At 36.7% G+C, this 70,243-nt stretch overlaps 8 protein-coding genes and 1 non-coding gene across 15 annotated transcripts; 4 read left to right on the forward strand and 5 right to left on the reverse strand.

Moving 5' to 3' along the window:
- Positions 1–18,592: 18,592 nt before the first annotated feature.
- LOC120210775 lies at positions 18,593–18,697 on the reverse strand. The gene has a single exon (XR_005524528.1). It is a non-coding gene; the product is annotated as a small nucleolar RNA Z107/R87 (small nucleolar RNA).
- A 9,661-nt stretch (positions 18,698–28,358) lies between these two features.
- Positions 28,359–31,443, forward strand: LOC120210621 (protein ORANGE-GREEN, chloroplastic). 2 transcript variants are annotated; one of them, XM_039209321.1, is made up of 8 exons: positions 28,359–28,702; positions 28,783–28,897; positions 29,639–29,755; positions 29,862–29,948; positions 30,321–30,397; positions 30,660–30,787; positions 30,864–31,000; positions 31,218–31,443. In XM_039209321.1, exons 1-8 carry the CDS (start codon positions 28,503–28,505, stop codon positions 31,293–31,295), a joined length of 939 nt encoding a protein of 312 aa, XP_039065252.1. In that variant the 5' UTR covers positions 28,359–28,502; the 3' UTR covers positions 31,296–31,443. The 2 variants fall into 2 exon arrangements, with proteins under 2 accessions (XP_039065252.1, XP_039065254.1); XM_039209323.1 differs by having other exon boundaries at positions 28,359–28,541.
- Positions 31,444–34,165: 2,722 nt separating this feature from the next.
- Positions 34,166–35,390, forward strand: LOC120210731. Its single transcript, XM_039209431.1, has 3 exons — positions 34,166–34,442; positions 34,564–34,631; positions 34,743–35,390. The coding sequence occupies exons 1-3, from the start codon at positions 34,166–34,168 to the stop codon at positions 35,388–35,390; spliced, it is 993 nt and encodes a 330-aa protein (XP_039065362.1).
- A 3,306-nt stretch (positions 35,391–38,696) lies between these two features.
- On the reverse strand, positions 38,697–42,161 carry LOC120210618. 2 transcript variants are annotated; one of them, XM_039209318.1, is made up of 8 exons: positions 41,771–42,161; positions 41,416–41,555; positions 41,141–41,255; positions 40,954–41,052; positions 40,248–40,595; positions 39,698–39,790; positions 39,404–39,610; positions 38,697–39,120 (listed from the first exon to the last, which is right to left on the reverse strand). In XM_039209318.1, the coding sequence occupies exons 1-8, from the start codon at positions 42,083–42,085 to the stop codon at positions 38,857–38,859; spliced, it is 1,581 nt and encodes a 526-aa protein (XP_039065249.1). In that variant the 5' UTR covers positions 42,086–42,161; the 3' UTR covers positions 38,697–38,856. The 2 variants fall into 2 exon arrangements, with proteins under 2 accessions (XP_039065249.1, XP_039065250.1); XM_039209319.1 differs by having other exon boundaries at positions 38,704–39,120; positions 41,141–41,240.
- Positions 42,162–42,845: 684 nt separating this feature from the next.
- On the reverse strand, positions 42,846–45,595 carry LOC120210620 (glutamate dehydrogenase A-like). The gene is made up of 9 exons (XM_039209320.1): positions 45,334–45,595; positions 45,147–45,260; positions 44,484–44,705; positions 44,282–44,356; positions 44,075–44,191; positions 43,740–43,990; positions 43,490–43,565; positions 43,328–43,414; positions 42,846–43,246 (listed from the first exon to the last, which is right to left on the reverse strand). Exons 1-9 carry the CDS (start codon positions 45,439–45,441, stop codon positions 43,061–43,063), a joined length of 1,236 nt encoding a protein of 411 aa, XP_039065251.1. The 5' UTR covers positions 45,442–45,595; the 3' UTR covers positions 42,846–43,060.
- Positions 45,596–48,061: 2,466 nt separating this feature from the next.
- Positions 48,062–52,537, reverse strand: LOC120210616 (protein FRIGIDA-like). Its single transcript, XM_039209312.1, has 3 exons — positions 51,522–52,537; positions 49,065–49,240; positions 48,062–48,982 (listed from the first exon to the last, which is right to left on the reverse strand). Exons 1-3 carry the CDS (start codon positions 52,480–52,482, stop codon positions 48,185–48,187), a joined length of 1,935 nt encoding a protein of 644 aa, XP_039065243.1. The 5' UTR covers positions 52,483–52,537; the 3' UTR covers positions 48,062–48,184.
- Positions 52,538–54,899: 2,362 nt separating this feature from the next.
- On the forward strand, positions 54,900–57,159 carry LOC120210622 (inositol polyphosphate multikinase beta-like). The gene is made up of 2 exons (XM_039209324.1): positions 54,900–54,965; positions 55,083–57,159. The coding sequence occupies exon 2, from the start codon at positions 55,111–55,113 to the stop codon at positions 55,942–55,944; it is 834 nt and encodes a 277-aa protein (XP_039065255.1). The 5' UTR covers positions 54,900–54,965; positions 55,083–55,110; the 3' UTR covers positions 55,945–57,159.
- Positions 57,160–60,719: 3,560 nt separating this feature from the next.
- On the reverse strand, positions 60,720–64,347 carry LOC120210617 (GPI mannosyltransferase 3-like). 5 transcript variants are annotated; one of them, XM_039209316.1, is made up of 4 exons: positions 64,230–64,347; positions 64,054–64,110; positions 62,736–62,900; positions 60,720–62,373 (listed from the first exon to the last, which is right to left on the reverse strand). In XM_039209316.1, exon 4 carries the CDS (start codon positions 62,330–62,332, stop codon positions 60,737–60,739), a length of 1,596 nt encoding a protein of 531 aa, XP_039065247.1. In that variant the 5' UTR covers positions 62,333–62,373; positions 62,736–62,900; positions 64,054–64,110; positions 64,230–64,347; the 3' UTR covers positions 60,720–60,736. The 5 variants fall into 5 exon arrangements, with proteins under 5 accessions (XP_039065247.1, XP_039065244.1, XP_039065246.1 ...); XM_039209313.1 differs by having other exon boundaries at positions 63,914–64,110; XM_039209315.1 differs by having other exon boundaries at positions 60,720–62,370; positions 63,914–64,347.
- A 2,498-nt stretch (positions 64,348–66,845) lies between these two features.
- LOC120210623 ((+)-neomenthol dehydrogenase-like) lies at positions 66,846–68,310 on the forward strand. Its single transcript, XM_039209325.1, has 4 exons — positions 66,846–66,970; positions 67,215–67,473; positions 67,559–67,753; positions 67,909–68,310. The coding sequence occupies exons 1-4, from the start codon at positions 66,876–66,878 to the stop codon at positions 68,302–68,304; spliced, it is 945 nt and encodes a 314-aa protein (XP_039065256.1). The 5' UTR covers positions 66,846–66,875; the 3' UTR covers positions 68,305–68,310.
- The last annotated feature ends 1,933 nt before the right edge of the window (positions 68,311–70,243 follow it).

A 70,243-nucleotide genomic window follows, 5' to 3' on the forward strand; every position in this document is an offset into this window, starting at 1 on the left:
ACAACATATCAACTTTTACAAATCAATTAAACAAGCAAAAAAATAATTCTTATTTACACATCAAATTAAACAAATCAACTTTTATAAATCAACTTTTACAAATCAATTAATCAAAAAATAAATATTATTTCCTCATCAATAATCAACTTTCAATGTAAAATTCAATTAAACAAAGCAAAAAAAGTGTACCCCAGACTGTTGTTTATGCACAAATACATCAATTTCATGCAACTCACTTCAGGATTAACCTGCAGAAACCAAACATTTGCTCAAACAACACTTTCTACACATCTAAAACCAACAAACATCAAATTACTGAATTCTATGTACTTAACCAAATATTTTCAAACCAATTAAAGAGTATATATGTTAACAACACTTGCTCAAACTTACCAATTTTTTATGCACACTTTCAGCACGCGGATGCAGGTAGGCAGCGTCTCGTATATATTGATATGGCCATATAATGCCGAAACCACAATCCTACTGCACCTCTATCTCTATCTGTGGGAGGTAGATATTGTTTACTTCCTGTCGTCAAATGTTCCAAGCACAAGCATACGAGAGAACCACAATCCCCTCTGGCTCCCTACGCTTGTTGTGGCACAGTCTCATCTCTGATCATTGTAATTTTGAACTTCTTTGGCTTCTTGTTTCCAGAATTTGTCCAATAATCAATCGCATCCAAGTATTTAGCCAAATGATAGATCCATCCCTTTGTAATAATATCTCTCAAATCAGACAATGGTATGTAATTCAACATGCTGTCATATACCATTGTCTTCAGGGATGGGAGCTGAAGCTCGACGAGAAGCCAATGATGACGTTCCAAAACAGGGATAAACACCTGCAATCATAAATAATCGCGCACATCAAATAAAATTTATGAAAACCTTTAAAATATTCAAAAAATAAATACTAACCTTATCAACCTCCCACCACGCAGGATAAAGTTTAGCTTTTTCATTACCCAACGTATATGAAGCATATCTTTGATCCTTCAAGTGAGCTGCGTGAAAAGACGTCGACATAATAGTCCATCGAATATTTGTTTTCCTCAATTTTCTTATTATTAGAAGACGTGACACCCATGCATCAATATGCTGTTTTATAAAAAAAATATATATATTAGTGAATTTATTAATAATTTTAAAAAAAATTAATCAAAATGCAATATAAGAAGAATATAAGACTTACCACCCCTTCGAGATAGCCATTATCTTCAACCCCTAATAAAACACCCCACCAAGACCGATCAATAAACAAATGAATAGCATCGTCGATTTGGCATAGGTCAGAATAACACCCTTTGCTCCGCTCATGTAGATAAAAATCAACTGCGGTCTTACCCCAAAGGGTATTATCCGTAATTATGTCTGGTAGTGTTTCCCTCTCCTGCTGAGGAATGGTACTGGCCGGTAACACATACGAAAGCCAACTCGCATCCATCATATAGGGCATGAGAGGGGGTTTATCAATATGTCGACATATGACGCCATATGAATCGGGCCCTTGAACGGCGGGCGGGACCTCTTGAACGATGATAGGGCCCTCTTGAACGGTAGGAGGGGCTTCTTCGATGATGAGAGGGGACTCTTGAACGATAGGAGGCGCCTCTTAAATGATGATAGGTGCATCGAGCTTCTTCTTACGGAGTCTTGGCACTAGTGGGGTGAACGAAGACGTAATGACACGTGCACGACGTCTGATACGTGAACCCCGTCATGCAAGAAAAACCCGACGTAAAACATCTACCTTATTGGGCCGCTGAAAGTAAATTAATACATAAATCAGTAAATAAATAATGCCAAAAAAGGTTATTTGCATTTTTAGTATAGTATTAAACAAATTTATCTCATTGCGTAAAGTATGAACATCATTCTGCAACGATGAAACAATCTCGCGTAGAGCGGCAACCTCATCACGTAAAGTAGATACCTCACCATGTAGCGCACCATTGTCATCGCGTAAAAATCCACCTCACCACGTAAAGATCGAACCTCATCACGCCATGCCCCATTATCTTCACGTAAAGTACCGACCTCATAACGCAAAGCACCGACCTCATCACGTAATTCCCCTAACTCATCCCGTGGAGGTGGAGAACTGGGAGATAAATGTCGTGGCCTCTTTATCGATCGCCTATCATGAGGTGATGGTGGAGAAGAGGCTCGATGATGTGATGGAATAGGTGATGGTGGAGGTGGAGAAGAGGCTCGATCAGGTGATGGCTCCGGGTGTCGAGCTGTAAATCGGCCCGATCATGTGATGGCTCTCGAAGTAGGGGGTGCTCATCATCCGTCCCATCAAAAAACCGCTTACTAGCTTGCCACCAATCAGTGGCAAGCTCAGCCTCTGTGGGTGTCAACCTCTGTAATGGATAGTTGGCCTCCTAACAATATAAAATCTCAAACAAAGTTAAACTTGTACTAATAATAACTTGTTTATATATGGTATTATTTGTGTGTTAACTTACATCATTCATCGTCGTATATGGGAGTAAATTTTCCCAATCCAACATGCAGATCCTCTTACAGGTAATAGCCCTAGGAATATCATTTGATCTTTTTATTGCATATGTCCGCATGCTGGGGAAAGCCTCAAATATCCAAATCTACAAAACAATAAAATACACAAACATTAGTAATTGTTAAATAATTAATTATAATTTTGGAAACATTATATAGAATTTCTTACCTTAAAGGCCCAAGTAAAGCCTGTCAAAGTGTATTTAGAACCATCGCCCCGCAAACTTTTTCGGTCCTCAAAGGCAGATGTCAACTTCTTCCAGGTAGCTTTCCATAGATATGAACCACAGAAATAGGTTCCATGCATTTAGGTCCTCTACCAATAATATTAGGTCCTCGGAGATAGGTTGTCTGCCCTCTTTGCCTAAAAAGTCGGCATGCAAAAGTAATAAATGGCATACTCGGACAACATCAAGGTCATCCATCCGAGTAAAACCATCTTTATCAAATAATCTCTTCAAGTCGTCGACGTGTAAACTCGGCTTCAACTTTGCCAGCTCAGGAAAAACCCGAGATAACCATGATGGGCGGGTGATATGACTAGTGTATCGACCTACATCATCGTGTCCGAAGCATAGACCAGTGATTAAGCAAAACTCCTCCTGCCCAAAACAAGTATGTGCCGGAGGAAAATGAAACCATATCTCCTGATCACCACGTTGTATCCCCTCAGGTAGATCGTTAGTCATGGTCTGAAGAAACAAATGTGTCAACATAGCATCTCCACCCATATATTGCACTTTCAGCCATGGCCCGAAGCAAATATCCTCAAACAATTTTCTTTGTAGAGGTATAAGCGTCGACACAATTTTAATGGCTAGGCTTAATTTATTCCTTAAGGTCAATGCAGCCGAAAAAAATTTCTACAAAAACAATAAACATACAGTTAGATATACCAAAAACTAAAAATTATACACTATAAACAAACATGATATTAAACAGTAAAAACAAAGCCAAATATGTTTCAAACTAGCACGGTATTCACCCAAGTCATTATTCATCATAGTTCACAAAATGCATTAGATAACATTTCAGAAGTAATCACTTAAATTAGCAACACTGTGAAGTTAGTATTTGTCTTTGTTTTTTGGTTGAAGTAATGCAATTCATTCAAGTTTAAATTTGCAGAATAAAAGAAGTTTCTGAAACTTAAATTCGCAACGCGAAAATGAAAATCGCAACGCGAAACTAAAATCGCGTTGCGATTTTCATTTTCGCGTTGCGAATTTGGTGTTGCGATTTAGGGTTTCTTCAACAAAAAGACAAATCAAAGACAAATTAGTATTTTCACAGGGTTAAAGACTAAACAGTTTAGCAGTATTAGCAGCAACCGAATAAATTTACTAAGCAGTCTCAATGAAATGGATAGTCTATATATATTGAAATTACCAGTAAATTTATCATCAATATAAGAAAAATCTAATAATAATACAAAAATTTCAAAATAAAAATAAGAGATTAAAAAAACTAACCCTCGGTGGTTGATTTTCCATTTCTGACGGTGAATAGTTGTGAGGGTTGCTCTAAGAGATGGAGATAGACGTGTCGAAACGATTTTTTTCTAAAAGGTGAAAATGTGAGATTTTGAAAACCCACATTAATTTTTAATTTACCTTTTTCAATTGATTTTTAATTTAAAAAATAAATGCGATTTAAAAAACCTCTCGTTTCGAAAAATTTAAAATTTTCTTTTCGTTAAAAACATATTGTTCAAAGAGTCGCCACCAATATTTGATTAGGGTGTGATTGGGCACCCAAAGATGTTTGTTATTTTAAATAAAAATTAATTTAAATTAAAACAACAAATTAAGGTCTGCGTTACCAAAATCCGAATTCGGGAGTCGGTTACGTGTAGGGAATGATTAGCACCCCCACGACGCCCTAAATTGGTACCTAGTTGATTAATTAACGTCCTTGCATTGAATTTTACAAATTCGAACTTTATTTGATTTTTGATCCCATAAAACAATGACGTAAATTTAAAAACATTCAAAAGCACTTAAACAAATTAAATTAAAATTACCAAGTCGTTTTAGAAAGATAAAGAATGTTCGATTATTTACAAATATCGAGACCAGATCTTAAAGATATAACAACCTTTTCTCGATATATTTAAATAAACGAACATTTCTTTTTCTCTCGTTCCCAAATTTTAGGTGACGAATAAATTTTTTTGTTTCACTTTCGCGATACACTTTTATTTTAAAATCATTAAAAGCGGACCTCAAATCAGTTATGACTGCCCACTTAAAACAATTTTAAATTAAATGTGACATACAAAAAAATATGTACGTATATTTTAATTAAAAAATCATAAATTATGTATATTAATACCTAATGTACAAAATGTGACTCAAATATAAAAATAAAATCATAACATGCTAAACTATAAATTTTAAAAAGTGTATATATACATAAATGTAATGACTAAATTTAAATGAATGTAAAATTCGACATACAAACTAAAACTAAAGTATGGATTAAAATGAAACATGCGTATAAATGAGGAATCTACACCCAAATAATCTAACAAGATTATAACTAAAACTAAAAACTAGAAAATAACTAAATCAAGACAAACACGAATGATTAAATTTAAAAGCAGTCCTAAAGGTGACTAAAGTGTAAGATAGTCTTAAAATTTGGGGACTGGAAACCTGATTTTACCAAGAAAATTTGATGGCCAGAAAGTAATTCTTTAATATAACCTAAACTAAAAACTAAACTAAATCTAATCCTAAGTGAATCATGCGCAAGAAAACTCTGTCGTTCAAGCTCCCTTTTTCAATCTTTTTAGCATACTGACCATACTCATCTCTCTTAGCCTTCGATGCCATGCTCGGCCACCATCCCTTTGGTGGCCACTTCTCTTCTAACCATAGCTCACCATCACGCTCTCTTCTCTCCATTCAATACAGACCACAACTGAGGGAAGACAATCACCGCACCCCCTTATTGCTCGTCACTTTATTCGAGTCTTTTACCCGGAGTTGAAGCAAGTAAATAGAGGTGTAATCGTTGGGTAGAATTATGAAATATTCTGAGGATTTGTAATTAATTTTAGGGGCTGTAATTTGAGACTTATGATAGGAAAATAATGAGCTTTAAGTTCAGTTTGGGTCTCGGTTTAATCGACCAAAAATGTTGATTATCAAAATTGGTTGGAATCCAACATACGAAATTCGGTGGGGCTCTCATGTTTGTCGATCAAAGGAATTGAAAGGTGGGTTCTTAGAGGCGATTGGAGAGAAAAATGGCTAACGAGTAGTGGGGAATTTCAATGCTGCTACGACCTTCGACCATCGCTGCCGAGAGCCTTTCCTAGACGAAAATTTCGACGACAGGTAAACTAGCTATTTTCTCACCATTTTCTATTTATTTCTCTGAAGACACCTCTAACTTACGAATGATGGCTACTCAAGGAAACCTAACTTTCACCAATACCCCAACTAAACGCTATGTGATAATTACAAGGCAAATGGAGAGCTAAATCAAGCAAGGTAATGTAATTAACTAATCTTTCCTGTATTTTCACTTGTTTAGAATAAAAGCATTCATGGAAATTACCAGAAAATGAAATAAAGATAGAAGATACCAAAAGAATTGTTCCTTGCTTGTTATTGATCTCCGTAAAAACGAGGATCCAACCTCTTTTACACTGCTCGATCTTTTAATATGGAAATGTTGTTTTTTCGGTTTCTTTCCCCTTGTTCTGCTATGTAAAAAACAAGAAAATCTGGTTTCCCCCTTCTTCTCGTAATGGTCTCTGAAACTCGATCCCTTCTCCCCCCTCTTTCCTCTTTTTTCTGTTATTTATGATCCTAGTCCCCTTTTCGTTTCTAGAGGTTAATTCCTAATAAAAAACCGACCCCACTCCATTTACAGTTTCCTTCCCTCTTCAAAATCATGGACCCAATCTTATTGGTAATTTTTGATAACTTACCAGTTATCATACACGGCTAAAATAAATTCCCATTATTTTAGGGAATCCTCACGTGAACTGGTAAATACTATGCTAGATCATTGGATTTAAATTGGGCCTTCAACTGGCTTAGGGTCGGGTTAGGTTGCCATGGCTTCGGGTCTGCTCCGACATAACCCCGGACAAATCAAGTATCTACAGCTGCCCCTCTTTGCTCATTATCGTGTAAAAAGAATAGAGCAAAGATCAATAGATGATCAAGTTTGTCCGGCCATTAGAACTTCAAAAGATTAATCAGCTTCTTTATTACTTCAGGATAAGAAAGACTTGAAAAATCTTCGAATGACGGGTCTGCTCCCTATCCCTTCAGGGAGTATAAGACTCGACCAATCTTCAGCAAACGTGTCTGCTCCCTACTCATTCAGGGAGTATATTCAATCTTCAACAAACAGGTCCGCTCTCTATTCCTTCAGAGAGTATAGAACTCGAACAATCTTCATAAAACGGGTCCGCTCTCTATTTCTTCAGAGAGTATAGAACTCGAACAATCTTCAACAAACGAGTCCGTTCTCTATTCCTTCAGAGAGTATAGAACTCGAACAATCTTCAACAAACAAGTCCGCTCTCTATTCTTTCAGAGAGTATATGACTCGATCTTCATAAAATGTGTCCTCTCCCTATTCCTTCAGAGAGTATAGAACTCGATCTTCATAAAATGAGTTTGCTTCACTGTTCTTCCGTGAAGGCTTACAGATGGTTTGCTTCACTACTCTTCCGTGAAGGCTTAAGATTGACCTGTTTCGAAGGTCCAACCTGAAAATCTAACATTACAAATCATTAATGTATGTTTGAAAATATTATATTCAAAAATTTAGAATTTGATAAAATTTCTGAAAATCCATCTCCATCGCGAAAACTTGTCTGGAAACCATTGGATACGTGAATCTGCTTTGGCTCAGTTTTCGTATAAACATCATTCTTTTCGAAATCTCCAAACCAGTTATGTTCGTCTCGATGCTTCAATATCTTTAATCTTCAACTATCCCTGGGAAACCTGTAACTGCTTAAGTCATCATGCAATTATGAATGTCATGATCCTATTCATGCCTATAATGTATGCAACTATGCAATTTGATGCATTTTCTTCTTCGAATGAACTCTATCTCCTTTTGATCTCGATGGAACTCGGTTTCATCTTGGGTATAGAACATTTGACCAGTTCACCCCAGTTAACAATCTCAATTCTATATCTCTCGGCTTAACAGGACCTTGATTTCTTTCTTTTCTGGAAACCCACTGGTACCCATAACGAACTTCTTAATTAATGACAATCTCTTTGGGTCTTCTTCTCATGGTTGGGATTTTCTATGAATTTCAAGATTTCATTTTCCCGTAACCACACAAGCTTACATGTTAAAACCATCATCAGCTTCATAATACCTGCATTTTGCAAAACCTTTTGCACAATAATACAAAATGATCTCATGTACTTCAAGTTAAGCTATATGTTTTAACTTTTCAAAATAAGATGCTTACAAAAGGGAAACGAACAAGAAAATACATCTCTTTATTTATATAAATGCAGAGAACTTTTGGCAACTAAATGGCAAACTTTTAACTGGAAGAAGTAAAAGAACAAAAAAAATAGGCGTCTTCAAATATCAATAATGCAAATGCTTTTGAACTGGCACGCCGTTAGAAAGTCTTGAGTGTAGCTTCTGTCAAAAGGATCTCCAAAATTGTGATGTTGCTTAAGAGTGTGAAGCTACTTCTAAACTCCCAAATCTACATCATTGGATGCCCTAAACCAATATTGAATCTCATGTGCATTCAATTTCTCTCCTGGTTGTTTCAATCGAGACTCATTAACCTTTAATCTCAATCTTGATCGTCAACTATCGCTGTTACTAACCATATCAGAAGCTCTTTCCACATCCAAAATCAATTCAGAACCTTCACCATGCACGAATTCTGAATTTAAAACTCAAGCCGCCCTTTACAGGTTTTCAACTTGAGACCTCATTTGGTTCCAAGACGCCCTTTTCGGGTTTTCATCTTGAACCCTCCTTTTATTTCTCTTTTTTTCATTTTTCTCTTTTTTCATTTTCCATTTTTTCTTCTTTTTCTTCTTTTCGTTTTTTCCATCATTTTTCTTTTTTTCTCATTTTTTTCTTATTTTTCTTCTTCTCATTTTTATTTTTATTATTATTTTTTCATTTTTTCATTTTTTTCTCTTTTTATTTCTTCTTCAAGAGAAATATCTCTTAACAGCGTCGGAATTCACTGGTTATGGTAATTCTGATCCGTCCATTTCAGTTAGGACTAGAGCTCCCCCAGAAAAGGCCTTCTTGACAACATAAGGTCCTTCCCAATTGGGCATCCATTTTTCTCTGAAATCCTTCTGAATAGGCAAAATTCTTTTAAGCACCAAATCTCCCTCATGGAATTCTCGAAGGCGAACTTTCTTACCATGTGCCCGTATCATACGTTTTTGGTACATCTGACCATGACAAATAGCTTTCAATCTCTTTTCTTCAATCAGATTCAATTGGTCATATCTAGCCTGTACCCACTCATTGAGCTTTACCTCTGACAAAATCCGAAGTGAGGGAATTTCCACCTCAATAGGTAAGACAACTTCTATCCCATAAACCAAAGAAAATGGAGTTGCCTCAGTTGAAGTCCGTACTGAAGTTCGATAAGCAAACAGAGCAAAGGGAAACTTCTCATGCCAATCCTTATAGGTCTCAGTCATTTTCTCTATGAGTCTTTTGATGTTTTTATTAGCCGCCTCTACCGCCCCATTCATCTTTGGGCGATAAGTGGTGGAATTATGATGCTTTATTTTGAACTGTTTACATACCGAGTCCATCATCTTATTGTTTAAATTCAACGCATTATCGGAGATAATCCTCTCTGGTAAACCATATCTACAAATGATCTCCTTCTTTAAAAATTTGCATATTGTAGACTGGGTAACATTTGCGTAAGAAGCCGCTTCTACCCACTTGGTGAAATAATATATGGCTACCAGAATGAAGCGATGACCATTTGAAGCTTTGGGCGAAATTTTTCCAATAACATCCATTACCCACATTGAGAATGGCCACGGAGCTGTCATTACGTGCAACGGATGAGGAGGAGTATGTATCATATCTCCATAAATCTGACACTTGTGACATTTTCGGGCATAATTGATACAATATGTTTCCATAGTTGACCAATAATACCCAAATCTCATAATCTGCCTAGCCATAGCATGCCCATTAGCATGGGTACCACATATTCCTTCATGCACTTCTTCAAGAATCAACTTGGCTTCTTTCGTGTCAACACATCTTAACAAGACCTGATCCAGACTTTTCTTGTATAGAGTCTCACCATCAAGCACATACCCTGATGCCATTCTTCTAATGGTTCTCTTATCATTCTTAGTGGCCTGTTCTGGATAACTCTGATACTTTATATATTGCAAGATATCATAATACCAGGGGTTTTGTCTCCCATTCTCCTCTGAGCTGGTATATTACCAAAGCTGAATCCCCATACACCTTGAGCATTTTTACTTTGCATTCAACAGCAGCTCTAAGACCCAGAACACAAGCTTCATACTCGGCCATATTGTTTGTACAATCAAAATTAAGCCGACTGGTGAAAGGATAATGCTCTCCCTCTGGTGAGACCAAAATTGCCCCGATTCCATGTCCCATGGCATTTGAAGCACCATCGAAGTTCAACTTCCAATATTTGCTAGTGGACGCAACTGCTTCTTCTACCGAAATAGCCATTAAATCTTCATCTGGGAAATCAAAGCTCAACGACTCATATTCTTCCGAGGCCATGCTTGCAATGAATTCCGCTATAACACTTCCTTTGATTGCCGTCTGGTTTACATACTGGATGTCAAACTCGGACAATAAGATCTGCCAGTGAGCTAATCTTCCAGATAATGCACACCCATTAAATATTTCAAGGGATCAAGCTTCGATATAAGCCAAGTAGTATGATACAACATATATTGTCTAAGCCTGCGGGTAGCCCATACTAAAGCGCAACACAACTTTTCAATGGGTGAGTATCTTGTCTCACATTCAGTGAACTTCTTGCTGAGATAATAAATAGCTCTTTCTTTCTTCTCAGTTTGGTCACGTTGCCCCAGCACATACCCCATTGAATTTTCATAAACTGACAAATAAAGAATCAAGGGTTTGCTTGAAATGGGTGGCGCTAAGATTAGAGTGCTCGACAAATATCTTTTCACTGCTTCAAAAGCTCTTTGACAATCCTCACTCCATTCCCCTGAGTTATTCTTGCGAAGAAGGTGGAATATGGGATCACACTTTCCCGTCAGCTGTGAAATAAATCGAGCTATATAATTCAATCTCCCCAAAAATCCTCTGACTTCTTTTTGTGTTCGTGGGGGTGGCAAGTCTTGAATAGCCTTTACTTTATCTGGGTCTATTTCAATTCCTTTTTGGCTTACTACGAAACCCAACAGCTTCCCAGATGTCACCCCAAAAGTACATTTATTTGGGTTGAGTTTTAGCTGGCATCTTCTTAGTCTTTTAAAGAGTTTTCTCAAATTCCCAATATGTTCTTCCTCTGTCTTAGCTTTGACAATCATATCATCGACATAAACTTCTATCTCTTTATGCATCATGTCATGAAATAATGTCACCATGGCCCTTTGATATGTTGCCCCTGCGTTCTTCAGTCCAAACGGCATTACTTTATAACAAAACGTTCCCCACATGGTAACGAACGTCATTTTTTCCATATCTTCAGGGTTCATCTTAATTTGATTGTAGCCAGAGAAACCATCCATAAAAGAGAACAAAGAATTTCCAGCAGTATTATCCACTAGCGTGTCTATATGTGGCAAAGGAAAATTATCTTTTGGACTAGCTCGGTTGAGATCTCTGTAGTCGACACACATTCGAACTTTCCCATCCTTCTTCGGTACTGGGACAATATTCGCCACCCATTCAGGATATTTAGCCACTTTAAGAAATCCAGCATCAAATTGTTTCTTCACTTCCTCTTTAATCTTGAGCAGCATCTCGGGTCTCATTCTTCTCAGTTTTTGTTGTACCGATTTACATTCAGGCTTTATTGGCAGTTTGTGAACAACCAATTCTGTATCTAAACCCGGCATATCTTCATATGACCAAGCAAACACATCCTTGTATTCTTGAAGCAATTCTATCAAATCTTGTCGACCTCCAACTGACAGAGTGGTTCCAATCTTTACTTCTCTCTTATTCTCATCTGTTCCCAAATTCAAAATCTCAGTAGGCTCTTTATGAGGCAGAATCTGCTTATCTTCATTCTCCACCATTTTTATCAATTTAGAAGGTAGTTCACATCCCTCATCATCATCACAATCCTCGATTTCCCCTTGACATATAGGCTTCTCGAAATCAATCTCCGGGTCAGGGTCATTAGCATTCATATTATTGATATCTGAGCTTCTGAAAAAAATAATGAAAGAGAAGATATATATACATATATACATATAGGAGGATATTTTCCCATATAAATAAATAGAAATAAATAAATACATACATTATACAACAAAGAATGAATGAATGAATGAAATGAATAGAATAATGTTTGCCATTTGGAACTAACAGAATGCATCTTTTATTGAAAGCAAGAAAAAACAAACAACTTAACCCTTTACATAAAATCACCTATTGCCCCAGGGTATGAACAACAGGGAGAAAGTTCCAGTGCATTACTCTGTAACAGATTTGTAAACTACAGGCAGTTCTTCCGCGGTCCAATTGTTCAACACGAAGCACTGCGGTGCAGGATAAATGCACATAGCTCTCATTTCCTCAAATTTATTATCAGTTATAACGTCAATGCCTAAATCTCCCAAGGCATCCTCAACCATCACCTCAGTGTTCCTTGAATTCTCTTGAAACATATGTCCCTCAGATATGAAAATGCTGCTCAACGGCGGAAGGTCATGGGTTCCCAGCTAATGTCTTCACCAACCAATCTAGCCTTTCTCGTTTCCTGACCCTTCTGAATTCCCATCAGCTTATCCTTTGGAGTTGGTCGATACCCCAAACCAAACCGATCTCTTTTAGTAACAGGGCATATTGGATTCATCGGTCCTTGCAACTGACTTCCTAACCCTTTTTCAACTTTTGCTCCTTTTCCAAGAGTCAATTTAAGCCCCATCTTGGTACAGTTTGACAATCGAGGCTTTGGTATCTTCATACCCTCAGCAACGAACGTAGCATTGACAAACTCCAACGATCTGAAAGAACATTCGACGGCTTGCTCATCAACTTCAATATACAGAGCAGTAGTAGAAACAGAAGCAATGATGTCCTCTTCAGCGTGAATACATACCAACCTTCCATCAATTACAAATTTCAGTCTCTGGTGCAATGTGGACGGGACTGCACCGGCCTGATGAATCCAAGGCCTTCCCAACAAATAATTGTACGTAGGCATAATGTCCATTACAAGAAATTCCACTTCATAAGTTGCTGGACCAATAGTCAGAGGAACATCAATCTTGCCCAACACTTCTCTTTTAGTCCCATCGAAAGCTCGAACCACACTTTGACATGCTCTCATAAGTGTACTATCTAATGGAAGCTTCTTCAGAGTCACTAAGGGCATCACATTCAAAGCCGAACCATTATCAACCAAAACCCGGGACAACACATGCCCTTTACACTTAACTGTGATGTGCAAAGCCTTCTGACTACCAACCATCCCAGAAGGGATTTCATCCTCAGAAAAAGATAAAAAATTATCAGCTTGTATATTGGAAACTAACCGGTCCAACTTTTTAATGGGCAACTCTTTAGGAATAAAAGTCTGGTTCAAAACCTTTAACAGAGCATTCCTATGGGCCTCTGAACTCAAAAGTAATGATAAAACAGAAATGCGAGCATGCAACTTGTGTAACTGTTCCACAACACTGTACTCACTGTGTTTCAGAAACTTCAAAAATTCTACCGCTTCACTCTCGGTTACTGGTTCATTGATAACAGGCTTATCTTCTTATATCTGCACATCAATCTTTTTCCCCTTATCAACTGTAACCTTCTTCTCAGACTCTTAAGGTGGATTAAGAGAATAACACCTACCGCTTCTAGTAAAGCGTCCCACCTCATCTACTTTCTCATTCTCTTTTGTTACATCTCCCATCTGGCAATCATATCTCCAAGGCACTTGTTTATTATCCCGATATGGGAATGGAGATGGAGGTGTAATAACCACTTTCGGGGCTACCTTCTCAGCAACTCGATTCTTGTGAGTAATAATTAGGGGACAACTGGCATTGTATACCCCTTTAGATGATCCTTTTGAAGTGTAAACTTCCGCTTCCTCTTCTTCAGCAATCTCTCTAAAAAAACTCAATTTCTTTACTGTCCATCATGTCTTGTACCAAAGATAGGAAGTCAGGACATTGCTGAATACTGTGTCCTTCACTGTTATGATACATACATACCTCTCCATTGTTAAACTGTTCACCCATCAAACTGGGCTTCAACAATCCTACCTTGACCATTTGGCACCACACCCAACTCATGGGTGATACTACCTCACTAACATTCCTTACAATTCTCTTTCATTTCTCTTCAGTAATCGCGTTAACTCCTGCCCCTGCATGGCTTGGCAACGGATTCTGAGCTATATTCGACTGCTCACTGTCACCAAAGTTGATGACATTCCTCGTTCTCAAAGCTTGGACAACCTTCTTAAAAGCAGTACAATTCTCAATGAAATGCCCAGGATTCCCTGTATGGTACTCACACTGAGCACTAGCATCATACCATTTGGGAAAAAGAGGTTGCATTGGAGTCACATGATACGGCGAAACCACATGCCGATCATACAAAATCTGAAACAATTCCTTATAAGTCATCGGAATTGGATCTAATTGAGGCCTCTCTCTCCTTTGGTCCCTTGCCCCTTGTCTATTGTCATTTTGTGTTGATGGCCCTGCTCCTTGAGGACGGTAAACAATGATGTTATTAGAATCGTACTGCCTCACATTACTGACTTCATTTTCCTTTTTCCTCGTTGGTGGCCTCTTACTAGACTCTCCTCCCTCGAGCTTCCCACTCTTAACAGCCATTTCAATCATTTCTCCCGCCGTAACTACATCAGTAAAACTTCGATAAGGATTACCGATAAGATGCGAGAAAAAAGGAGCCTTTAAGGTGTTGACAAAAAGCATATTTGTTTCCTCCTCTTCCAATGGCGGGTGGACTTGCACCGTTACATCTCTTCATCTTTGAGCATATTGTCTAAAACTCTTGTTAGACTTCTTTTCCATTCCTTGCAACATCATCCTGTTAGGCCTAACATCTTTTACATGTTTGTATTACTCAAGAAATGACTTAGCCAAGTCTTCCCACGATTTGATATTAGCTCTACTCAGCTGATTATACCACCGGATTGCTGAGCCAGTTAAGCTTTCCTGAAAGTAGTGTATCAACAATTGATCGTCCCCTATGTATCCGGTCATCTTCCTACAAAATATCGTGATATGCGCAGAGGGACACCTGGTACCATCAAACTTCTCAAAGTCAGGAACTTTGAACTTTGGAGGTAAAACCAACTCCGGAACTAGACTTAATTCCTTTGCGTCGAATCCATAGACACTGGTATCTTCCTTTATGGCTCTGACCTCTCTTTCTAACTGCTTTCGTTTCTCTTCCAATAGATTGTTTTGGTGCTTCTTAGCTTCTTCATCAAGGTCTGAAACTTGATGATATTGATGTTCTTTCTGATATGAACTAGATCCAAGCTGTACGTTAACAGAAGCACCGACTGGATTAATGTGCACCTTCCCGACATGTGCAGGGGTCCCTTGAATGTTCTGAGATTATTCTGGGGTTAACACTGGATGATGAAGTGGGTCCTCAGTTACACCTTCTGGCATAGGGCTTTTCCCATGTTCTGGATTTCTTCCTTCCAACATACTCGCAAACTTGGCAAACATCTCCTTTTGGGCATTCATCATATCTTCTTATATTTTCTTGATATTATCTTGTAACTCCACTTGAGCCTTCTCAATTTGGGCAAGTTTGTCCTCCATAACTTTCTTCCTGGTTCTGTAGGTATGCTTGGGATTTTCCAGTATTACTCTGTCACAGAGTCATTTTGTTATCGCTGATATTTATTAATGAATATGAAATATATGATTATGAATGAATAAAATGCGATGCAAAAATTAATTGTATTAAAAATGCATATGCAAAATGCAGGGTGTTGATCCTGGAACGACTCCTTAGAACAACTCTTTATATTAGAACGACGTTCAATTACAAAGTTGAAACACATCACGAATAAATCTGCACCATCTCTCCTATTTGTTATACATGTGCTAGCAACTTCACGATCTTCTGGTTTTCTTCAGCCTCGGGATCCAGTTCTTCAATCACATCAGCAGCTTCCTCGGATAAAATGACCAAATATTGAGCTAATCTCTGCGTGTGTCCTAGGTAACAAGCAATAAGATCCTCTCTTTGCTTAACTCTTGCCTGAGCTCGCTCCCTTCGAAAACGCCATTGTATATCCCCCTCATAAGGAACTATCGATAGCTCACTTGCTTGCCTCTGAAAATTTTGAACCATGGCTTCAAGCTCACTCACTTGTTTTTTCAGACTTTTAACCTCCCCCTGGCTCGAGCTACCTTCCCTGTTTCGGTATCGTCGTAATACAGTATCTAAACTTGAAATTTTCTCCTTCAACTTCTCATTCTGAGCTTGACTCTTTTGTAATCGCTGCTCTAAAGAATCCTTTTCTTTCGATAAAATCTTCACTTGGTGCTTGCTTTGCTTGAGCTTTTCTTGACTCTCTCCGGCTACTCTTTTGAGGCTCGCCACCTCTTGCCTCGATTCGACAGACTTACTCGAGCTAGAACCTGTCTGACCTTTTACCATTCGCTGATAAAAAACCGACCCCACTCCATTTACAGTTTCCTTCCCTCTTCAAAATCATGGACCCGATCTTATTGGTAATTTTTGATAACTTACCAGTTATCATACACGGCTAAAATAAATTCCCATTGTTTTAGGGAATCCTCACGTGAACTGGTAAATACTCTGCTAGATCATTGGGTTTAAATTGGGCCTTCAATTGGCTTGGGGTCGGGTTAGGTTGCCATGGCTTCGGGTCTGCTCCGACATAACCCCGGACAAATCGAGTATCTACAAGACGGATTTCGTCGGAGATGGGGACGGATGTCGCCGTAGAGAGTGAGAGATGGAGATGAGACTGAGTTGTGATTTAGGGTTTTAGGTTAGAGATGATTTACGATAACACTGTTTACATTTGTGTTGCGAAATTAATATTATGTTTCGCGTAAAAACATTTGACTTTCGCGTTGCGAATTTGACTTCTGTGTTGCGATTTACAAATTCGCGTTGCGAATTTGACTATCGCTTTACGAATTTGACTTTGTGTTGCGAATTTGACTATCGCGTTGCGAATTTGACTTCTGTGTTGCGATTTACAAATTCACGTTGCGATTTAAATATTCGCGTTGCGAAATTGGAAACTGGGTTGCGAAATTAAAGTTCGCGTTGCGAATTTGTTGGTCATTTTGGCAAATCCAAAAAAAGTTGGTTAAATTCGTATATTATAAGACATTTTCGGTCACTGAGGTTATTTTCTCTTCATTTAATCACACGAATTTATTGATAAAATATTTTAAAAAATAAATCCAATGCTGATTTTTTTTTAAAACATATAATGGTTTTATATGGATGATTAATTATTTTTAAATGATACTTTAATTTGTATGTTTAACTCCTATCACTTGTTAGTTTTAATTAAATTTATATAATTTGCATCATTTTATTAATTTAATCAAATATTTTATTAATAAATATTATTTATTAGTCTACCAATTAATATGTCACAAATAATCTCCTCGACACAAAAAAACTCTCAAGAGTTGACCATTCATTTTAAGGGATACATAGGTCTCAATCCTCGAGAGTAAATGAGAAAATTCTTAGATCCCTTTACAGTAGTAGGTATGTATATATATATATATATATATATTAATTTTACTTAACATATTACAATAAATTTAATCATTTTTTAAAATAATAAAAATACACTTGACTTTCTAAAAGATTTAATGCATTTGTCCCGTCCATCATAAAAGTAATCAATAACAATCTTCTCCATGATTGTGTGTGTTCTACCGTAGCATCATTCTTAGGCTTGTAAATGAACTAAGCGAACACGAATCGTTTAATTTTAATTGAATAAATGAACACACACGAATATAAACGAACACAAAAACTTTTGTTAATATTCGTTCATTAAGGAATATAACTTGTTTGTATTTATTTATTTAAATAATAAACGAACATAATAAACAAACGTAAATGAATACAAACAAACAAAATAAATGAACATAATTAAACACAATATATGATTGTAAACAATACCACCAATAACCACATAAAATTCATTATTCATTAACCTATAACTTCAGAGTTAAACGAACGAACGGACAAAAATAAACATACACAAACATAAATGAGCAAATACAAACGAATGTAAACAAATATATGCATACATACATAAATGAACAAATTATCAAACATTCACGAACGAGATATTTGTTCGTGTTCTTTTATTTAATTAAGCGAACATAAAATCTTTTTCATATTCGTTTGTTTAATAAATAAAGCAACTTCCCGCCAAACTATTCTTGAACGATCCGCTGAACCTTCTTTAGGCCTAACCATTCCCATCTTCTAAACCTTGAGATCTATTAATCCAAGGGCAGTGAGATTTTTCTTTAATCCGCCGAACAACGTTGTTGGTTTTTGTTTAATGGTATGGATTTGACATTTTTTGTTCCAAGAAAAAGAATTACAAATTGTAATCATCGTCATCAGAAAGGAAAATGTTCTTCTCATCCATAGCCTTTAAAAAAACCTATGTAGGAAGGTGTTGTAAGATATTTTTCCAATCTCGTCGCTTGATCAACAAGTAAAACCATAATTTCTTCATCCACTATTTGAAATCTTGAAAAATCATACGACTAATCAGATTTATGAAGATCAAACCTAAAGAGATTGCTCAGTGGTGGCGATAAAGTTACAGGTTCGATTATGCCAGCTGACCTTCTACAAAAGAAGATGGCTCAGTTCAGCGGGGTGGTCGACACGCAAAGTTCTCAAGAGATGAGAAGCCTGCATTCCGGTCTGTTGAGCTTGAATTTCATGGAGTCATCACCGCCATCTTCTTTCAGAAAGAAACCTCAGACAGATAAATAAAAAATAAACAATCCACGAATACAACCAAGGCGGAGCTTAAGAAGAGGCGAGGGCCATACTGTGTTGGCCTATATATTTATTTATAGCTGTAAAAATTGGGGTTTCTGTAGAGGGATTGAAGCCCGTGTAAAACTATCTGAGTCCTAGCTCCGGCCCTAATTCTCTTTATGTTCTTTGGGCTTAACAAATAAAATACATCCGAAACTAGGCCTGTAAACGAACCGAACGCACACGAACGGATGTATGTTCATGTTCATTCATTTAATAAATAGACGAACATAAACGAACACGAACATAAACGAACAAATTTTTTTTGTTCATGTTCGTTTATTAAGGAATATAATTTGTTCATGTTCGTTCATTTAATAAACAAACGAACATAAACGAACACGAACATAAACGAACACAAACATAAATGAACACGAACATAAACGAACATAAACGTTGGAGACCCTACCTTCCATTGTTCTTTCATGAAAAATAGTCGACAATGCAAATCAACCAAATCTACAGTGATAAATAGCATAAGAGTTGATTAGCAGTGATGAAATGTTTGAAGATATCAAATATTTCGATCGATCTTTTAAAGATATTAAATGATTCACACAACTTTAATTTAACGCTATAACATTTATCTTAGTGGTCCGTGATTACATATGAACAATCATTTTCCGCTATTACACTCTTTTCAGAAATTGCATAGAAACCTTTGTTTTGTTTTCTGGTAAATTCTATATATTTTTCTCTTTACTGATGCTCGTATACTTCCGATTGTTACCTTTATATTCCCATCTATTTCTAGAAATAAGTATGATGTTTTCTTGAGTTTTAGATGTGAAGATACCTGCAATAACTTTACATATCAACTATTAAGTCAAATAAAACAGAGAAAGAGATGAAAACAAACATGTAAAACTTCATATTGCACTATAATATAACTTGTTTTGAAGCTTTCAGCGATCGTCTCCACTCTCTAGTGAACACTAGGGTTTGGGAAAAAAAGGGGGAAATGAATATAGGTGCGAGGTGCCTCACAGGTTAACATATTGGATTTAATCTCCAAATAAAATTGGATTAATTATGGAGTTGGTAATCAGAATATCATATTAATTGATATTTTTAAGATACTTACAAATTGGTCACCAAAATTAATTTAAGAAGATTGGGTTAAACATAAATGAATGAACATAAACGAACATAATCGAACGAACATAAACGAACATAACCGAACGAACATAATCGAACGTTCACGAACGTAAATGAACGAACGAGACCTATGTTCATGTTCGTTCATTTAATTAAACGAACAAAAAATCTTGTTCATGTTCGTTCATTTAATAAATAAACGCACATAAACGAACTTCCCGCCGCACGGTTCATGAACGGTTCGCTGAACGTTCAGTTCATTTACAGGCCTATCCGAAACTCGTCGCCCCTCTAAAGAGATTTTGGATTTTTAATGTGATAAATTTACGATAATTATCAATCGAGTATTAAGATGGTCTCATATGTGGTTTTGTTTCGTAAGAGATGTTAGAGTCTTTTAAATTGGTTTGAGTTTCATGATCGTTAAGTGATTGATCCCGATTTAGTTAAGAATGTCGAAGATAAATTAAAGATTATTCAAGACAACCTTAAGATAGCTTTAGACAGATAGAAATTTACTCTGATTTGAAGAAAAAAAATATTTTGAGTATGAGGTGAAAAAGAAAGTATTTTTCAAGGTCTCTTGGTAGAATAAAACGCTTCAATTTGGAAGGAAAAGTGCAAAGTGCAACTCTCGCTTGAAAAGAATTGGTCCAGTGAATTATTAATCGGCTCTGCCTCTAGATTTAGTTAGAATTTACAATGTTTTCCATGTATCAATGCTCATAAGATACAAATTGGATCCTTCGCATGATCTCACTCTAGAAGACATTAAGATTCAACCATATTTGGCTTACGAAGAGTAACTCGTGAGAATTTTTTAGTATGGTATCAAGAAATTGAGGCATAAATTATTCCATTAATAAAAGTTTTATAGAGAAATCACAAAACCGTAGATTTTTTTGATCAAATAAGAAAATTCAAGGATGAATTTTTCTTCGTAGAGAAAGAGTTTTAACATCTTGAAAAATCTTTTAAGGACTAAACCGATAATTTTTAAAAAATTGTTGAGTACTAAATTAAAATTTTCATTTTCTTCCCCAAGATTCCAATCGACGGTAAGCTCTCCAAAGACAAGGGTTCTTACATTTTTTTTTCATTTCCCTCTTAATCTAGTGGATTTTGGGTAAGCTCTTGCAATATAAAAGTATTGTCTCATTAAAATTTATAATTTAAAGCTATAGTTTTTTTTATTTTCGATCATTATTTTTATAGTCGCTCACCCATCAATTGATCGTAATCTTTTTTATCATCTCAAATTCTTAAATTTTTAATTCTATATTTAGTAGGTGAAGATTCTAAATCTTTAAGGAATAAAGAATTTAACGAGGATTAAGGAGGGAGGGGACAAAGGAGTGCATGGACGAAGAGTGAGAGGAGAATTGATTTCTCTACGGGAGGAAAGGGGAGAATGGACCAACAATTCATTGGTCTACTGGATCCTTTAAGTAAAGTTAGACGTTCAAACATTGATGTCTGTGAATGGAGTAAATAGGTTGGGAGGGTCGTCCTCGTCTCTGCAGTACTCAATCTGGATTATTACGATCAAAATACTTAAATTAATAACTATTTTCAGTTTTTTTAATTTTTTTTTGAAAAAATCGAACTCGACCCGATCCGAAAAAAATTGTAATTTTACCTTATATTTAGGGATAATTATAATAATACCCCTCCAATATATATTTTTCACTTAAATCTCTATTTTTATTGAATAAAATTAATATTATTTTAATAAAAATATTATTTCGGGTCGGGTCGGGATCATATTTTATCTCAAAACGACGAGTCATGTTCGGGTCGGGTGGAGGATGCATAATTTTCAGGTCAGGTCGAGTGGACCGAAAATCCGATCAAACTCAATCTATGTCAATCCCTATTTATAACGTTTGACACATATATTAACTGAAAAAAAATTATACACCTAAATTAAAAAAAATACAATTCAAACATTTTTTTATAATAATCCTTACAAAATGTAAACAACATTATCACTTTAAATTTATTTAGAATACAAAACAAGACTTCGTTGGTCAAATAATTCAAGTAATTTTTATTTTTAAATATAGGTGTTTGAGATTTTTTTAAAGATTTAGATTATTTGATACAATAAGCATTAAATTTTTATTCTTCGTTTGAGAGTAACGAATTTCATAAAATATAATAAAATAAATAGATCTCGTCATGAGAATATGATGAGTTCTATATAATCTTCTTTCGATTCACATGACAAGTCCTGTTTTTAATATATTTTATGAAATTCGTCACTTACATGTAAATTTTTTTATATTTTTTTCTAATCTCTTTTAAGTCTCGATTTTTGGGGTTCTTTTAGTCAATACCCCGAGCGAATAAATTAATTGGCCCAATAAGCCATGTGAGAACTTATTTTGTAATCCACGATAATTACTATAGTAATGTGCAAAAAAGTGACAAGTTTGTCTAGAATTATGGTCACATGTAAGTGAGTCCCATGTGGGCTAATATTTTAACATATTCAGCGAGACTCGTAAATCGACGTGATAAGTCTACTAAAAAAATATTTTTTTAAAAAAATTATTTAATATTTTAGAAAAAATTATAGAACTCATCAAGTTGACGTGACGAGTTTTCTTTGAATTTTAAAAAAACTAACTGTTGTGCAATGGATAACTTTTGAAATTAAAAAAATTAATCGTTGAAACTCGTCACATCAACGTGACTAGTTTTTTAATATAATTCAAAAAAATAATATTTAAAAAATTAAATAAATACAAAATAATTTTATTACAAAATAATAATAAAAGTAACGCAATGGATAATACAATTTATTTATATTTTCTTAGTTCTTGACGATATCGAAGAGTGGTCTAGTGATAATGGTTCGAGGCTTGTCGAGTACGTCAAGGTCGTCCGTCTTGATTGTCTTCGTTTTCTTCTTGAAGAGAAGGTGTATTGAACATCGCTCTATGTTGATAAATCGGGCAACGTAAACGAAAGAACACAAGAATTTTAACGAGGTTTGGCAATGTGCTTACGTCCTCGGTGCCTAGGCGGCGCTAGAAAATTTTTATTCAATGATAATAAGTTTAGGTTACATCTCTATTTATAATAGAAAACCCTGGTACATAATTACAAAATTAACCTTGTACCGTACCGCGGGGGCGCAACCCTCGTACCCCCAACCCACATAATCGTAACCCCCTCTACAAGACTTTCTTTGTAAGGACAGTTGATGTTCGCTGCGTTCGCTTCGCTCACTCCACTCCATCCCCTGTCCTCTTTACCGGTATATTTATGAGTCATACCTTACAAATCTCCACCTTGGCGAATATCCCGCCCCTTAGGAAACATTCAATGTGGGTTGTGTTACCTTACTTCTTTAACAAGTTGAAACATTCAACAAGTCCAAGCAATGCTTGAACTTGTCTGTTGTAACTGGCTTGGTGAACATATCAGCGACATTCTCATCAGTGTGTACCTTCTGAAACAAAATCTCTCCAGATGCAACCAACTCTCTGATCTTGTGAAAACGTACATCAATGTGCTTAGTTCTAACACGATATACTTGATTCTTACCTAAGTGAATAGCACTTTGATTGTCGCAGAGCAACTGAACTCTACCTTGCTGAACACCCAACTCCTTCACTAAACCAGTGAGCCATAAAGCTTCTTTTGTAGCTTCAGCCGCTGCCATGTACTCAGCTTCAGTTGTAGATAGTGCCACAACAGATTGAACAGTAAACTTCCAACAAATAGGTCCTCCACCAAGAGTAAAAACATACCCTGTCGTAGATCTTCTATTATCCAAGTCACCTGCATAGTCTGAATCCACATATCCTACAACCAAATGATTATCTCGTTAACTACCAAAAACAATTTCATGTCCCACAGTACCCTTTAAGTACCGAAAGATCCACTTGACTGCTTCCCAATGTTGCTTACCAGGTTTAGACATGTACTTACAAACTTGACTAACAACATGAGCTAAATCAGGACGAGTACATACCATTGCATACATCAAGCAGCCAACATCATTAGAATACGGAACCTTTACCATATCTTCAGCTTCCTTATCTGTCTTAGGGCACTGTTCTGATGAGAGCTTAAAGTGGTTCGCCAATGGAGTGCTAACTGGTTTTGCGCTGCTCATAACAAACCTTTCTAGTATTTTTTTTAACATAACCCCGTTGAGATAGCCACAGTTTCCTTGAGTCTCTGTCCCTGCAAATTTCCATTCCAAGAATTTTCTTTGCAGCACCTAAATCTTTCATATCAAATTCCTGACTCAATAAAGTTTTCAAACCGATAACATCATCCATGTTCTTCGCAGCAATCAACATATCATCAACATACAGTAATACAAAAATAAAAGAACCATCATCAAGGCTCTTAACATAGAGACAACAATCATACTCACATCGGTTGTAGCCAATCTTGATCATATAGGAGTCAAACCGTTTATACCACTGTCTCGGAGACTGTTTCAACCCGTACAAAGATTTCTTCAATCTGTAAACTAAATGCTCGTTTCCAGGTTGAGTGAAACCTTCAGGTTGTCGCATGTAGATCTGCTCCTCTAAATCACCATGCAAAAAAGCAGTTTTAACATCCATCTGCTCTAAATGCAAATCTCAACTGACCACCAATGCAAGTACTGCTCGGATTGAAGTGTGTCTGACCACAGGAGAAAAGATTTCATCATAATCAACTCCTTTCTGCTGTGAAAAACCCTTCGCTACCAAACGAGCCTTGAACTTATCCCCCTCTTTTTCTGTTACTGCTGGTTTCTTCTTATACACCCATTTGCAACCAATCGACTTTTTACCCTCAGGAAGGGGAACCAACTCCCATGTACGATTGTGATTCAAAGACTCCATCTCCTCAACCATGGCTGCCATCCACTTGTCGTTTTCCTGACTAGTAACAGTATCGTGAAAAGTAACCGGATCATCACTACTAACAATAAGTGCAAAAGAGACCAAGTCTTCAAAACCCAATCTACTCGGAGGCTTTATATTCGTCCGTCTCACCCTGTCTCTGGCGAGACTATAATCCTGCAAATCATCCGTAGTGGAACCACCAGAAGTCGGTTGAGGCGTTTCTGGTTTCTCAACTGGAAAATGCTCGAAATCCACCACTGTCGTGTCTTTCTTCTGTTGCAACATGGATTGTTCATCAAAAACAACATCTCTACTGATCACAATTTTCTTCGCAACTGGATCCCAGAACTTGAATCCTTTGACACCTTTCTTGTAACCCAGAAAAATGCACTCCTTCGATTTTGCATCAAGTTTGGATCTCTCATCAGCAGGTACATACACATAAGCAGGACAACCAAAAATCCGTAAGTTATCAAAACTAACATCATGACCAGTCCATACCTCTTCTGCAACTTTCCTAGCCAATGATGCCCTTGGCGATCTGTTGATAAGATAACACGCCATGTTAACAGCCTCGGCCCAGAAGTGTTTGGGAAGCCCCGCATTCAACCGCAAACATCTGGCTCTTTCATTCAACGACCTGTTCATCCATTCCGCAGCATCATTCTGTTGTGGTGTCTTGCGCACTGTAAAATGTCTCTTAATCCCGTGCTCCTTACAGAAGTGTAAGAACTGTGAATCTGTGTACTCCATACCATTGTCAAACCGCAAAAACTTGATTTTTTGTCATGTTTGGTTTTCTACCTCTCTTTTCCACAGCTTAAACTTCTCAAAAACTTCATATTTCTGTTTCAAAAAATACACCCAAGCTTTCCATGAAAAATCATCAATAAAAGTAACATAATACCTAGATCCACCCAAAGACGATGTCGTGGAAGGCCCCCATACATCAGAATGCACATAATCAAGAATCCCTTGAGTTGTGTGCTTCGCAGTCTTGAAACGGACTTTAGTCTATTTACCAAGAACACAATACTTGCAAAAATTGAGCTTACAACTTTTGACACCATGCAACAGATTTCTTTTGTGTAATTCTGTCATACCACGTTCACTAAGATGAGCAAGACGCATATGCCACAGTTTTGTAATATCATCACAGGATTCAACAGTATGAACTCCACCTGCAACGGTACTCCCTAACAATCTATAAATATTTCCTGCAGTCATCTTTCCTTTCATCACAGTCAAATCACCTTTAACAATCCGAATGGTTTCCCTATCCTCATCAGCCTTAGGGATAAAACCATTCTTGTGCAAAGTGCCCAAAGAAATCAAATTCTTTTTCAAATCTGGGATATGTCGAACACCACTCAACGTCTGAACAGAGCCATCATACATCTTAATTCTGACATCACCAATACCAATAATATTGCAACATCGATCATCACCCAAATAAACAGAACCAGAATTAACCGACATGTATGTCGAAAACCATTCCCTATTTGACGTGATGTGATAAGAACATCCAGAATCAAGAATCCACGCATACGTCAATTGAGTCGTTCAAATAGAAAGCATATCACCCTTACTACAATCAGAATTGTCATCCTCGACCACGTTCACAGACTTGGATGAAACATCACGCTTCTCATCAGTCTGCTTTTTCAACTTCGGACAGTCTCGCTTCATATGTCCTGCCTCCTTGCACTTGTAACAGTGAATTGTCTTCTTATCCCTAGATTTGGATCTGGAATTCCGCTTGCCAGACCCTGCCTTCTCTGGCTTCCGTCCACGATCTCGATTACCCTTGACATATAAGCTATCGGCTTGAGAGTTTTCCCCTGCATTCTGCTTCCGCTGGTTGTGAGCCAACAAGGATGCAGTAATCTCCTCAACGTTGATAGTCTCTTTCCCATATGTAAGAGTAGTCACCATGTGTTCGTAAGAGGGAGACAAAGAACACAACAAAATCATCGCTCTGTCTTCATCCTCAATTTTTACATCAAGCCGAGCCAAATCAGAAACGATTTGATTGAAGACATTCACGTGTTGCGCCAAATCATGATCGTCCTGTATCTTCAGCCCATACAGCCGCTGCTTTAGATACAGTTTTGTCGTTAAGGATTTGGACATAAACTGACTTTCCAACTTCCTCCAAATTTCGTCTGGAGACGATAGATGCATGATGTGATACATAACCTCGTCCGCCAAGCATAATCGTATGGTTCCTGCCGCTCGTTGTTGCAATTCTTCCCAATCTTCCTCCTCCATCGACGCCGGCTTTGAAGGTCGCAAAGCCTTCAGGATCCCCTGCTGTGCCAACAGATCCTTCACCCTTGTTTGCCATAATCCGAAGTTACCCAGACCATCGAATTTCACAACTTCGAATTTTGCTCCTGACATCTGATACCAATTGTTGATAAATCGGGCAAAGTAAACGAAAGAACACAAGAATTTTAACGAGGTTCGACAATGTGCTTACGTCCTCGGTGCCTAGGCGACGCTAAAATTTTTTTATTCAATGATAATTGGTTTAGGTTACATCTCTATTTATAATAGAAAACCATGGTATATTTATGAGCCATACCTTACAAATCTCCATTGAGATCCACCTTCAAAATACAGTAATGAGTTTATGGTATTTAACGTTATCATTGTCGTCGTTGACTCGAATTGGTTACCTTAAAACCATGTAGAAATGGGCTAGATATAGTTCGGATTGTTACATATATATGATAATATATTGATTTGGATCTCTCAGTGTCATTTCTCACTAATAAATGCCATGTTCTCCTTCCAGATTGAGCTCGAGGGAAGAAATATGGACATGATCGAAGCGTAACATCTCATCTATCTCAAGTAGACATCTTTTAAATTTTTTCATAATATACGAATTTCTCTCAATTTTCTTAACAAAGCAAATAAAAAATTTAAACCCAAACCCCTATTTATAACCCTCAAGTCCAACTACCATAATCGACTAGTTTTTTTAAAAGTTCCCCAAACTCTTCACCTCGAGGTGACGAATTTCATGCTGACTGTTAAAATTTGATCGTTACAACTGTCCATTGCACAACGACTATAAACGGTTATTTTTTTAAAAATTCAACGCAAACTCGTCATGAGTTTTGCAATTTTTTTAATTATTTTATGAAATATTTAATTTTTTTAATAGACATATCATGTCGATATGACGAATCTCACTGAATATATTAAAATATTGATTCAAGTAAAGCACATTTATTTGGAAACGTTAAAAGTTATTTCTAAATAAATTTATCAAGTCAGAGTGATGAGTTTACACATTACTATGTCATTTATTTATAGTAGATTATAAAATAAATTCTAACATGATTTATTGGGCTAATTAACTTACCTGCTTGGTTATAGGGGAAAAACCGTGACAATCTATCGTGCGATAATCTTAATATACGGTTAAGAAAATATATTATTGATGTTGTTATTATTATTTTAATATTTTCTGTAAAAAAATAACTAAAACATTATTATTTATACCGATTTTTTTTTGTGTAATCGATGAGTTTAATGATCGGCTGCCGGTTAAATTATATACCCACCATTCATGTTTGCAACAAAATAATGCTTCCACGTTTGTCTTCACTTTCTCCTCTCCCAACTCTCCACGGACCCTTTCTCTTGTTTGATTACTTAATTCATCCTTTCTTCATCGCACAGCTACAGAAGAACAAGAAGATTTGATTGATTGCAAAGAAAACAAGGTTGGAGATTTTTCTCTCTCTCGAGGATGGTTTCTTTGAGTCGAGTCTTGGCTGTTTCGTACACGGTAAAGCCATCGATTCCCTCTAAAACTTGTTCTTTAAGCTCTAGACTTGTCCAGAAACCCAAATTGAATTCTAAATGGCGATCCATGGCGACTGAACCCGACTCTTCTTCCTTCGCGCCTTCTGTTGATTCTGATTCTTCCGCTGATAAAATTACCGCCGGGTACTTCATTTTATTTCGTCTTTAATTAAGGTTTTTCACTTTGTTTTAGTCATTCTGATTTTTTAATTGAAAAAGTGCAGATTTTGCATCATAGAAGGGCCTGAAACAGTCCAGGATTTTGCTAATATGGAACTGCAAGAAATTCAGGATAATATCCGAAGCCGGCGGAACAAAATCTTTCTCCAGATGGAAGAGGTCACTCCTCTGATTTCTTTTTCTTGTTTTTGATTGTTTTCATTGATGGAAGTTTTTGGCTTACTGCATCTGCACTTCAAATTGAGAGTTGAGTTTTCAATAACATTTGGGAATTGTCTACACATGCTCATTAAGTACAAAGCTTTTGATTTCCAGTGAGTTGCCGTCGCTGATGGGGGAAGTTTTGAAATTAGAAAGCTTCGAGTTCAATTGAGTTTCCTTATCAACAGTTGAAGTTTCTGCAGCTGCACAACAAGTTGAAAGTTCTGCTTCCATTTAGTTTTAAATAGCACTGGCCCGTGGCAGATATTGACAATACAGTTCGGGGGTCTATTTAAATTTTTCTAAAATCTTGGAAGTTTATATTAAAATTTTCAACAAAAAAGGTCTATCTAAAATTCCAGAAAATTTTGAAGGGGCCAAATTAAAATTTTTAATTTTTTGAAGGATTGAATGTTAGTTTTCCGCATTTTTTTGGGGGCAGAGTCCCTCAGGCTCCATTACGGTCTGCCCCTGCCATTAAGCGATGTAGCTGTATATGCTCATCAATTAAAAAGCTTTTGATTTCCAGCGAGTTTTTGGTACCAATGAAGGAAGTTTCTGCATCAGCTCATAAGCTTTCATTTTGATCGAATCTCGATATCAATGGTGGAAGTGTCCGACTTTCCACATGCTCATTGAGTAGACAGTGTTACTCAAAAGTACCGTATCATATGCTAACTTAAATTTACCCAATTGTAGGTTCGGAGACTAAGGATTCAACAGAGGATTAAAAGTGCTGAACTTGGCATTTTAAAGGAAGAACAAGAAAATGAGCTTCCTAATTTTCCATCATTCATCCCATTCCTTCCTCCACTGGTAAGATGCTTTTTGCTTATGTTTATTTTTCTTCCCTTCGCTTGTTCATAGTTCAACCTTTTTGTTCATTAATTAAAGTTTAACCGATGTATTTTGTTCTGTACAGACCTCAGCAAATCTCAAGGTTTATTATGCAACTTGTTATTCTCTTATCGCTGGGATTATCCTTTTTGGTGGACTTATAGCACCCACTGTGAGTCACTTATGCCCTCAATTCTCATAATCCAGTCTTTCCTTTGGTGTCAATTGCGGAGTGAGTTGTGGTACTTCTAAGTTATGTTGCCCTTGCCCGTACTCTTCATTCTCATAAAATATCCCTGTTAGACACATGTTCAGATATTGGAGTACTATCCTCCCAAATATATGAAAAAAAGGAAAAAAATATTTGAAGGAAATAATCAATTAAATATAGAAAAACAGGCAAGGGGGTGACAGTGTTCACCTTATTATGCTGAAGCAACAAGTTCGATGCCACTAAACACGTTAGGTGATGTTAATACGAAATTTCACACATGATTCCGGAGGTTGAAACTTATCCTTATTTCTATCTGTTCCTATATCATAGCTGGAGCTTAAGCTAGGACTAGGGGGCACTTCATATGCAGATTTCATCAGTAGTATGCACCTGCCAATGCAGTTGAGGTATGGCAATCCTCTTGTTTGTAAATTATGTTTATTATTTCTAAGAGATTGAATTTCCTGATGCTTCTCCTTTTACCATGAGGTCGACGTACTTTTGGTTTTCTCGTGCTTCTATCGGGGATACCATAGATAATGGCATATTCTTTTAAGACAGTTTTCTTCTACAAAGAAGAGGCAGCTGTCATCTGTCTCAAGTTTGGTATAGTGTAGGTAAGTTTGTTTCATGTCGTATTAAACACGATTCCATTGGTGGTAACTGCAGTGAGGTTGATCCTATAGTGGCATCTTTCTCTGGAGGAGCAGTCGGTGTTATCTCAGCCTTGATGGTAGTTGAAATAAACAATGTTAAGCAGCAGGAGCATAAACGATGCAAGTATTGTCTTGGAACAGGTATACACTGATACTTTTTTTTAATTCCCCTGCTGTATTGCAGATGCTGTAATTTTATCCACGATGGTAAATGCAGGATATCTTGCTTGTGCTCGCTGCTCCAATACCGGATCACTTGTTCTTATTGAACCAGTCTCAACGGTCCATGGTGGAGACCTGCCTTTATCAACCCCCAAAACAGAAAGATGTTCAAACTGTTCCGGATCTGGAAAGGTATGGCTTCTAAAAATGTGTGGTCTTAATAGTTTATTGTCGACTCGTGCACATCAACTGGGAAATTAATAGTTTATTCTCGGCTCGTGCACATCAACTGGGAAATTTTGATGAATGGAAGAATATTTTGCTTATCCGAATTCGGGAATCTTGGGGTTAGGTTTTTATCAGTTCATATATTCCGAAGGTCGTCTCATAATTTTATATACATTGGCAGGTGATGTGCCCTACATGTCTTTGCACTGGAATGGCAATGGCTAGCGAACATGACCCACGAATTGACCCATTTGATTAAACTGCAGAGCTCTTGTTTGTATCAACCACATGGCCTTCATATACAAATGTCCAACCCAATGTCAAGGAGAAATGAAAAACTTCAACCTCTTGTAGATGAATTTTGAACAACTTTATGAATTTATCACGAGTAGAATGCATTAAATTTTATAGTCATTAAACCTTGATTTTGTGTTTGGAAAGTGCATACATATAGTTGAGGGTTACAAGTTATCTAAATTGTTCATACAACGCATCGTCTCATGCTCCTCCAATAACTTGACTACATGCTCCCTACCTTATCACGATGCCAATCACACGTATGAGATGGCTTTATCACAAGCATCTAACATCATACATGTAATGCATCATAACACATTTTTTAATCATTTTTAGTTCTTATGAATTTATATACTATCCATAAGGATATTCTGACATCTTAAAGGTGGGAATCAAAGATAAAAAATTTGGTTTTCAAAGAAGAGCATATTTGAGAATTTGGGCAGGAAACTAGGGATGAGATCGAAACGAATGTTCTCATTTAAATCAAATACAACAGGAGTGGGGAATCAATAGGAACATTTTTTAAAGATGAGAGAGAGAGAGCAAAACGTAGAGAGGGAGAGTCTCAAAGGAAAGTCAGTCTCCGATGAGAACTGGACGTTGTTCATCGACAATCTTAGTAGGAGGGTGTCCCGACGTTCATTAAGGGATATTTTCATAGTACATGGTTCTATTGAGAGAGTTTTCATTCCCAAAGTCACTAGGAACCCAAAATACAAATTTTCAACGTTTGCTTTTGTTCAGTTTAAGAGTGAGGACGGTTTGAAGAGGGCAGTCGAGGTCTTAAATGGTGTTCTGATAGATGGGAGAAAGATTTCAGTTGGTCATGCAAGGTATATAAGGGAGCTTCTTCCTGGTCTGAGGGAAGGAATGTTGCTACAAAGAAGGTCCTCAGTCAGAACATTGTTGGAACATCCAATTCCAATCAGGCGAAAGTTTTAAACAATTATTTTAGGGATACTAGGTCTTATAAAGAGGCTTTGTTGTCAAACAGAAGTGCAATGGGAAATAAAGCGATTTCATCCGATGATATTCATAGGGGGAAAGTGAAGAAAAATACTTTGGAAATGCATATTCCTTCTGAAAGTTCCAATTGGGTTAAAAGGTCATTAACGGGGATTATTAAACACTTATTACAGATTGAGTCAGTCAATAAGGCGCTATTTAAAGAGGGTTTTGAAGTCCAAATTATCATATGGGGACATGTGTTGAATTCTTGTGTGATTGTCTTTAATTCATCGGAAGAGATGAAGGATACTTGGTTGAAGAGGAAAGAAGAACTAGAGTTCTGATTTGATCAATTAGCCCCTTTGTTGAATGATGATGGTGTCCCAATGGCCTTTTGTTTGGTGGAACTAGTGGGGGTCCCTCTGTTATGCTGGAATGATCAGTTCTTTGAACAAATAGCAGGGAGATGGGGGATAGTTGTTGACATTCATGAAGCCACTAGGAAAAAAAAAGACCTCACAACAACAAAAATTTTATTAAGGATGGAAAGTTGTTTTGATGTTCCGGAGGTGATCTCTCTGGGTTCCTATAGAAGATCATTTAAAGTGTGCATCAAGGTGGGATCGGCGTGCCAGTCTTCAAGTTCTTTTTTTGGCAACTCTCCGGTGGAAGTTCATGGTGAGGGACGTTGTGGAGAGAAGGTCTCTGTAGAGGAAGAATTCAAATTGTTGTTAGAAAGTGGGAATGATATAGATGTTTCAGCAGAAGATTTTCGACAAAAAGTTGACAGCTGGTTTGACAATAAAGGCTTTTCTGATTCTGGGGTAGTTGATAGGGAAAAACAGCTCGGTAGATTTTCTATAGATAGGAATGGCATTAATGGTGGACTGTCAGAAAGTCAGAGTATTGGGAATATAAAAGTTGGTGATTATGCAGGCTTAGGAATTAGAAAGTCAAAATTTTCTGATTTTGGATCACATGCCCAATCAGATAATGAGGGATTTTCTGGGCTTGTTGGCTCAAAAATTATTCCAGCTGGTCCAGCAATTAATATTGACAAGTTTGGCAAAATGATCCTCAAGCACAAAAATGTTAACTTTGGAAATGCTAATGAAGAAAAGGGAAATGAGTCGGATTCAGAGAAGTGTCTTCAGGCTGAAGTTAGACAAGTTGGGCAGCAGTTAATGTTGTTAGAGCCAAGTATAAATATGGCAGAAAGCTTCTCAAGGGGGAGATCGCGGTATAGAAATAAAAGATTGATGTCTTCAAAAAGTGTCCCGTTAGAGAGAAGGAAAACAAGCAGCTATAAGAGGTTTTATTCAAGGTCGACGAGCAGGAAATTCTGGCATGGGAATGTTCTGAATGTTACTCCTGAAAGAGAGGAGGTTTGGACCAATAAGGAGGAGAATTTTCAGCTCTCAAAAGTTGTTCAACAGATAGTGGAAGTGGAGGTTACAAGAGAGTTGTCAGAAGGTGATAGATCTAGATTCATTTCTGGCTCGGACTTTAGAAGAGCTAAAAGATGCTTGTTAAGGGAAGCTTATGAACAGGTGTCAATCTCAACGGTTTCTACTTCAGATTTTTCGATTTTAGTTGAGGAAGCCTTAGCAACTTGGGAAATCAACAAGTTATTGGGGGTGACTTTTAAGCAAGGGAATGAGGCTTTTCTGGATAAGATTATCAGCTTAGAGAAAGCTTTGAATAAGGCTACTCAAGGTGAGCTTGATGGGGATGTAGATTGTGGACTAATTAATGATGAAGATTAATTTTATCATTGCTTCATGGAATGTGAGAGGATTGAGGAGGAAAGAAAAACAGAGGGCTATTCAGAGGTTAATTGATAAAAATCACCCACAGTTTCTTTGGCTGCAAGAAACGAAAATGGAGAAGATTTCTATATCAATGCTTAGAAGAAAGGGGTTTAATTATTTTAAAGGAGTCCTTGAATCTCCATCGGTTGGCTCATCAGGGGGTTTAATGAGTTGTTGGGATGATAAAGTTTTCAAATTAGAAAGTCAGTCTATCTACAGAAGATTCATTGTCTTATCCGGAAAATTTCGTGTCAATAATTTCAATTGTATTTTCATCAATGTTTATGGCCTTTCAGTAGATGAGGAGAAAGATAGTTTTTTTGAAGAGTTGAGCATGTTCATAAGTGGTCAGAGGGCTCCTATTTGTGTAGGGGGACTTTAATGTTTATTCGCATGATGGAGAGAAGATCGGAAGAACTCAGAACATGAATTCAATGAGGATATTCAATCTTTTTATGCTGCAAACAGGCTTAATTGAGTTACCTTTAAATGGAGGAAGGTTTACTTGGTGCAATAATCAAGATACCCCTACACATGTTAGATTGGACCGATTTTTGGTTGATGGCCAATTTCTTGGAGCATTTCCTAATTTGGTGCAAACCTTATTGCCTAGATCTCTTTGAGACCATAATGCTATTCTGCTGAAGAATGGAGGTGTCAATTGGGGTAAAAAGCCTTTTAAACTTTTTAACTATCTCATGGAAGAAGTTGGGTTTGAGGATTTGGTCAGATCTTCTATTCAAGAAAGGAAGAATCAGCAGAGGAAGGCTGGAATTTATAGTATACTGAGAAATACAAAAACTGCTATAAAAAATTGGGCCGGCAGTAGGGTCCAATTTCCTGGGGCTAATATCTTAGCCTTAGAATCGAGGATCCACAGTCTAGAATTGGATATTCAACAGTTGCAGGATGATGTTAACAGTGGAATGGCAGCAGAGTTAGTTTCAACAAGAATAGAATTGTGGAGACTCTATAAAATAGAGGAGCAAATCTGGTTCCAAAAGTCCAGATCAAAATGGATAGAAGATGGAGATAGAAATACAAGTTTTTTTCATAATTGTGCTTCGATTAGGAAGAGGAGGAATGCTTTGAATGCCTTGAATATCGGGGGTAATGTTATTAAAGAACCTTCTGTCATTAAGACCATTATTAGGTACCACTTCTTTAAGATTTTCAATGAGCATTCGACTTTAGAGGTGGAAGAGACCAGGTTGATTTTTCCTAGTATTTTAGTTGAGCATAATATAAGTTTAGAGAAGGAATTTTCAGAGGAGGAAATCTGGGAGACTATGTAATCTTGTGATAGTAATAAAGCACCGGGACCGTATGGTTTAAATATGGGATTCTTCAAAAGGTTTTGGCATGTCCTCAAGGTTGATATTATGAAATTTTTTATAATTTTTATTTGGGGAAAAAATGGGAACATGGGGTTAATCATACCTTTATCACTCTCATTCCAAAGGTCTCTAACATTGGTGGTCTAGATGACTTTAGACCAATTAGCCTAGTTGGTGGGTTGTATAAGATCATTTCTAAGCGTTTGTCGAGGAGATTGAGGTGTTGCATTTCAGACATCATTAGTCCAACTCAGTTTGCCTTCATACCGGGTATACATATTCTGAATTGTTCTTTAATTGCTAATGAAATAGTGCATTATTGGAGAAAAAATGGACTCAAGGGCTGTGTATTCAAGGTTGATTTCAAGAAAGCTTACGACTCTATTGAGTGGTCTATTTTATTTAAATTAATGGAGAAAATGGGATTCGGGTCCAGATGGAGGGGCTGGATTGAACAGTGTGTAACCATAACTTTTGTTTCGGTTCTAGTAAATGGAGTTCCTTCTGAAGAATTCTCAATGGCTAAAGGTCTTCGTCAGGGTTGTTCGCTGTCTCATTTGTTGTTTAATTTAGTAGGGGAGCTACTTAATCTATTGATTCGAAGGGCAGTGTCACAGGGTTTGTTTTCTGGAATGATGATTGGCAGAGAACAGGGGTCTGTAAATGTGTCACATTTACAGTTTGCGGATGATCTGATTATATTTTCTGGTGCCTCGAAGATGCAAATTCAGAATGTCAAAAGGGTGCTTCGAGTTTTTCAAGTGGTTTCTGGTCTACAGCTGAATTTGAAGAAGAGTAAATTGTTTGGTGTGAATGTTAATGAGGAGGAACTGCTGGAATTGGCTACTTCTATTGGATGTTCAATTGGGAGATTTCCTTCAAAATATATAGGACTTCCCCTAGGTGCTACTAGAAATTCTGCAGCTATTTGGGAACCTGTCATTAATAATTTTTTTAACAAGTTATCCAGGTGGAAAGCAGCATCTCTCTCTTTAGCAGGGAGACTAGTGTTAATTAAGGCGGTTCTATGTTCGCTTCCTATATATTATCTTTCCATATTTAAAATTCCAGCTTCGGTTCTTAAAACCCTTAACTCTATTATGTCTAATTTCCTATGGGGAAGGGGAAATGGCATTAGAAAAATTCACTGGGTTAGTTGGTCCAATGTTAGTAAGCCGAAGAGTGAAAGGGGCTTAGGAGTTCTTAATCTTAACTTGATGAATAGAGCGCTTTTGGGGAAATGGACTTGGAGGTTTGCAAATGATAGGGACTCAGTTTGGAGGGAAGTTGTTTGTGCCAAATATAGACTCGATTCTTCAGTTTTAACTATGGACAGCAAGCTTCCACCTAAGGTATCCTGGATTTGGAGATCACTGCTAAATAATTATTTTGAAGAAGACTTCTTTGGCACTAAGTTTAAAAGCATGAGTAGTTTTCATGTTGGTGATGGTATAAATATTCGGTTTTGGCAAGATATTTGGTCTATGGATCATCCATTTGATGTCATTATTCCGAGACTATTTTCTATTTCCTTAAATCAGTTTGGGAAATTATCTGAATTTTGGGAGTATATCTCTTCTGTTTGGACTTGGTATGTCAAGTTTAGAAGAAATCTTCATGACTGGGAACTTGAACAATGGTCTAACTTGTTGGCTATCATTACAAAATTTTCACTCTCTTCAGAATTTCCTGATCGTGTGATCTGGAAAGGTACTGGGGATGGGGTTTTTATTGTTAGATCAACTGTTAATCTAGGTTCATTGGAGACTTTGGGATCGGCGGAGGTCTTTTTCTGGAAGAAGATCATTTGGAGAGGTCTACTACCTCCAAGAGTAGAGTGTTTTCTTTGGCAGATTGCTCATGGGAAGCTGGCTGTTAGGACTGAACTTGTCAAAAGAGGTGTTCAAGGAATTGAAGATGTGTTGTGTCCCCTATGTAAGATGTCGGATGAGTCTCCCTCTCATTTATTTTTCTCTTATTCGATGGTGTGGTCCCTTTGGAATAAGTTTTTAAGTTTTTGGAGGATTTGTTCTGTTTTACCAGCGGACGCTAAAAGCTTCTTTCTAGCTTGGGATGGTTTAAAGTCTATCTCTTTGATTTGGCCTTTTATTCCAGGGGTCATTCTGTGGACCACTTGGAAAATGAGGAATTTCGTGGTGTTCGAAGGGGGGGAAGTTTAATAAGACATAATTATTCTTTTTAGCAAGGTTTAGGCTTGCTTCTTGGTTCTTAGCAAAGTATAAAGAAGTGTATATTCCTAAAGACTCACTTATTTCCGATCCTTCTCTTGGGGACTTGTTTTCTCTTCGCTCTACTCAGATTTCTCCTACTTTACTTTGGTCTCCTCCTCCTTTGGGTTTTGTTAAATTAAATGTTGATGCTGCCACTACAAGGGATTGGAAGAAAAATGGGTTAGGAGGAGTTCTAAAAGATTCCTCAGGTTCTACTATAGGTTATTTCAAGGAAACTGCTGGTCCGGGACCGCCTACGTTGATGGAGTTAAAGGCTATTATTATGGGGTTATCTTTCTTTGCAAACTATCAACAGAGGATCAATGACCGTCTGATTATAGAGAGTGATAGTAAGGTGGATGTGGATTGGATTAAGAGGGATGAATTATGTCCTGTTGTATATGCCTTCTTGATTAAAGATATTGCTCATAGACTTAATGCCTTTGAAAGTGTTGTTAGATGTGTTAGTAGGGCAGCCAATTTAGAGGCTGATGCCTTAACTAAAGAAGGCATAGGCTAAGTCAGTAAAGTTGTTGATTGCTATTTAAGGTGGTGTCTGGATTTTATGTGTTTTGTAAAGGGATTACTAGTGCTGTTTTAGCTAATTGTGTTTTTAGTTAGGGTGTTTTATGGGTGCTTCCAACTTATTTGGTTCTGTTGGGGTAGTTTTGTCGGTTGTATTGTTGGTTGTATCTTATGTGCTTTTATTGTTCAATAAAATCCTAAGGCACTCTTTTCATCTTTCCGCTGATTAAGGAGCTTCCCTACAAGCTCCATTAATCAAGAAGGGGGTTTTTAATGAGACCTGAAATTCTTATAAAAAAAAATGAGATCGAATCAAAATAAACCTTCCACTCGCAGCTGATCGCTTGTGGACTTGAGAGAAGGATCTCCTGTCGCTTTGAACATCAACCCATTTTGAGAAATAAAGCTTAATTCATCGTAACCCAATATCAACACGAACTTCCGTATGTTCCCCACCACTTAGTATATAAAACTTGGCTCATGGGAATCCATTTTTAGTTGTACAGCTTCATCATAATTCTGTACTACTCCCACATAATTTCCCTTCGGTTTGAGCTGACATAAGAGACAGTCCTCATCTCTAATGGTTTACTAATACATTTAGCAAGAAAGTAAAATAGAAGGAATGGGTGAAATTTCAGTGGTGATCAACAACAAAAAAAAGGTGCTTAGAGCCCTGGTATAGATTCAAGGTTGTATTGTTTAGGAATTGAAGATTCGAACACTCGGTTATCCTCTAGTTTTGGCTTCTTAATGGCATCAAGAGTCTGCAAGTAGGTGTAGGAAGCTGTCCGACTAACTGATGGGCCAGGATTGCTTATTCTGCTGGCAAGGAAGCGGCGGATTAGACCCCGAAGGAAAGGAGCCATTGTATCTGGCTCATATTCTAGGTAGTACATGATTCCTCCCATGCATGCACAAAATAAGGCAACCTGTGACAGTTCAGAATCATCAACTCAGGAACGGAATTTATATGAAAAAACCTTATTCATTTAAATAGCATAGATGTTCAAAAACCGGACAATTCACAGATTCACAATAGCACTTTTTGAAATGCATAAGCATAGTCTCGGCTAAGGTGACTTGTCCTGATATTTTTCAAGAACAAAGCTGGTTATAAATCTCTAACTACGGGCATAGTTTTCATTTACATCCACAAAGATGCTCTCACAAGAAAGAAATTTTAAGAGGCACATTTGTAGCATTTTAACATACCTCAGCATTTTTAACATCAGGAAGTAGCCGCCTGTTAACCAAAATATACCACAATGATTCTCCAGCTCGGGGAAGAACATATAGAGCAAGCTCACTCCGTCTAGCTTTTTTCTCCAGTAATACAGAAAGAGCAGATAAACCACCAGCGACCCAATATACCAGCTTGTGGTCTTTTGATGCAATTTTTCTATGCATGCATATAACCGCCTTGGATTGCACGAGAAAAAATATTCAACTTATTCTTACTGATTTTAACAACAGATAGAAGTGAATGAGAAATGAGAAACCAGCTACCTGAAAGATTCCGACAAATGCAGACAAGAAACATGTTGATCGAACAGAACCTTTAACAGCAAGCCAGCAGGTACGAGCAGGGGTATCCATAAACTAAAAGGACATCATAAAATTAAAAAAAAGATGGATCAGTTCCAAACTGAAGTTCTACTGTCAACTACAAGAAAGTCTCATTTACAAAAGGACAAACTGTAAGATTGGTTCTTTTCCTTTGTTGCCAGGCATAGGTGATTTTACTCAACTATTCACAGATTAACCGAATAATAAAATCCATGATTCCCACAGCACTCACGTGACATTACTAAAATGGCATTTCCTTAACCGGTTGACTATTTCATTTTTTGAAAAGAAGAGGTGTTTAAATGCAAAAGGCAGGCTTACGCTGACCTATTATAGAGTTCAAATGCATAAAGAGTATGATACCCAAGTTTGCTTTTTTCATATAAAGTATAAACAGAAGCATATGATAGTAAAGGCTGAAAGAAAAACTAACTCTAAGGACCCAAGATACGCATGCAGAAAGGAGACCAATATATTATACAAGATGTACCTTTTGTAGGCGCAAAACAACAAATGGCACAAACGTCAGAGAGAAGTACAGAGGAAATGTTTTCCTGAATGTAGCTGATGCAGCTTTAGCATTGTGTGTTAGACAAGAATTTGTGTCAGGATGAATAATAGAACAAGGTATAATAGACGGGAACTCTTCCAACTTCACATTATTGGACTTCCCTCGGCTAGATAAGTAGGCTGATATAGATGCAACATTCACTGGACCACCTCTACAGCTTTCCCTTACAGCCTTATATACAGGAGCAGCAACAGGACCAGTCTTCTGAATAAAATCTTGATATGCTTTTGGCAAGCTTTCAGGACGCATCACAAAGGCATACATAACCTGGTACGATAATTGGTAAAATGGGAGAAGGTGAAAACAAACGCAGAAATTTAGCATAAAAAATTAGCAACTATCAATAAAAAGTAGCTTTTAGAACATAAAAGGTAGTCAGATGAAAACTAATTTGGAGGTAAAATTCACAAGCTCATAGGAGCAGATTACAGTTAGAAACATTTCCAGAACATCACACGTGAAAGAGTCAACTTCTGTAGTTGTTATACCTAAAATTTAGCCTATGCTTCTATTTGGCACCTTTAGCTCACTAAAGACCAAACTAAACAATTTCTAGTGTTTTGAATGTTCCACTATCATCAAATTGGTGTATACAGATAAAATAACAAATTGAGCTTTACATTACCTGGGCACATGCTAAATAAAAGAGCAGAGAGTCACCATGCTTCCAATGACTTCCCCAAAAGTGAAATCTATTTTTCGACTTTGCAGAATTGTAAGCACACTGAAGATTAAAGCAAAATATTAGAGTGCAAATAGAGAGCTGGAATCCACGATCTCAAATCTTTGCAAGTCTAAAAGCTTTCATGTACCTGGGCTAATCTAGCCAAAAGATACAGTGCAAGTGTACGTCTTCGGCTTGAATCATCCAAAGCCAAAATAGACAACCCTGCAATTGAACCTGCTAAAAGTCTGTTCCAGCATAACCTTAAACAATGTCAAATAAAAGAATAATGTTCTAGCACGCATAAAAAGATTTCAAATAAGCATTTATCATAAGCCACAATTAGATATGAATCTCTTAGGAACCAACCACTTAAAAACAAGACAAAAAAAGCCAAAGTAAGGCCTTATATAGCGAACTTACGCATTCACTGGTGTCTCTTTCTTTCTCAGCTTCCTTAATAAACATCTAAGCAAATGGTATGACCCTGTGAAACCTCCAAAAAGTAAACCAATGCGGCATGCTTCCTCTCTCACAATCAAATCTTTCTCCGAGACAAGTTGCTGATGAACAAATTTATGCATTCAAACATTGTTAATATCAATTTTCTGCATATTCTTACACAATAATTCCTAGCAAACCCAAATAATGAACTACAAAATCACAGCAAATTTGCCAACCAGTCATCTAATCTCATCAGCTTTTTTTATTCTCTTTTGGAAAAAAATAGTTCATTTTACTAGTTCAGTAAAAGTGTTTGGAAGGTTAAAACCCTAACCTTGAGATCAAGAAGCGAAGAATAAGACTGTCTTCTGGCGAGCTTGAAAGCGCGGAGAAGAATCCCGATGCCCACTCTGACACCATAAGAAAGGAGAAAAGTTTGGCAAAGATTGCCAATGGCGTTGGCCACGCAGGAGTCATTCGCATGGTCGCACGGGGGGTCGTCGCCACTCGCCACCGTCCTCTGACGCCTATGGAGCTCCTCTATTGCTTCCCTCAATCGCTCCTCCGCCTCACGCAGCCTTCGCTCCGCCTCCGCACTGTCCGCCAACAACCGTGCAGAGGAATTTGCGTTTTTAGAGAGAGTCGACATTTCGAATTCGATATCGCCGTTCTTTCTATTTGCATCGGAAAGCTAAGCTTGGAAAAACGAGCAAAGAGGACAGAGAAGGATAAGTAGATCGAATTATAACACTAATAAATAGTGAGTTTTTATTTTTTGGGTAAGATACACCAATAGTCATTACACTATACTGAAATAATGTTTTAACCAATGAAGTTTTATATGTTACAAAATAGTCATTAAACTTATCAAATTATTATAAAATGATCATTAAAATTTATCAAACTAGTAAAAAATATTCATTAAAACTTATTAAATTGTTACAAAATTGATCTTTCAACTTATCAAAATCTATCATTATTTTATAACTTGCAATGACCATTTTATAACAATTTCAACAAGTTAGAAAGAAATTATCCAAAAGGTAAAAGGGTAACTTTTTCCCTTGTAGTAAACATATTTTATCACTTTCACTCCTATTGTATTTTCACATCAATTTAACTCTCATAGTTGTTTAATTACATTATTCTATACCCTACCCCAATTTAAAAGCCTAATTTACAAACTTTAAACCCTAAACCATAACCTCTCAAACTTATGTTTTATAATTTAGAGTTTTAAGTTAAAGATAAGTATAGAATGATGTAATTGAACAACTTTGAGGGCTAAATTGATGCAAAAATACGATAGGGACGAAAATAATAAATTGAATCTACTACAGGAGCAAAGATGTCCCTTAAACCTATCCAAAACATACAATTGCATAGAATAATAAAAATAAGTTGCAATGTCTCAAAGTTGAAAGAATATTGAACACAATGAATGTCATTATTCCAAATACAAATATCCCCCGATAAATATATATTTGAAGTTTCATAAACGATCAATGGGAGAAGAATAAAAATGTTAAAAGTTAAGAATTCTTGAAAGCTATTGCTTCAGCTTTCCACAATGCAGACTAGAAACTACAGAAACAGAAATAAGAAGCCGATCCAAGGGAGCAGTTTATGCTTCCCATCCTCTAAGGATAGTTGCACGAGCCACACGGTTCACCCCCAGCGTAAACGCACCCATCCGGAGACTGCACTCGTGTGTCTGGCACATGTTCTTGATGTTATGAAAAGCTTGAGTCATGTACTTCTTCAGCTCCGTGTTCACTTTCTCCTCATCCCACATGAAACCTTGAATGTTCTGCCAAGTTACATGAAAAAATAATGACAATATTTAAAAAGATAAGATACATGATGAAACAGATTAAACGTTTTTGCATACCTGAACCCACTCGAAGTAGCTGACTGTCACTCCCCCTGCATTTGCATATATGTCGGGTAGTATTACCACTCCTTTCTTTGATAGAATCTGCAGTATCGAATTTTCGGGTCAGATGTTTACCACTTATAATAGCAGAAAACAAGGATGGGACGGGGGATTTACCTCATCCGCTTCTGGATCTGTGGGATGATTTGCTGCCTCTATTATAAACTTCGCCTTCACATCTGCAGCATTTTCCCTTTAAAGAAGATAAGCCAATATGAGAGACAATCAGTACGTGAAGCAATCATGGGGTTATTAAGATGACACCAACTAAGACTCAGCAAAAGATAAGTTAAATTAGAACACAGCAGAACATGCAATAGTTTATACAGAGATGTTCGAACCAATATGCTTGGAAATTGATCCTAACCTGTTCAGGACTCCACCTAAAGCACATGGGATGAGAACATCACATTCATGCACAAGCACTTCATTTGGATCCATGGAATCACCACCGCTGAAGCTTTTCAAACTGCCAGTAGCTTCTTTATGCTTTAGCAGTTCCGGTATATCGATTCCGTTTGGATTCTTAATAGCACCCGTTATGTCACTCACCACGATAATCTTACCACCCTTCTCGTGTATGAGCCTCGAGGCCCAAGACCCCACATTACCAAAACCCTAGGAAAATTTAATAATAATCATTAAAAAAGCACCTCAAAGGGAAATACATTCTAACCATGTTACAGATCATGTGGACTATACCTGAATAACAAATGACATCCCCTTTATTGACTTCCCATATTCAGCAAGTAAAGCTTCAGTTGCATATACAACACCGCGCCCGGTTGCAGCTTCCCTGCCTAGTGATCCACCAAGATCCTAAGATTTTCAAGTATATCGAGATCCTTTTATTCTGAAACTTTGAGTATTCATCCAGAATATGGCATTAAATCTATCTTTAGCACTTACAATAGGCTTCCCTGTAACAACAGCCGGTGAGTGTCCATGAAACTTCGAGTATTCATCCAGAATCCATGCCATGGTCTGTACATATTTCATATATTTAAAAAAAATATTAAAAAAAGCTAAATGGAATTCAAACAAATTTATGATTTAGAAACCAAAAGGAAGTACATGAAACATTGAAACATAAAAGTGAGGACTGTATAACCTGTGCATTAGTCCCCATGTCTGGTGCAGGAACATCTGTATGTATACCAATAAGATCATGGATCTTTTGAGTGAAGACCCGAGTTAGACGTTCCAATTCACTCTTACTTAAATCCCTAGGATTGCAGCCAATGCCTCCTTTCGCACCGCCGTAAGGAATGTCAGCTACACCCGTTTTCCAGGTCATTAGTTGAGCCAGGGCATTTACTTCATCAGGGTCAACCTTTAAGCAAAATCGACAAAAAGATAGATTGTGAATCCCAATGATGTTTCGTCTCTTTTATGCTGTAAGATCAAGCACAACTGAAATCCCATGTTGAAATTTAGAACAGTGGAAACAAATCAACTGTAGAGGGCATGTTAGAACTCAGAACATAAAAAGAAAATAAAATCCAGAAACCCAATATACAGAATTCTTTGCTAAATCTCATTAACGTCGGGATCTGGAAGAACAGGGAATTAGAAAGAACAAAAACAAAAGCTGCAAACTTGATTTAACAAACTAAGAATCCTCGAAGAACAATACAGGAAAATCACCAAAGAAAAGTTTGTCTTTTCTTTCTAATAAGAAGAATGCCTACATCCCAACAAACCAAAGTAAAACCAAACAATAAACAAACAATCATGTCAAAAACAACAAGCAATGTAAAAGACAAAAGAAGACCTCAGGATGATATCTGATTCCTCCTTTCATGGGACCACGGGCATTATCGTGTTGTATCCTAAATCCAACGTATGTCGCCAAGGTTCCATCGTCTTTGGGGATCGTGCACTCCACCTGCTCCAATAAAAAAAGCATGAGAAATCCACGATCAGATTCGAGGAGGAAGAGGGTTTCTGTAGGGGAATACCTTGATTTCTCTAAAAGGGATGAGAAGACTCTTCTCGAGCTTAGTGTCTAGCCCAAGTAAACGAGAAGCCAGTCGGAAATTGCGGTTGGTTGCAGCAAGAGCATTCATGGCGACCTACTAAGAACTCAACAAGAAATACCCAGAAAGAAAAATCAACGGCTCGATGGAGAGTAAAAGAGAAAGACGTTGATTAGTTACTACTTGATGAAACGACGACAATGAGATGAAGAGGAAAAGAAAAAGTCTGCCTTTTCCCAGGAGAGAGAAGGGGTATATATATAGGGGGAGGAGGATAGAGGATGGATAATCAAAGAGTTATTCTTCACATCAAACTTCAAGTGTTATTCCATATTTTATTAGGACAGGATCTTTCAACAAAACAAAACTCTCATCTCTTATTATAAAAATAAAAAGGATAAAAACTACACATTTAGTTCCCCAATTCACTTTTATTCCGTTTTGGTCACTTAATTATTTGTTTTTTCAAAATCATATCTAATATTTAGTTTTAGTTTCAAAATCATTGAAATTTTTGTTGATGTGTCACCATAAGATAATATTACGCCATCATTGAAATTTTTAAAAAACATCAAATCAATTTTAAACGTTACATGAGTAAAATAAAACCAAAACATAATAAAAGTGATAGTTAGAATACTAAACGTGTAGTTTACCCAAATAAAGAACAATCCCCGAAACACTTAGAATTTACGCTAGTGCCCCATCCATGATGCTTTGATGTTAGATTATTTACCATATTAATAATTTACATTTATTTTATTATTTCATGTCTGATTACTTTTCAATAGCATTAATACAAAAGATGAAAGTAATTTAAAGAGGAAATATAGATATTTCTGGAAAATAAATAATTTAGAATTTACATAATTTTTAATAAAAAAACTCATTATTTTTGTTAAATTCAAAATTTTCCTACATAACAAACAACAGCTGCCGTAATTGACTTGGTCTTTGTCCTTTTTTTATTACTATTTTTAATTGGGACATTGTACAAATATTTTCAATAAGAATTAAAGTTTAATGTAGTATTTGTTTTTGGTACAATTCATAATAGTATTTTAATTACTGCAAGACAATTTTAATTATAATTGAATATTTTAAAAATAATTAATTGATGCCATTGGCAACAGAAAATTGAAATATTTTGAGCAAAGTGTGCAAGCTTTTCTTTTCCTTTTTGAGTATAAAAAGGATTTAAGTGATATATTTTTTAAAAGGGTAAACTACACAATTGTTCCCCTAACTATAGGGTAATGTTTTTTAGGTCTCTCGACTATTAAAAGGTACAAAATTATCTTCTAACTATATAATGATGCTTTGTTAAATCCATTGACTATTAAAAGTTATAGAATGATCACCAAATTATTCATTATGTTCCAAATTCGTCATTTTTCATTAAAAAATGACGGTTGTTCAAGTTGGGCGTCAACATGATGACTGAGATATAATAGTCATTTGAGATTCTTGGATCAAATTTTATCATATCACAATCAACATGTTGACGTTCAGCTTAAAATACCGTTTATTTTCTAACGAAAAATGACAGTTTGGAACGTAATGAATAGCCAGGTGACAATTTTGTAACATTTAATACTCAAGGGACTTAACAAAGCAGTATATTATAGTCAAAGGACCATTGTATACTTTACCCTTTTGAAAAAACTTGATTGTTTATAGTGGGATTGAGTTTTAAGGGGAGGGCAGAGCAGCCATTGGATTGACTAGGCGAGGACGCGGCAACTCGCCGCCTATATCCTCATGACGTGTACTTTGTTCATCGAAATCCGCTAATTATGGTAAGAGAAGACAATCAAATCCCATTAGCTGTGAAATTCAAGTGTTAATTAAATCCTCATGTCTTTATCTATTCATTTGTTCGGTTAAATTTGAATAAACGAACATAAATACACCGTCGTTCATGTTTATTCGGCTTACAAGCCTACCTACCCCTCTGGTAGATCACAGCAAGGAGGAGAAGGCATTCCAAACCAACAAAAACAGAAGTACATATTCTTTAAGAGATAAGTGGCATCACGGTCGCACACATTTTAAGAAATATTCCAACACAATGAATGGCATTTTATCTACTCTCCGGATATCTGTTTTCTCATGTAAATATGCTCTGATTTCCCTCCCTCAAGATTCTAGCCCACAATTTGAGAAAAATCCGGCCGGCCCTTTTGCAGGTAAATTGCAGTTCAACATTTTCCCTCCCCGATACATAATGACAATCTCATCATTGTTAAACTATATGTAATGTTCTTCTCGGAATTGCAGCCTCGGACAATGTGATTCATCTTAATATGGTCTGTATCTCATTGGCCGCCTGAACCCTGGAACCCTCCTGAAAATGTGCTCGATTGTGTTCAATACGATCAATAACAGGGTCACAAAGCAGAAAAACTATCATTATCCAAAATATTATGCAAAAAACCAATAGTGAACATGCAGAGAAACCAAAATATCTAATTTATTATTTTCGTCCCTTTCATATTTTCACGTTGCTAGAGAATGTCGTCTTGAGCTTGTAGTATTCGACTCTTATCAGTATTGCAGCTGTTGATAGTATTCGACTCTTATTAGTATTGCATCTGTTGATAGCATTTGACTCTTATTAGTATTGCAGCTGTTGAGATCTCCGATTAACTTGGATAACTCAAAATTTTTCTTCTTAATTTTCAAGTCAAAACCGAATTTTGCCCATCTCTAGATGAAATCACCAATAACTTTTGCATACTAAATATCCACCTGGTTCAGAAGGAAGATGATAGAGTGTTTTAATATTCTGGCTATAACAAGTAAAATGAAAGACACGACTGGGTACTAATAATTACTGATACATATAGGTTGACTGACGGACATTTGCACCAGTTGGCAATGTGCCACTCCGGTGAGAACTAGTCGTATAAGACTCGTTTTCCCCTACTCCATCAGCAAACCCATATAGATCTGCTGATGTCCTGGCACTACCATCCGGCAAACCGACGAATCCTTCCATGGTTGACGATGACCCATATAAACTACCAAACCTCATGGATGCCGAATGCCCGACTGACTGTTGTCTCCATCCTCCATATGTCCTGATTAATTCCTCAGCCTTATTGACTTCAGTCCCCCCACGAGCTCCAGAATAAGAGCCTACGCTGCTGCTTCCAACACCGCCGATCCCTACCATCTGGGCAACTCCATTTCTAGGTAAAGAACCTACAGTCGATCCATGTGGTACGGATGAGGCAGCCGGATGACCAGAAATAGCACCGTCATACGAGTTCGACATCAAACCATTATACGACCTCATGCTGTTGGCAAGAGTAGTAGCCCGTTGCTCATTCAGCAACCCATTGACATGAGAAGAATTCGGCAAGGGTGACCCTATGGTGGCGAATCGTGAACGTTTGATTTCTTGACTCATAACCCTACTTGACGACCCCATTTCATCCGGTTTTCTCTTTGGTATCATTTTCTTTTCCTCAATCTTTCTATTTAGCACTAAATTTTCTTCTTCCATCTTGATTATCTTCTCTTCAATTTTCCATGAACCGAGAAACTTTGCTACATCACTGCTGCAATCGTCCAAATATTTGAGGACAGATTTGAGAGCATCCAAGTGCTTTTCATTAGCCATTTTCTGCAAAGCCATGGAGATCAATGCAATATTAAAGAAAGGTATACATGAAAATAGTGTGACAGAAGATCAGAAAAGACCATACCAATGCTACTGGCGAATTTTGTGCTTCCTGCTTCGCCTTCTTGAATTCTTTTGCAGACTCTTGCAAGAATAAAGTCAAAATTTTCTTAAGGGAGCATTTATCCTCAAGCCCAAAGGTAGAAGCAACATCAACAGCTTCAACATGCATTCCATTCTTCGCCATAGCCTCTATTATATCTATAGCAGACAAAAGCATCATAAGAACCAAAAATTGCTGATACAACTTGATCAAAAACCTAAATGCAACCACCCATCTCCAATCCAATTGAAAATATTTAGGTCTAAACTATGTTCCTAGTCCCTATACACCTCATATATTGAAATGTAGTCCATCTACTTTTAATTATTTGTTTAATGTCCCACCTTAAGAATGAAAAGTAAAACAGAAAAATAAATAAATAAACTGGAGGAGGGAAAAAGAACCGAGTCTGACTCCCATTTAGTTCTTGCAAATCAGTGAAGAAGAACAATAGCCATTTAAAATCCCTAACTTCCTTCATCATTCCAATCAGAATTGGAATAAAAAAAAAATATGAAATACCCATTAACTATCCTTACTTTTCTGAATCAGAAACCCTAAATCGATACCCTATCCCAGTTTGAATTCCCAATTGGATTTCGACAATGAAATTCAAATCGAATCCCGAATACTTTTCTGAATCAGAAACCCTAAATCGATACCCTATCCCAGTTTGAATTCCCAATTGGGTTTCGACAATGAAATCCAAATCGGATCCCGAATCCTCTTTGCCGCCATCAAGTGTAGAGAGAAGTCATGAAATGAAGCCAAGCCCAAGGTTTTATTCCTTCCACACAGAATGAAAATAATTTCCAATTTCGCAAAACGCTGAGATCTAATCCAATCCCTTGGTCATTCCTACAGCTAAAAATAGGAAAAAGCTCATCTAATGTACGCACTGTCACCAACCAATTATCTTTGCTTCCAGCAATGATTTCCAGATCCAGCCTCATCGTTTCTTTTTCTTTCCAACGAAAAGATGACTTGGTCAATCTCATCTCAGGTTGCAACAGCAGCGGTGGCAGTGACTTCTCTGCCACAACCAGCAGCGAAAACTTCCCTGGTCACCAGGAAAGTACTACAAGCAAGACTAGAAATCAATCTAGCCGTGAATGATATGTCAACACTTTTTTTTCATATATGGCTTCCGTGGGGCTTTATATTGGCAACGTCAAAAACTTGAAATTATTAAAATGCCACATAGGCAGCTTTAACGGGAGAGCTTTGACAGTGTTAACAATTGCAGTTCAATTTTTAAATCAAAATAGCATTGGGAATGGATTACTGGAACCAAAAGTAGAGACTAAATTTCAAACACGTGAAGAAAACAAGGACTATGAGCTGCCAAAAATTTAACAGTGGCAGTCATATGGGTAAAGAAATGGATGTCTAATTTCTACGACAATTCTCCTTATGGGTATTTAAAAGTGAGGCAGACCACGACAACTTTTTCAGAAGGTATAAATAAAGTATTTCAAACTCTTTGTTTTACAAGAAGTGACCATACAACACAAAACGCTGCCACCCAGGATATGATGAAACTCTTATAAAACCAAGGAGATTCCATCAAGGAAGGATTTTTCTATAACAACAGAGAATTAATGAGCACAAAGAAGCTACGAAACGTCGGAACATAATCTACACGCACTAAGAAAGACTCTTTCTCTTGACCTCATTTTAATACGTAAAATCTACCATACTCTTCCTTTTGATCTCAATATTTACGAAAGCACCTTCTAGTATCAACTATCATCAGCATTTAAATGAGAAACTCAAACTAACAGCTAACAACCTCCAAATATTTAACAGGGATTACCAGTTGGCTATGTAGGCATTGCACTTATTTAAAACCCAGCGTTTATCCATATTTCCTCCTACACTCGGTTCAGCTATTAATATTCAAGCTATATAAAGTAAAATCTGATACCATCTCATTGCTTGAGTAATTTACTAATCTCTAGGCATAAACAGAACAACATCTTGGGGTAGTTCAGAGCTGGCTAACAACCAAAAAGGGATTAAATTAAAGGGTCGTAAACAGAGGATATAATTGATTTTTCACCGTTCTTGTCACCAAAAGGGAATTTAAGGCTCATAAAACAAGGGATTTAAGGCATTCCTATTTTTCAGCTAGAGGCTGACAAGTTTAAAGTAAAGAATTAAAATGGTAGTTTACAGACTCATTTGCTAAAAAATGAACTCCACCACTAATCTATAGGATTATAATCTACATGAAACTATGACAAAATTCAAACTCTTGGAATAGATTCAGGTCATTGTATTGTACTTTAAAAACCCAAGGGCATGCATCAAAAAACATTTTTATCTGCTATATAAGAACCGCACTCCATACTAATAAGAACATTCCAACAAAATTACAACGTTATAAGCAATCATATATTGTAAACTAGGGAACCCGAATTCCCAAAGTGTAATTACCTGGAATTTTATGAGGAAGCACAGGAGAGGCCTTTAAGGCATCTGAACAAGCCCTGAGATTACACAACCGCAGAAAATTACCCAAGTCCTCAATCTTGAACACTTTTGGAATCCCAAAACAAGCCACAAAAAGCAACAAGCCTCTAGCATCAACTTCACTGGCTTTAGCCAAACCACCCTCATTAATCAACCTCTTTCGCCATGCAATGGCGGATTTCTCCGCTTCTTCCTTAAGGTTTTCCGGAACCTTAACCCTACCTTCACCGTGTAAACCTCCCATCATCAAAAGGAAAAACTCCAGCGCCAAGACGGAGGCTTCCCTTGCCGGAATCATGGGCGAGTCCTTGGTATAAGCCCTTATTCCTTGTAGATAGAACCTCCCAATGCAATCTAAAACCAATTTGGCCGGCTCTGGGGCAAGCTTCAGAGCCTCGGGGACTTCTTCTCGAAGCTTGGGAAGGTTTGATAAATGGGTGGCAATGTATTTACGGAGTCCTTTACTGGACATCATCTCGCATAGGCTTTCAATTTCGGAACGCGAGGATTTCGAAGGAGAAGCCTCTTCGGATCCCTTTTTCGCCGTTTCACCATCGGCCCCTGTAGGTTTGGGGGCGTATTGGGGTTCGATTTGTGGGCATTTTCGTTGTTGAGGTTCATTGAATTTGGAGTCGATGGCTTTGTTGATGAAATCCAAGTGTTTGGTTAAGTCATCGAATCTGCATTTGAAAGCATGGATTGTGGATGAGAGGGAGGCAAGATCGTCGATGGATTTTAAGAATTGGGGTTGCCCTCGTTCTTCTTCTTCTTCTTCGAGTTGATGCGGTTGGGTTGATGGCATCTGTTGCAGATCGGGCTGGGCTTTGACAACTGCTAACGGTTGTAGAACGGGGTCGGACGGTGGCTCAGACAGTGTCGGTCCGACTAGTTCTTGCTTGATGAAAGGGTCGGAAGGCTGGGACATGACTACAGGAGATGAGAGCAGAACCACACTTTAACGGCGAATTTAGCCGCAGAAGCTAAAAATCTCGAGTTAAAGACTTGATCTTTTTTCTTTGCCCAGAGTCTGGTGACCATTAGACCTATGGGTTGCATTGGGCCTTGTTTACATTTGACAACTAGGGCTTTTCGTTTCGGTAATAAGATGAGTTGTCCGGATTATTTGAATTTTATGTTTGGATTGTCTGATATCAAATTTAAAATTTATTTGATAGGTTTTTTATAGGCTAGTATATCTAGTTTATCATTTCTATCTCTATTATATTTTTGTACCGATTTAATCCTCAAAGTTGTTTAATTGCATCGTTCTATATCTTATCCCTAACTTAAAATCTTAAATTATAAATCTTAAGTTAGGGTTTAGGGTTTAAGTTTATAATTTAAGGTTTTAAGTTAGAGATAGAGTATAAAATGATACAATTGAGTAACTTCGAGAACTAAATTGATATGAAAATATAATTGGGACAAAAATAATAAATTAAGTCTACTACAAAAACAAAATTTATCCTTTTGTTTTTTTTTCATATTTTATTATGGATAAAAATGATAACGAAGTAAAGCTAAGCAGGATGGATGTGAAATTTTTCACACCTCTACAACAGATGATTTAGATGGCTTTATGTCTCCAAACATGTAATCATCTACCACTACAAATAGAGTATACTCAAATCTTATAGCAGCACGAATCAAGTGACATTTGTCGTAAAAGAATTGTAGTTATTTCTAAAGATTCGGGTTCGAACACTATAAATATCAGGGGTGTGAGCGTTTGATGTCAAAAAGTCGAGGGTTATCTTTTAAACAAATATTGTCTTGTACTTATCTAGATTAATAAAAAAATCTTATAGAAAGCCATTATATTCAAAGTATCTCAAAGACACATTAGTTCAAATCCACTTCTCATGCATCTTTAAAAACATATTCAACCTACTCCTAAATAAGTATATTACTGTGCAAACCTGTAACTACATCGAACACTCACTGAAACAACGATTAATCCTACACCAAACGATCAATGTACGGTCGAATTCCCCTTCACTTTGCCTGGGGGATACAACAAACTAGGGGTGTAAATCAACCGTTCCTGAATGAATAAAGTTGTATCCGTGTTTGTTTGTTTATTTTTTAAGGTGTTTATGTTCGGTTTGTATTCGTTTAAATTTTAATACCGTGTTCGTTTATTTAACATTCACTAACGTGATCTTTTAATGTTCATGAATATGTTTGTTTAAATGTTTGCGAACATGTTCGTTTATCGTTCGTAAACATGTTTGTTTAGAATAAAAAAAAAGGGAAAAGAGAGCTATTCAAAATATAAAAAAAAAATAAACAAGCTTATAAATGTACTTGTTCGTGAACATAAACGATCATGAATATGTTTGTTTAAATGTTTGCGAACATGTTCGTTTAGTGTTCGTTTATCGTTCGTAAACATGTTTGTTTAGAATAAAAAAAAGGAAAAAGAGAGCTATTCAAAATATGAAAAAATAAACAAGCTTATAAATGAGTTTGTTCATTAACATAAACGAACCGAACATATCTCTGTTCATTTTTGTTCGTTTATCAAATGAACATAAAATTTTTTGTTCGTTTATCAAATGAACATAAAAAAAGGAAAAAAAGAACTATTGAACTTAATAAACGAATATTATACGAATAGTTTATGAATAATTCACTGAATGCACTATTCATTTACACCCCTACAACCAACTCATCCTGATCTTTAAGAACACACAATAAGGAACAAAGAACACTAGAACTTGCTGAAAAATCACTACAATCAACCTGTAACACCCTATAAATTTCTTTGAAGACTAAATTGGTAATTTAAAATATCTTGAAAATTAATTGGGTAAATTTCCATGAGTTATGAAATTAAACTGAATTTTGGATAGAAGATTAATTCCTAGAAATTGGGTTTATGGAAGATCTAGGACTAAATGGAAATAAATGAATCATATATATTTAGATTGAAAACAAGAAAAGAATTGAACTCTATAATGAATAAATTAGCCAAAATATTATGTAAGCTTGTGCAAGGATCTTGACGGGGGTTTTCATCTTAAACATAGAGCGTTATATTAATAATAGGTCTAGAGCATGTTTCGAGTTTGAGTCCTTATATTTGCAGAAAATCGATTCACCCATCAGAAGCATACGTACGATATGGGTCAATTCAGATTAGTACGAAGCCTTGGAAATCGTTGAAGTGATTAAAATGAAGAGCACCACGTGTGTTTATTCCATGGAATAACAGCGGAAGGTCTTGTTGTCGATAGTCTTGGCGTGGAACCTGCACATGCACGCATTACATCACGTGAGAAACATGATTCGATTCCGCATGCCAATGGCCTTGGACGCTACAATCTTCGACTGGGGATGGGATTCTCTCTTAAATCTAACGCAAACCTGCAAATGCAATCATCATTCTTCGCTTCAAAACCAACCGTAAGTTCATCTTTCTTTCTTTTCCTGATCATGTCTTTTCCATTTGGCATTCTTGGTGTTTGATGCTGGCCAAGATGCCCATATTCTTTATTGAAATTTCAAGTCATTGTTATGCAGGTAAAGCTCACTTTCAAGTTTCTGCATCATGCTTAAGGTTCCAGAGCATCAGGTTGCAGGTCATCAAGCCATTGATGGAAATCTTGGCCCCCTCGTAGATGATTCAGGACGTTTTTACAAGCCTCTCCAGGAAAATGAACGCGGCACCAAGGAGCTGGCCTTCTATCGATCATTATCTTCCGACACACTGGTTCCGGACCACATCCGCAGATTCTTTCCAGTTTTCTATGGCAGCCAACTCTTGGAGGCCTCCGACGGGTCCGGTTTACGCCCCCACCTAGCCCTGCAGGATTTAGCCTCGAATCACCTTAATCCATCTATCTTGGATGTTAAAATGGGTTCAAGAACATGGTACCCCGAAGCATCCGATGAGTACATCCAAAGGTGCCTGGAGAAAGATAGAACAACTACTACTGTGTCCCTAGGCTTTAGAATATCTGGATTGCAGATATATGAAAGCAAGGAATCAGGGTTTTGGAAGCCTTCGAGGAAGGATGTCCTTAATTTTACTGCTGAAGATGTTAGATTAGTTCTGAGGAAGTTTGTTTCGTCGAATTCTTCGGATATGAAACCGGATTGTTGTTTCGCTCCCACCGTATACGGCGGTCCTGCAGGGATTTTGGAGCAATTACTGGAGCTGAAAACATGGTTCGAGGATCAAACGATTTTCCATTTGAATTCAACTTCACTTCTCATCTTGTTTGATAAGGAATCAGTTTTGAAAGGAAGGACTCCGTTGGGTGAAGTGAAACTCATCGATTTCGCTCATGTGGTGGAAGGCAAAGGTGTTATTGATCATAATTTCCTGGGGGGAATCTGCTCTTTGATCAAGTTCATCTCCGAGGTGCTGTCGCCTATTTGAAGGAATAGACAACAGAAGCTGGTTCACAGAACCGGAGGAGAAATGCTTGTCTAACAATAAATAACTGATGCAATTTTATGTTTAGTGAGATTGACAATGATGGAAAGGCTTGAAGCTCATCAATGCTTCATTGTCCACATGTAATACCCTTTCTGTGGCTACTACGGATTCACTTCTTTCAATAGGCGGTAGCAAAGGAAGAATAGCTAACGTTTCGTACCGGTTCCTTCCATACCACTACTTCCTTCTACTCAAAGAAGAGGGAAAGACTTATTCCACCTTCGCATGCTTCTAAGATGTCTCCTAAAAAGACTATCCTTTAAGTAGGACAAGGAAGAAGTGAAAGTGAAAGTGAGACGAGCAGGTACGTTGAGTCAGAATGTTAATTATAAGTCCATATACTATGCTTCGGATTCACTTCCTTCGCATGCTTTGGAATTTCGTACCGGTTAAGTAGGACAAGGAAGAAGTGAAAGTGAGACGAGCAGGTACGTTGAGTCAGAATGTTAATTATAAGTCCATATACTATGCTTTAAGTCCATATACTATGCTTTGGAATCTCTCCCTAGTCACATAACTCTAGAGCGATGAAGCATTCTCCTCCAAAATACGATTACCAATTGCTTTCGCGTATTTATTTAAGGCTTTCTAAATCATATCATTCTTATTTCCTGTCCCCCACCTTTTTAGTACCAAAAGAAAACAGCTAAAGCAACCCTTTCTGCAGCTCCTGGAACAGCCGAATAATCTGGAGTTGCTCTCTTTCTCGTATTCGAAGTGGTAGAGCGAGCTTATGTGCTTTTCATTTAAGGGAATGGTCTTTCGCAAAAGAAGTGAGAATCTCCTTCCACCTTTGATTTGATGATAATCGTATCATCCTTGCCCAATCCGTTTAGCACGTAATCTGTAGTCCGATCGTCTTACATATGTAGTCCAGCCGGCCCTCAATGTGGATGAAGCCGCTTATTTCCGTCCGATGATGCGTAGAAAAGATTGAGTGAAAATGAGATCTACCCTTTTCTTATATATGCAACCACCGGTGCCAGTTTTAGGGCTCAATCAAGGCCTCGGAAGCAATACAAGATATGGGTTCGTCAGACTTTATCATTCCTCCGGGTCAGAGGGAACTGCGAGACCTAGCTAACGCCCTTCTTCCATGATAGTAGGAAGGTATACTAGAAGCCAAGAAGCTTGTGAACAAACCAGAGAGGGGACAAGGACAGTGAACCTCCAAAGTGCAACAGATTGTTCAAATTTGTCTGTTAAATATTATTTTAAAGATTAAAAATGATATATTTTAGAGAAATGATGTGATATATCAAAAAAAGATAAATTACATCTTTAGTATTTAACTATTAATTTTAATTTATTTAAATTTTCAAAAAAATTAAAATTATATTTAAAATTATATTTTTATTTTATTTTAATACTCATGTTTAAAATTTAATGTAAAATTTTAAACAAATAAAAATTTTAAGTGATCAATTTAGATATTAAAAACGTTAAACTTTTAATTGATAGTTACTGTACAATCACAGGGAGCCCTGTACCATAAGTGGAATGTATAGTTACATACATCAAGGCATTAGCAATAGGGAGAAATTTCACCATTTGGTAACGTAATATCAAGCACCATAAACACGAAACTTAGGATCACCACCAACGGACTCGAGAGTCTCAGCCCAAGACATAGGCCCCCGTGTGGGTTCATCTATGGCATAGCCATCATCACTCTTGTGTATATGGGCAACTTTCCTGAAAAGCGATTGCTTAAGCAACATGTCAGCCTCATCCAGCACCCGTTCGGGCTCCTCCACCTCGGGTAAACTCTCCCTCCTCTTCTTGTTAAGTCGCACATGCGGCGAGTTCTTCAGCTCTTGCACCACCGTGAAGAGCCCCAGAGAGGTTGACAAAGCTATCATGCCCACCGCGACGTACGCCGCCACCAAATCGCCTTTCACTTTCTTTGGCGACTTCACATCCTCAAGAGTGCCCGAAATCAGCTGTTGGTGCGTAGGGTTTCAGTCTCGGTGGCGTTGAGGTCGCATACGTCGCTTTTCCTCGCAAATGAGTAGTTAATTGCTTCAAACAACCCTGGAATTATCATCACAAGACACTTTTGAATTAAAACCGGAAGGAGAAAAATAAAGTATAATAAAGATAAAGAAGGGAAGACTCACGCTTGATCTAAAAGCCATGATCTGTAGAAACTGATGAAGTATATGTTTTCCGAGTGACAAGTTGCTTGGAATCTTGTGGGGATTTATACAAGAAAGGAGATGAGAGTGGAGAAGCGGAAGAGAGTTCTGGAACCACCGCCCACAATGAACTGACATCTGTCAGCACTTTCAAGTGTACACCTCTAGCACACACTAGAATGCCGATTTAATTCCAAATTTATGGACTTTGTTTAAATCTAATTTCACAGAGTTGGGGTTTTTTTTCCTAAAAAAGAAATAGATTTAGGTGAAATTCAAATCAAATTTTATATATTAGATTAGGTTGAAACGAGTCAGATTCAAGTGAAAAGTGAAAGATTTCCGATCTAATCCGATTAGAAAGCAATAGAGTAATTTTTCATATAAATATAAGATTTGATTACTTTTATTTTGTTTTATTTAAAATGTGGTCTCTAAATGTTAACATCTATTAAATATTTAACAGTTTACTGACGTGACGCGATAAATATATAAAATTTTATATCATTTTCACATAAATAATACATAAATTAATTTTTATCATTTTCACGCAAATAATACATAGATTAAGTTTTGGTCACTCACCAAAAGAGAAAAAAGGACTAACCATTTATTTTAAATTTTATTTCTGAATGATGCATGTCAATTAAAAATCATGCGGACTAGGGTTTATATTATTCTTCTTGTTATTATTTTTCCTACTTGTACTAATTTGTTTTCTTTCATTTTTTCTTGGTTTCTATTTTTATTATTTGCATTGCATCATCATCATGAAGATTGAGGTGTTGGGTTTCGGATCAAAAATCAAATTGGAAGGCTTGAGTGATCATTTTGGAGTTGCCATATTATGCTCTTGTCAGTCTTAAGAGAAACAACATTGCTGATCTGCGGGAAATTTGACAGAAAGTGTAGCCGAGTATGAGACACAAGTTCTACCAATGTTACGGGGACATTGAGGTAGACGACGAGTTGTTAAGAGCCCTGATTCAGTTTTGAAAACTGAGATACCACTGCTTCACATGCAATCGAGAGGATATAGTGTCTACCATTGAGTACGCTGCCCTATCACGTATCGAGGGAGTCCAGGAGGATCGAGTTTACTAGAAATCTGTTAAACCTCAACCGTTTCGTACCAAGCTGGCCAAGGTAGCTCGGGTGCGCGAAGAGTGGGTAGCATCCCATACATAGGCAGAAGGGTAAAGGAGAAAGAATTGGGTGGCTCAACATTAAGGAGGTGCTTCAAAAGCACCCAGACGAAAGAGTTCGGTTGGATCTCGTAGCTTTGGGGATATATGGCCTGGTAATTTCCCCGAAGGCCCTAGGGTACATAGAGGCTATAGTTGTTGATCTATTTGAGCAGTAGCTGAGGAAGATTAACCCCGCTCCTTCCATTCTAGCCGAGAATTTCCGATCCTTGGATGTTTGCCGTAAGTTGGGAGGTGTCCGTTTTCGAAAATAATTAAGAGTTTACATGACCATAAAATATTTACAAAACAAAGTAATAGATTAAATACTAATAAAGGCTGGGATGGACCAAGGGGGACGGGTGGGGTAATCAACCCTGAAAATTTGAAATTATCATATATTTTAAATTTTTTTTATGTATTTTCTATTGAAAATATGTTTCTGCCCCTGGAATTTTAAAAGTTCAAGTTCGTTCCTCCTAACATAAAATTATGATCATGTGTTCGTCCCTAAATAAAGGTCTTACAAATATAAATGTTCCCCACAAGATACATAGTGTCCTCTGTATAGTTGATGCTAAATCTCTTTTAGTGATACTCTGTATACTTGTGCATAGAAAACAAACTGTACGACGAGTTTCACAAAGTTTAGTGGTAGACGTCTACTCTAATCTATTTCATGAAAGTGAAAATTCACATATTGAACATACCACAAAAACTGAAGTCTTACAAATCATCACAAATAATTATAAAGTTCATGCTCATCATAAATCATGAAGAGATTTCATGCTATGTAGTTCAATAAACAACCAACAATGTCCTCGTTCTTATAATCTGGTATTCACAAATCTCAATCCATGTATTAATCCATAGTCATTTATCAATTTCATAATTTTTGTATTCATTATACTGTTTACATTATTGGCCAAGTATGAACATGGGTATCTACAACCAAGTACACGGATGTCTAATTGACTACCATGATAGTAAAATGCACATTCTTCACATAACAATGTAATAATCCAACAGATTACCATGATTTAAGGGTGCTCCTACACTATTCCAAATATACTTCGATACAATCTAACAATGTCAATCTATCCAACCACCATGAGAGCTTCGGGATGCCCATATGCTACCCTCACGATACATAAACTGAACCTCTACGCCCTATGGAATGTCAACTATTCTCAAAAATAGATCCGTAAGGTTACACGAGCATTTTAATGAATCTAATGTCTTTCATCCAAAACATCCGGTTTTAATCACAAAAGCATATTAACTTAGACAAGTTATTTATCGTATTCAACTTCATTGGAAAAAATCAATGAAATTACATTAGAAACAAAAATAAAGAAAACAATGATCTGAGAGATTAAGGCTAGATTTCATACCAGGTTTTGGAAACTTTTACACGTCAGTCATAGCGTACACAACAACTGATGCTTGAAGATCACGGTCCACCTTGAAGTGAGCATGGAAAAACCTTCTAACCTCTCTAAAAGAATGCAAAACTAGAAAATCTTTCAAGTGCTTTTCCTCTGAATCAAACAGTACAATGTGACTGGGGGAAGACCAATGTTTTGCGAAATCTACGGTGAAACTAACAGGATCCGCCATGAAACGGTCCGATTCGGCAGGAATTCCTTTACTTGGCGTGCAATCCAGAAAACGCATTGGCAGGTTGTAATGCAGAGTGGAATAATAGGGTGTGGCATGGCAAGGCATTAGGAAAAGGATACTTTTCACCTTATCATTTGCAGCTTCTTTAGATAGATAGTTCATCGCATCCTCGGTTCCTCTCTGATGAACCAAACTCATATATAGGGCCATTGGAATATTGCTTGCAAGCAAGAAGAAGATGGCAAGATGCTTTCTAGAAGACCATTTATTGCAAATGCATGAAGATATTTTCCTTTCAACACTTGGAGAACTACGATCTTCGAGTGAAGCTAGTGAGTATCCGGCAAATATCAAACTTATGGGAAGCACAGGGAGGACAAACCTGAATTCTTTGTGACCAAGAATGCTGTAAAGTCCTAAATCCCATAGAATAAGCCCAGAAAGCTTCCAATATTTAGACTTGATAATGCCATCAACACAAAATGGTAGAAAACTGAATAGCATCACTGTAAATCCCTGAGTGAAGTACCAGTGCCACGGGTGAGTTCCGTAATAATCTCCGCCGGAGGAAAGAAAATTGAACTCGAGAAAATTAAGTGGTACTAAAACCCAGGAGCCATACATTAAACGATCCAACAAACACATGATTCCTAGAGCCACACTCCCAATAGGAATCAACTCCAGAAATATAAATCTCAGCCGTTCGTGAGTCAAGTACAGCTCAAGTAGGCCAACATACACCCAAGTAATAGCACTTGTTGGTCTAATGGCACAAGCTAATGCAGCTAGGATCACACCCCATTTTCTTGAACCTGAAGGAACTTTATTCCAAGATCTTCTCATTGACGGCCAATAGTAAAGGCCTACAAGAGTGAGAACCGTCTCCAAACTATTTGAAAACGTACGATTGAAGCAGAAAAACATGAACCAGTTTGCCAATTGAGAAAATAGAGCCCATTTTGCAACAGTATCACCAAACAGGACAAGCGAAAGTTTATACAAGTACAAATCACCAGCTGCAGAAAATATGGATTGCAGCAGTCGCGGGGCATTAATCATGACCCATGGTGTATCAAGACCCAATAATGCGACGAGTTTGTAAAAGAGGGCGAACATCATTGGATGCAAGTAGCTTCGAATTCCCTCCTCCCACTCCCATGTCAAATGACCATACCCAAAGGCGATGCGATGCGCAACTTCAAGGGCTTGCCAGTGTTCATCTGGATTGAAGTAAGTTTGGATCAACAACGCGTTCAGCATTCGAAATCCCAAACAAATTGTGAATACATCCTTTGAAGAATATGGTGACTTCTTTTGTGATTTTTCTTCTACTTCAGACAGATTTGGATGTTTAAGTGAAGAACCATTCTTTCTCTGTCTCATTCTTTTATAGTATGATGGCAATTGGTTTCCTTTACTACCTGCTGCAAGGCAAGTTTTAGCAACTTTTGTCTTTGCACAAAGTAATATTCCTAGAAGCCAACCAGCAGAAAATTTGGAAAAAAAATAATACTGAAGGAAGCAATCAATATCGTGCAGAAAGGACTAGAAACTTCAAACAGCTATGTTGTTCCAACTCATTTGTTTTACTTGATGTACCATGTTCAACAACCGTTTGACATATTTGGATATCGTTAAGGGGATAAGATCCTCCAAAAACTCCCCAAATATAAAGGACAGCTAAGAAATATAAAGCCTAGGCGACGCACAAGTAAGCAATAACATTTATAATATGATGCCTTAGTGGTATTATCTATATTGAGTAACTGATGATGAGTATACAAACCTGATGTACCCCTTCCTAAGCGATGCACAGGACAGGATGTGATTCTTGACTTTTTAGGTGAAGGTTCTACTTCTTTATGCACCAACAAAGCTGTGTCAAAACAGTCTGTTACTGGAAAAGGCCGCCAGGTAAAACTTGAAGACCGGATGGCTTGTTTAAAGCAATCTAAACACAAACATTCTGATTTTTGTCAAAATCAAAATCCAGTTCCAAAACTGGTACCCAAATTTGGGACAAATAATTAAGAATAAGGAAATTTAACCAAACCCCAGAGTACTTTTATGTAGAAGGAAAGGAAACAAATTCAGGCTAGAGAATTTAAGATCATAAAACAATAAAAAAATAAAGTCATCCATGATACTAAAATGTAAAATCCAAACTATTCGGCCAACAAGTGCAGAACTCAACATAGGGGGAAAAGGATAACTTAAATAGAAAATTTCTTCAACATATCCTCGTAATATTTTATATATTACTCAGATTCTGGTATGGATGTGCAACATGGGTAAGTCCAAGTTTTTCTCTGTTTCTCCATGTATTTGAAGGGTCATTATCTTCAAATTCAAGTCAAAACATGTGTTGGACACGAGTAGTTCAAGAAAAATAAAAAGTATGAGCAATATAGAACCTAGATTACAATTGTGTCACTTGAATCTTATAAACAAAAAGATTATGTCCCGTCTGAGCATCATAGATTTGTCATGGTAAAAAAGAGAAGCAATAAAAGGTTCTGCGATCATAAACAAAAAGATATGTAAACAAATTGATGACTTCAACTCTTGTGTTTTCTTACTTCCTATTTTATCCGAACTTTTCATTTCTCTATAACAGCATGTAGGACAGACGTTCAATATAACTACAAGGTACAAAATCGCCCAAACTTATACAAAAACTAATAAAAAGTTAAAATATACCCGTCTTCTATACATACTTGAAACTACCACTTCAGAGCTGATAATCTGAAGTTGTCATAGCAATTTAAACATCCTGAGATTTCGGTAATGATTAATTAAATGGAAATTAAAGTCCAAATCTTCCCCTACATGTGTTATTAGATAATAAGAGTAGAACTAAATCATGATTTACCATTGATAAAAGAAAATACTTGAGAATTCAGATTTAACTCTAATTTCCTCAAAAATAATTAAAATAGTTAATTTACCAAGTCGTTAATTTACCAAGTCATCCTCCTCGTACAAAATTTCAAGCAAATGAGGAACATCAGGTTCTTTCCATGGAAGCTTATGGTAAACTAAAACTGGATCACCACTGCCAAAAGAGGGGGGGGGGGGAAACAATTAACAGGGAAACAATTAACCTTGTAAAGGAGCTGAATGTTTGTACTTCCTTGAGTAAAATTCTACAAAAGTAAGCCCTATAAACACATATATATATATATATAAAAGGAGGAAAATGGAAATATTCAGTGAACAATTATCACATAAACTTGAAGGAAAAATAAAAGGAGAATAATAAATTAAGTTTTGGAATGACCGGAATCAGAATCGGAATCGGAATCGGAATGCGGAACGACGTCGTTGTAGAATATGCCGTCGTTGAGTTCAGGTCAAGGTAACCCGAAAACCATAGACAGTTCGCGAATCGTTTAACATTCCCCCCCCCCCCCCTTCTTTTGAGGCTTCAATGGCTGAGTTTACTTCCTGGACCCGTAACCTGAATAGATTAGGTAGGCTTAATATACCCATTGCCCCCTGAACTTCACAACGTTTCTAAAACTGGTACTTGGAAATCTATAAGTTCAAAAAAGAAAGTAATTCAGCTTTTAACGTAATTTGAACATTATTCACTTCATACAACACGTATTCGACGATCCATTAAGGATGTAGTTTTTACGTAAGAAATTAAAATATTCTTAAGCTTAAATAAAATTAAATACGATGATAACGTTTATATCATCATCTCTAATAATAGGATGATCATTTTATGTTTGATCAGATTTAACATGATTAAATTAAAAAAAATCTTTTATTTTCATGTCAAGAAATTTTATGTATATTTCTCGTTGTCGCTTACAACTATCAGCATTGTTGAGTTTTATTCAAAATTTTAATAGGAATCAACATTCAAAATCACGAATTAGATTAATCAACGGGGTTACTTACTATTTTGCTTAAACCACGAAACTAGAATTTATAATAATTTCAATTAATAAATTAAAATCAAAACATAATTTAATAATGTTGTTACTTTTAAATTATTCATGTTATAAACGGTAAATTGAATAAATTTTATTGAATGACATTACTGAAATCCTAAAACAGAATTAATGACACTTTTTTTATTCACAAAAAATTAAAATTTTATTTCAGTATTATATTTTAATCTCAAAGAGTTTTAGTCAAAAACTAAATATCAACAATTGAATAATTTCTGTTAAACGAATTAAATTTAGTAAAAATAAAACCCGAAACAGAAATAAATCTATTTATAATGATAGAAAATGGATTGAAGGGCTATGATCTTTTGGTGAAAGTATCCAACCTTTTCATGAAGAGAATTATTGAATAATTATAATTGAATAGACCTAACTTTAAATTAAAAATGAATTTTATTCACCAAGTGACGTAACTTATTATTAAAGAATCATAAATAGTATCAATTCATTCAATTATTTTTTCAACCGTTTATAAAATAAATATTAAATTTTGGCTTACATTAGTTTATTAAATTATATAAACGAACGTTATGCGAACGACTTACAAATTATTGACCGAACACTTTGTTCATTTACATCTCTAGTGACAACCGCACATATATTTTATGTTCTTTTAGCACGAGCTTTGTTTGTGTGCCTTCCCGTCACCAATGCGTGCTTGAATGTGTATTCCATGTATATCTATCTGCAGTTGCTGAACTCTGAATCATGCTGGACAGCTGCCATGGTCCTTGAACTGTCTCACAACAAAAGAAAAGCGAAGATAGTATATTTGCTGCCATGGTCAAGTCAAGGTATGTTTGGTTGTTGCTATGGTCGTAGAACTGCCCGACTGCAAAAGCAAGATTATAGTGGAAAGAATATGAATGAACTAGAATAAATTGAATTCGTTCTTGGTTAGGGGTGAGCATTCGATCAAGTCGCTTTGAGTAAACAAATTTTGAGTTATTCGAGTTAACGAGCCATTTTATGACTCGAATTTAACTTGAAATTTTTCGAGTTGAGTCGAGTTTATGAAATTCGATTCAAATTATTTTAATTTCCATACAAATTTAATTGTAATTATTTATAATATTATAGTGCGTATTGATTCTAATTTTTAAACTTTCTCTAGTCATATAATATGTATATTACGAACAAATTAGAGTTTTAAGGGTTGAAGTCTTTAAAGAGGGACCAGATGCATGTCACTATGAAGGTTGTCTTGTATGGCAAAAATAGTTTAACCTGTAACATTACTATTATATATGTCACCTCTAGTAACGACTATTAATGTGAGTAGATGCATGCCACTATGAAGGTTGTCTTGTATGGAAAAAATAGTGTCCGATCAGTCGATTAATGTGCAACATCATGTCATCTTCAATAACGACGGTTAATGTCGAGTGACCAATTTATTATAAATCTATAACGTTAGTGATCAAATCATTAGTTTTAAAATATTATTGAGGAAAAATAAAATCTTGCTCAAACATGAGTGGTTACTTATGTAGTTTACCTTTTTTAATAGCTCGGAACAATTACAAAGTGCACAATGTTCATAATTTTCTTAGTCCACTGATAACGTACACACTCTAAAAATACAACCGTTTAAACCCGAGTCTTCTAGTTAATATTTGTTCTGAAATCTCTTAACCTATTGTCATTCTCTTTACATTTTGAAAGCATTAATTTGCTATTTCTAGTTCAAAATAAGAATTTGGTTAGTCTAAAATCAACCAAGAGTGCATTAGTGGTGCAAAAGAAATGAATGAGCAACGGCCTCTTAGGCATAAAAATAGAAAGATTGGACCTGAAAATAAGCTCAAACATTTGACCCCAACATCTCCACAGTTAAGATGAGAGACCAAATGTGCTGTTGCAAGCCTCCATGCCTTTGCTTTGGTTGCGTTTCAATACCATTTACATTCGTAGATATAGATTTACTGAAAATTGTTCCCAAAATACCTCAAGTGGGCAGGGAGATGACAGGGAGAAAGGAAAAATCCATTGAGAAAAGGGAAAAGAGACTCCAAGAGATTTCCCTTCTCAGAACCATTCCTTATTCTGATCATCAAAGGTGCTTTTCTTTCCTTTTTCTTTGGGTCTTTGGGATTTCATATTCTATCTAAAATGGTTTATTTAACGTTGTAAGGTGATTATAAGATAATATATGTTCAGGGTTTTCTTAATCTATTTTTTTGACCTATTGATAACATACACACTATACAATACATATATAACTGCTCGAACTCAAGAATTTTAAGGTGAATAACATAGTTATTTGCGAAGATTTACATGTTTTTAACCTAGTGGTAATATAGGTGGTGGTCAGCGGAAACAATTGCAGTAGTAACGGGTGCGAATAGAGGAATAGGATTTGAGATTGCAAGACAACTAGCGGGCCATGGATTGACAGTAATACTAACATCAAGGGACACCGGCGTTGGCATCGAAGCAGCCAAGGTCTTGCAAGAAGGAGGTTTCAATGTGGATGTGCATCAGCTCGACATCTTGCACGATGAATCTGTTTCTGAATTCACAAAGTGGATAAAAGAAAAATACGGTGGCGTTGATATTCTGGTATAATACCCAAACTCTTTCCATCATTTTGGGTTCATTTCTTTGTGGTTTAAATGTGTACTTTATTTCTTTTTCTCTTTTGCAGATAAATAACGCAGGTGTTAACTACAATCTTGGGTCTGGAAATTCAATGGAGTTTTCGAAGACGATGATCGAGACCAATTATTATGGCACGAAAAATATGGTTAAAGCAATGATTCCATTGATGAGACCTTCGGCTGCTGGTGCTCGTATCGTTAACGTTAGCTCACGGCTAGGTAAACTGAATGGCCGCCGCAGTGTAAGTAAATCATCTCCTTTTTTTATTCGTACAGAAAAATGTTTTATTTATTATAAAATATGGTTACAGAAAAATGTAAAACGATATTCAAAATTGAATAATCATCTCTATTTGTCACGCAAACCAAATTTACATATATAATTTGTCTTTGATAGAGGATTGAAGATGAAGCTTTGAGGGCAAAGCTGAGCAATTTAGAGACTCTATCTGAGGAACTAATTGACAACATGGTGTCCACATTTCTTCAACAAGTTGAAGATAATACATGGCAATCGGGTGGATGGCCTCAGAAATTTACAGACTACGCCGTATCTAAGCTTGCTGTTAACCTTTACAGCGTGCTACTGGCGAACCAACTGGCGGAACGACCCGAAGGCCGAAAGATATACATAAACTGTTATTGTCCTGGATGGGTGAGAACTGCCATGACAGGTTGGTCCGGCAATGTCTCGGCTGAGCATGCGGCGGACACGGGTGTCTGGCTTGCTTTGCTTCCCAACAAGGAGGTTACCGGCAAACTGTTTGCCGAGAGACGTGAATTGAAATTGTGAGACAATGGAAAGGTTACATAATCGGTAGGGTTTAGAAGCCTCTTTTTCATTCTTAAAGATGATTTGTTGACTTAAAACAACACTTTGAAAGAAATTTGTTGAAGTTGTTTGTGAAAGCTAAACTATCTACACAAAGTTGTTATTTGTTGAAAATGGATACCCAAAATATGATTTTGCTATATGTATATTAATATATACAACCTTCAAAGTACTATTATGACATGGACCAACCAAATCACTAAGGAATTGTTGTTATCACCTTATGTCTAAGTTAGAATATGACCTCTATAAGAGTATACGAGAGTTCATTGTCAAATGATTAAGAATCTTTCAAATGCTTTCTCAAAATTAAGTACATATTTAATCCGATTATAGTTTTTATAGATAATAATATTAGTACATATTTAATTATTAATACTTAATAATTTTATATATTAAGTTAAACTAATAAAATTTAAAAAAACATTAATTCCTAACATTGAAATCCCTAAAACTAATCATTTGCATTTTTTTTTGGGCACCCGGTTACCCGAGTACACAATTAAATTTGTGTATGTTTTTAATTAATAATTTGAAAATGAAAAAAATCAAGTACTTGATTACTCGAATTACGGGTATCCGGTAAAATCCAGGTACTCGCAATATCCGAGTTGGGACACGAACCGACCCATCAACTACCTGAAGAGTGGGATACCCGGAACTTCGGGTACATAAAACCCGGATACCCGTATTTGAACACCCCTATAAAAATGTATACCCAATTTAAATTAATTATTTTCAATGGATTAAACTGGTTGAAATTATATCAGCGGGCCTAAAAGAAAGAAAAATACTAATTGAGGGAAAGTGCTAAGTATAGGGTCCAGATGAGTAATTAAGCCATTTTAAATCAAAAGACAAATGGTCTCCTGTAGGAGAAGAATCGGAGGGAGAAGCAGAAAAGGCGGAGTTATGTTTCTGTTAAAAAGAATAGTGATAGAGGCCATGGAAGTTCTCCGTTTTGCGCCCTTCTCTCAAAGCCTCCCGTCCCAAGCACTAAACACAAATCAAATCCATTCTTCACTCTCCTTTATCAACTATAATTTCCTTTACGTGAAGGAAAACATCTGCGTTTCACCAATGATGCATTTCTCCAAACTCGAAGATACGCCCATGTTCCGCCAAGAGGTTCGTTTTCTTCTTCTTCTTCTTCTTCTTCTTGTTTATACACTCATATCGCAATGCTGCATATTTTTTCATTTGCGTAACGTTGTTCTTTTAATAATAGATACAATGCGTGGAAGAGAATGCTGAGTTGATGCGAGGAAGAAGTTTAAAGTTTTATGAAGGATGTCGAAAAACACGTAGGTCTACATTTTTGTTGTTGTTTCAATCGTTTGCACACACCCTTTCTAAAGATGAAACACTCTTCTTTTAATTGAGAGCTCACATGGTCTCTAACCTTGAAAATACCAGAGAGGGGCTTCAAGAGGGGCATTCTGGCGACATTGCTTTTGTAAGCGCCCTCGAAACTTTTGGAGGGGATCAAAACGATCCTACATGTGTTGCTTTTGGAGGTACACGTTCTGCCTTCCTATACCCTCTTGGATTTGTTAGGGGATAATTTGGTTTGTAAGGTCTGGAAATGCAATAAATTTCTCAACATATTAGTTGGTGTTCTTAATCCAGGCCCAGTCATGACACAGTTCACTGTTGCACTGAAATAATATATTTAATACATCGAAATATAAATTGAAACGATATTGGTTGTTATATAAATAAATATATGTTTGCAATTATTTGATTGATGCAGGTTGTGGAGTAACCTTTGATATTGTTACAATGTCTAACCTTTTCAAGCAGGCTCTGAACTGGTGAAGGCATAAAGTTCAATATTTTACAATTGCAAGCTTATGGTTGAACAGGGTTTTGCTTTACATCTTCAATTGTTCCATCATTT

This window comes from Hibiscus syriacus, unplaced genomic scaffold (assembly GCF_006381635.1).
Source record: "Hibiscus syriacus cultivar Baekdansim isolate YM2019G1 unplaced genomic scaffold, ASM638163v2 tig00109926_pilon, whole genome shotgun sequence".
NCBI classification, from domain to species: Eukaryota; Viridiplantae; Streptophyta; class Magnoliopsida; order Malvales; family Malvaceae; genus Hibiscus; species Hibiscus syriacus.

Coding starts and splice junctions, on each gene's coding strand:
- LOC120210616 (XM_039209312.1), bottom strand. CDS start 52,482: ATGTCCCAGCCTTCCGACCCTTTCATCAAGCAAGAACTAGTCGGACCG. Junction 49,241..51,521: donor GCTTCCTCATAAAATTCCAG/GTAATTACACTT, acceptor TGTCTGCTATAG/ATATAATAGAGGCTATGGCG. Junction 48,983..49,064: donor AAAATTCGCCAGTAGCATTG/GTATGGTCTTTT, acceptor ATGGCTTTGCAG/AAAATGGCTAATGAAAAGCA.
- LOC120210623 (XM_039209325.1), top strand. CDS start 66,876: ATGACAGGGAGAAAGGAAAAATCCATTGAGAAAAGGGAAAAGAGACTC. Junction 66,971..67,214: donor CCTTATTCTGATCATCAAAG/GTGCTTTTCTTT, acceptor GTGGTAATATAG/GTGGTGGTCAGCGGAAACAA. Junction 67,754..67,908: donor AACTGAATGGCCGCCGCAGT/GTAAGTAAATCA, acceptor TGTCTTTGATAG/AGGATTGAAGATGAAGCTTT.
- LOC120210622 (XM_039209324.1), top strand. CDS start 55,111: ATGCTTAAGGTTCCAGAGCATCAGGTTGCAGGTCATCAAGCCATTGAT.
- LOC120210617 (XM_039209316.1), bottom strand. CDS start 62,332: ATGAGACAGAGAAAGAATGGTTCTTCACTTAAACATCCAAATCTGTCT.
- LOC120210618 (XM_039209318.1), bottom strand. CDS start 42,085: ATGTCGACTCTCTCTAAAAACGCAAATTCCTCTGCACGGTTGTTGGCG. Junction 41,556..41,770: donor CTTCGCTTCTTGATCTCAAG/GTTAGGGTTTTA, acceptor TTTGTTCATCAG/CAACTTGTCTCGGAGAAAGA. Junction 41,053..41,140: donor TTTTGGCTAGATTAGCCCAG/GTACATGAAAGC, acceptor TTTAATCTTCAG/TGTGCTTACAATTCTGCAAA.
- LOC120210620 (XM_039209320.1), bottom strand. CDS start 45,441: ATGAATGCTCTTGCTGCAACCAACCGCAATTTCCGACTGGCTTCTCGT. Junction 45,261..45,333: donor TCCCTTTTAGAGAAATCAAG/GTATTCCCCTAC, acceptor TTATTGGAGCAG/GTGGAGTGCACGATCCCCAA. Junction 43,991..44,074: donor GGATGTCATTTGTTATTCAG/GTATAGTCCACA, acceptor AAATTTTCCTAG/GGTTTTGGTAATGTGGGGTC.
- LOC120210621 (XM_039209321.1), top strand. CDS start 28,503: ATGGTTTCTTTGAGTCGAGTCTTGGCTGTTTCGTACACGGTAAAGCCA. Junction 28,703..28,782: donor GCTGATAAAATTACCGCCGG/GTACTTCATTTT, acceptor GAAAAAGTGCAG/ATTTTGCATCATAGAAGGGC. Junction 30,398..30,659: donor CACCTGCCAATGCAGTTGAG/GTATGGCAATCC, acceptor TGGTAACTGCAG/TGAGGTTGATCCTATAGTGG.
- LOC120210731 (XM_039209431.1), top strand. CDS start 34,166: ATGGAGAAGATTTCTATATCAATGCTTAGAAGAAAGGGGTTTAATTAT. Junction 34,443..34,563: donor GTTGAGCATGTTCATAAGTG/GTCAGAGGGCTC, acceptor TGCTGCAAACAG/GCTTAATTGAGTTACCTTTA. Junction 34,632..34,742: donor ATCAAGATACCCCTACACAT/GTTAGATTGGAC, acceptor ATTCTGCTGAAG/AATGGAGGTGTCAATTGGGG.